General features: G+C 43.1%; 1 protein-coding gene across 1 annotated transcript; it reads right to left on the bottom strand.

Moving 5' to 3' along the window:
• Positions 1 to 28,811: 28,811 nt before the first annotated feature.
• paip1 (poly(A) binding protein interacting protein 1) lies at positions 28,812 to 45,801 on the bottom strand. The gene is made up of 11 exons (XM_061261331.1): positions 45,352 to 45,801; positions 44,825 to 44,952; positions 44,298 to 44,492; positions 40,937 to 41,049; positions 40,735 to 40,846; positions 39,903 to 40,025; positions 39,013 to 39,119; positions 38,817 to 38,934; positions 35,791 to 35,845; positions 34,063 to 34,141; positions 28,812 to 32,740 (listed from the first exon to the last, which is right to left on the bottom strand). Exons 1-11 carry the CDS (start codon positions 45,542 to 45,544, stop codon positions 32,650 to 32,652), a joined length of 1,314 nt encoding a protein of 437 aa, XP_061117315.1. The 5' UTR covers positions 45,545 to 45,801; the 3' UTR covers positions 28,812 to 32,649.
• Between the last annotated feature and the right edge of the window lie 26,288 nt (positions 45,802 to 72,089).

Genomic DNA, 72,089 nt, shown 5'->3' with positions numbered 1-72,089 from the left:
TTTTGAGTCTGCGTCGAAATAGGGGGAGGGATTCTGCTGTCCTGACAGTGGTAGGCAAGTCATTCCACCACTGAGGAACCAGAACGGAAAACAGGCGTGAACGTGCAGCTCGACCGCCAGGTGCCCGTAGAGAGGGAACCGTAAGGTGACCAGAGCTGGCAGACCGGAGTGGTCTAGCTGGGGAGTAGGGAGTGATCAGGGATTGTATGTAATGTGGGGCAGTCCCCTTAGCAGCCTGAAATGCCAACACTAGGGCCTTGAATCGGATGCATGCGGCAATAGGAAGCCAGTGGAGGCCAATGAGAAGCGGGGTGACATGAGCCGACCTGGGCTGACTGGTGATCAAGCGGGCTGCAGCATTCTGGACCAGCTGGAGGGGCTTGATGGCGCACGCTGGGAGACCGGCTAGGAGGGAGTTGCAGTAATCCAGGCGGGAAATGACGAGCGCCTGGACTAGGAGCTGGGTGGCTTTCTCCGTCAGGAGATGACGGATGCGGCGTATATTATACAGAAAGAACCTGCAGGTTCTGGCAGTGGAGGATACTTGTGGAGCCAGGGAGAGGCAGTTATCAAGAGTCACCCCAAGATTCTTTGCCGTACGGGAGGAGGAAACTACAAAGTCCTCCACAGTCAGTGAGAGGTCAATTGACGGAGAGGACTTGGCAGGGATGTAGAGAAGCTCAGTTTTGGCAAGGTTGAGCTTCAGGTGATGGGAAGTCATCCACGCAGAGATATCAGCCAAGCAGGCAGAGATCTGTGTGGTGATTTGGGTGTCGGGGGGGAAGGAAATGAAGAGTTGGGTGTCATCAGCGTAGGAGTGATAAGAGAAGCCGTGGGAAGAGATAACAGAACCAAGAGACATGGTGTATAGCGAGAAGAGGAGAGGCCCAAGAACCGAGCCCTGCGGGACTCCAGTTCGTAGGGGTTGAGGGTCGGAGACTGCGCCCCTCCAAGTCACCTGGTAGGAGCGACCAGAGAGGTAGGAGGAAAACCAAGCGAGTGCAGAACCTGTGACACCCATCCCAGACAGCGATGAGAGCAGAATCTCATGGTTGACTGTATCGATGGCGGCTGACAGGTCAAGGAAGATGAGGACAGAGGAGAGGGATTTTGCTTTAGCAGAGTGGAGTGCCTCAGTGACCGCGAGCAGGGCGGTTTCAGTGGAGTGGCCACTCTTGAAGCCAGACTGGTTGGGGTCATGGAGATTGTTGTGGAGAAGATAAGTGGACAGTTGGGAGCAGACCGCCCGTTCCAGGGTTTTAGCGAGAAAGGGAAGAAGAGAGACAGGCCGGTAGTTGTTCAGGGCAGAGGGATCAAGAGTAGGTTTTTTGAGGAGGGGAGTGACTCTGGCCCTCTTCAGGGAAGAGGGCATGGTGCCGGAAGAGAGGGAGGTGTTGATTAGAGAGGAGAGAAAAGGGAGAATGTCCTCAGATATAGACTGTAGGAGGGGAGAGGGGATGGGGTCAAGAGGACAGGTGGTTGGGCGGTGGGAAGTAAGGAGTTTCAGTGTGTCGGCGTCAGAGAGGGGAGAAAAGGAGGTTAGGGAGTTGGGGAGGGTAGGAGGGTCAGCAGGGGTGGAGGGTTGGGAGAAGGAATTGCGAATAGCATCGACCTTCTTTTCAAAGAAGGAGACAAAGTCATCAGGTGTGAGTGATGAGGGGGGTGGGGGGGGAGGGGGGGCCAGAAGAGAGGAGAAGGTTGAAAACAGTTTGCGGGGATTAGAGGCGGCCGCGTTAATTTTCGAGTGAAAGAAGGAAGATTTAGCTAGAGAGACAGAGGAATGGAAAGATGATAAGAGGGCATGGAAGGAAGCCATATCACTGGGGAGACAGTGAGTCAAAGGAAGATGAGAGGGAGGACATGAGAGTTGTAGCCGCATCATCGGGAGACAGTCGAGAGAAAGAAGAGGATTGTAGATGAGAGGGTGGAGGAAGACAGGTGGCGTAGGTTCTGTCGACAGGTGACAGTGGATGGTGGGAGAGATGGATGGGTGTTAGAGGGGAGTGGAAGAGAGAAAGAGATGAAGGAGTGGTCAGATATATGGAGTGGTGTTACAGAGAGGTTGGTTGTTGTGCAGGTCCTTGTGAAGATGAGGCAAGAAGGTTGCCTGCTTTGTGGGTGGGAGGGGAAAGAGTGAGGGTAAGGTCAAAAGAAGAGAGGAGGGAGAGAAAGGTAGACTGGGTGGACTCTGAGTTGAGGTTGAAGTCACCCAGGAGGATCAGGGGGGTGTCATTGACAGGTGAGGAGCTGAGGAGGATGTCCATCTCATCCAAAAAGTTTCCCAGAGGACCCGGGGGGCGATAAACAACAATAACAAACAGTTTGCACGGCAGAGTAACAGAAACCGCATGAAATTCAAAAGAGGAGAAGGAGAGGGATGAGGAGAAGACACTAGATCTCCATGATGATGAGATTAGGAGACCTGTGCCACCTCCTCTGCCAGAGGATCTGGGTGTGTGGGAAAAAGAGAAGGCAGAGGAAAGGGCAGCCGGGGTGGCCGTGTTCTCAGGTGAGAGCCACGTTTCAGTTAAAGCAAGAAAGTCAAGGTTGAGGTGGGAGGCATAGGCAGATATGAAGTCTGCTTTCTGGACGGCGGACTGGCAGTTCCAGAGGCCACCAGCCACACAGAGATCAATACCAGGGGATCTGGGAGGGAAGATGAGGTTAGAGATATTCTGCCCATGTTGGCGGGAGGCGAACCTCCTACCTGACTGGGACCTGGGGAGAGGAGAGAGGACAGGGATGGGAAGGAAACACATGGAGGGAACTAGGGAGGACAAGGGGAATACTACACAGTGGAATGAGGGCAGGCAGCAAAACAAAATCAAACATCAGGCTCTCGGACAGCCTGGATGGACACCCGTAGATAGACACCCTCAACTTTGTACACCTGTGACTTCGTACGCCGAGGCAAGTAGCCGAGGCTGCCGCACACAGCTGCCGCTGGTGCGCTACACAACTGCTTAAATAACACTGACGCTGAATACAGAAAATGCAACCAACCCACTGCAGAACACTAATGCACACTGAAGTGAGTTCAGGTGTGCCAGTACTAATAGCCTGAGCAGGGTGCAAAGTATTGGCTCCTCCTACAACAAAAGCTGTGGCCTGCCAGCCAGTAAAACAAAAGCCTAACTTAATAGCCTAGCTTACCTGAGAGAAACAAACACCTAACCCAGTTTCACTGAATCTAAATAAACACCACTTGTAATAGCTAACAAACAAACAAGTACACAACAGAACACTATAATGACAACTAAACTGAATTTAGAATCAGCAAGCAAACAAATAATACTTAACTAATCCAGGAGAAAATGCAACCAACCCACTGCAGAACACTAATGCACACTGTTCAATTTGTTTGATGAGACTCCTCCCGCACCACCATACTTTCCAATCCGCTGTGCTGCTTCGTGATTGGTTAAGTTCTAAAACCAGTCTACAACAAACAGTCAGCTTGAGAAGAGACTTGACTCATCAGGAGCATTTGGGAGTTAGGCGTCTTGCTCAGGGACACTTTCACACACCCAGGGTGGGATCGGACCGGCAACCCTCTGACCGCCAGACAACTGGTCTTACCTCCTGAGCCAATTTCGCATTGACATGGTCAGTTTGGGAAACGCTAGCCGACGAGAGCAGACTCACCAAAACTGGACAGAACACACGACTAAGACTTTATTTAAAAACATTCTGAAACCAACCTTTCTGGTTTAGTCCCGTCTCAAGTCTGCTGTTTGATATAGACTGGGCTAAACAGAAGAGCTGGCACAGCCACAGTCAGCACAGGGAGTGTAATGAGGGGTATTCTCACCTGGGGGTAGCACGGGAGGGCAGGAACTGGACGCTGGCGTACTGAACATTGTCCTCACACTCAGGGAGAGGCTTTTGAACAGTGGAGTAGAGGGGACCTTTCCCGTTGCCTCTGTCTGTACCCTGGGGTTCAGTGTGGCTCACTGGCATCCCTGCAGTGTTGTCATACATGGGGCTGTTATTCCCCTGCAGGGTGAAGAGCAGGCAGGGAAAGGATGGGAATGTTCAGCAGAAAGTTCCTCTTCATTATCACATTGTCGTTATTTAGTGGACACATTTTCCAAATCAAATTACAGTTGATTAGACTAAGGCAGAGTTCAAAAACCAGGAGAAAGTCCAAACAAGCAAAGGCACAAATACGAAAACCCAAAACAGAGTCCAAAAACCAGAAAATAAAAAACAGTACAACAAAGGTATACCGAAGAAGGTGGTCACTGATTGTTTACTGTATACACAAAAACATCTATGAAATATATTTCATTTTGATTGACTGACCTCCTCATTTGTTGATCGTTTCCTCCTGCTTATAGAGAGAAAAACCTCAAATGTAATTAGAAAATCAAAACCCATCAGTCATAAGTTTACATTGCAATAATCCAAAATACCTAATGATGCAGTGGTCTCAGCACAACTCAGACATAAGAGGGGGGTATGGCATCAACAGTTAGCATATGACAACCTCATTCCACAGAAATGTACGCTAGTCACTAATGAGTGACTGTGAACTGGCACAGATTTTCAGCCACGTACCTCACACAGACGACACCAAGAAACACAAGAGCCACAATGGCCGCCGCTGCCACAGCTCCCACTGCTGCAACCAGAGTCAAGGACCGACCCCCTACACAAAGTCAGAGAGATGCGCCTGTGTCAGTTTCGTAGATGGGAAAGGTTATCTTTGCTATGTTACAATTGTCCTCTAGATGGCAGTAGGAGTTCAACTATATACAATGAAGTGTGTAGCACAAGGCAGTAGTGTTATGAAGGTAACTGCCAAGCTCATGTAATGCTCCAACAAGTGTTCAGTAAAGTACAAGAAACGTTACCCTGCTGTCCGCCTTTCCTTTAAGAATACAAAGGATATCACAGTCAGTCATGATATATCCGTGGTAATTTCACAACACAGCACACCATGGTCTGTAAGGTGAAAGTTTATGAATGCGGGAACATACCCATCTATGCTTGCAGTATGTTTACTAGAATGTACTGCACGTTCACTAGAATTTGTGATTGGTCAATGTGATTGGTTGAGTTTGAGGACATGTTGTGATGTCTGTATGTGATTGGTTGAGTTGAGGACGTGCTTGCTGAGGCCGACCAATGGTTGGCTGTTGCAGCAAGAGTTTCCTGACTGAACTTGCTCTGCGCATTTAATGTTAGCCTACGTTTGTTGAATTTTTTTTTTGTATATTGATGTGAAGCAAATTGTTTTATTTAGAGCATCTTTGAGAGAGACCGGCAAAGCTGTGTGTGCAGACGGCAGCAACAAGGGAAGTGGAATAATCTGGAACATGACACCACTGTATTTGGAATAAAAATTAGTTGTTTGATTTTATATGAGTCAAAATAATTAATTCTACCAATCTTCCAACATCTTCGTCACTTGGCCAATTTCAGTGAATGCATTTTGAATGATTGATTTTCTGTGCAAAGAAACAATGGGCTAGGTATTGCAGCCTAAATAAATGTCATGCAGGTTGCAGCCTAACTTAGACTTGTTCTGGCCATACCTTTAAAGTCACAGCAGTAGAGTTCTGGGCTCCGTGAGTGTTCTTTGCCTCACAGTAGTACTGTCCACTGCTCCAGGAGCTAACATTAGAAAAGTTCAGAGTCTGTCCTGATCCTGCCGGCCAGTCTACAACTCCATTCTCCTTAAACCAGGTGTATCTCTGCACTGGTGGGTTGGCATTGCTGCTGCAGGTCAGAGTCACTGAACTGCCCTCCTCTATTTCACCAGAGGGGTTCACTGATACTGAGGTGCTCTTAGGAGGATTTGGAAGAGGGAAGAATAGTTTGTAGTCTCTTGTGAAATCTAAACTGGACTCAGGCACACGTATAGTGCTTTCAAATCATTAAATCATGCATTTATTCCCAATATTCATGTTTCAGCTAATAAATAAAGTCAGTAAACAGTACATGTACATTATTGGCATTTGGCAGACACTCTTATCCAGAGCGACGTACAGTTGATTAGACTAAGCAGGAGACAATCCTCCCCTGGAGCAATGCAGGGTTAAGGGCCTTGCTCAAGAGCCCAACAGCTGTGCGGGTCTTATTGTGGCTACACCAGGATTAGAACCACCGACCTTGTGTCTCCCAGTCATTTACCTTAACCACTATGCTACAGGCTGCCATGTACATCTGTACATGCAGCAAATGGTAATCTGTACAATTTTTTTTTTTTTTCAGTTTTATTGGACAGTATAGTATAGAGAGACATGAAGAATGGGAGCAAGAGAGAGGAAGACATGCGACAAATGTGAGACGGTCGGATTCGAACCGCCGACGTCGCGGCTCACAATGAGCATGCGGTCAGTGCTCTACAGGCTGCGCCACCGAGACACCCCCATCATCCGTACAATTTAACTGTACATTTCGGCTGAATACTTTAAAACCTGTGTGTTGTGTAAAACATTTCTACAGTGATGGTAACGTCACCAATAGTGTGAAACACGCGAGTCTGGCCTCTTGTACTCACAGTTCACAGTAAGAGCCACTGCAGGGGAGGGGAGAAGCTCAGATCCGTTTACAGCACAGGAGTATGTGCCTTCATCTTCACTGCTGGCTGTGAGCTGGTGTCTCTGGGTGGTGAAGGACAGAGGAGATCCGTTTCTGTACCAGGTGAAGACTGGGCTGCCAGTCAGAGTGCAGGTGGTGTTACAGGTCAGTGTTACATTCTGTCCCTCTGTCACTGAGCCAGGATTCACCCTCACCTGTAGAGCTGCAAACAAATGAAAACTGTAAAAACATCTCTCCCTTCCCCAGTCTTCCATTCATAGATATGGGAGAAGAATCCGATGAGCTCATGGCATAAAATGTTTACCTGTGACTGTCAATCTGACACCAGGTTGGCCACTATATTTTCCATCAGCACGGTCAGTTAGGAACCTGAAGTAATATGTTTTTGCATCTGTTTCTCTCAGTTGTTTTATTCTAAAAGTGCAGGTTCTGTTCAGATTCTCACGGTACTTCACACGACCAGAGTACTCTGGGTCCCGGGACAGGTCATCAGGCTCCTGTGGATGGTGCCAGAGAATATACCAGAATGCTTTCTGCACTTTGTGCCATGTTGGATATGAGTAAGTGCAGCGCATGTCTACTGAAGACCCCTTTAAGGCACAGATTCTCTCAGGGGTGTAAGTCACTCCCCATTCGTTCTGGCCAAGAACACCTGAAAAGCACACACACAGACAGACAGCTCAAAAATGCTCGTACAGACATGTGTGTTGCCGACATTACAGATCATGGATTCAATTCACAAAAATGAAGTGTCTGTAGAACAACTGCACAGAACATTTTCTCCAAAAATACAGAACATCAATAACTGCATACAGGTCTGATTATTCTGTAAAACCAGAGATATTCCCATCATGCCTCTGTCTCAGTCTCAAAGCTGGGTGTGAAAAAGAACTTCATCTAATTGAGTAAATTCTCTCTCTTTTAAATGGTAAATGTTTTGTATCCAAAGCACTGCACAATTGATGCTTCTCATTCATCCATTCACACACACAACACACTCACAGTGACTGGCTGCCATGCAAGGCACCAACCAGCTCATCAGGAGAATTTGGGGCTAAGGTATTTTGCTCAGGGACACTTCGACACACTTCGACACACCCAGGGTGGTATTGAACTGGCAACCCTCAACCAACCAGCTGAGCCAATGTCACCATTTCAGACAAAATATCCCTTTTTTCTCACATTTTACTCAAATGATTAAAATGTGTCCTACATTTGTGATTTTTGAAATGACAGGTGTAACTGTGCTATCCTGGAATGATCTGTGTTTTTCTGTCTCTGTATTTTTCTAAGTACCTGCCCATTAACAAACTCTTGCTTGTGACTCGTCTTGGATTATCTCTGCTATGTCTGATAGCCCCGGTTTCAAACCTTCACCTGTGTTAATCACCACAACACTTGGTTACCTGTGCTATTCCCGCCTGCTCGTATCTGACCATTGCCTGCCTGACCTGCTGTGAACTGAATAAAGACATTCTATCGGATACCTCTCTGATAATTCATAGTTTCATCGTTTAGCTTTTATTATTTAGTTAAATGTATAACTGTTTTGCTCAATATTTCATACACTGAGATAAATAATAAAGACTACTAAATAATTAAACTCACATTATATAATTTGTGGATAATAATGGGAGAAAATGCAAATTTTGCTTAAATGTGGTGGAAAAAAATTACGAGAGAAATTCTAGTGTTTTGTCACATTCGGCACCCAATAGAAGAAAAAAAACAAAAACATAACATTTTACCTGACACAGTCAAGAGGGTTACCAACAAGGTGCTGAAGGCCATGGGTGCATCAGACTGAAAATATTCATACAGATATTCTTATTTACAATGTAAAAATAAATGGCAGAGAAGAACACTGAATATTATCTATATTCTCATTGTAACAGATGCTACACAAGAGCACACAGTGAGTTAATGCTCTGACCTTAATGAAGACCTTACACAAATACACTGATATTTGTCTGGAATAAACAGCAATCATTTTTCACCAGAAAATGAAATATTAAATTTGATCCAAGTTTAAAATTCTCTCAATACATTGGAACATAATTTGTATTCAATTCAATGATGTGATAAAACACTTACCAGGAGAGGGGTTTGGGGCTTTGTGGATCAGGGCTCAGTGTTTTGCTAAATGTAAGTAAAACAGCCTGACTGACAGAGCAGCAGGACTAAATGTGAGAGGGTGCTAAACAATGAATATAAATGTACAATGAGCTCAACTAGCTGGCTGCCGCAGCCCTGCCTTCCTTCCTCTTTTTCATAAAGTGGATGCATATTTTTGAACATGGCTGAAGATAAGACGCGCAGTAATGTGCATAATACTCTGTGCATGTGTAACCCTAGGTTACACTGAAAATCAAAGCCAGAGATCAAAGCCAGCTGTGCAATGAATGAGCTTGCGCTCCCGGTAGCTACTGTGGCAAAATGTAAACAACTACTCGGGAAATAACCCGGAAGTACTATTCACAATGACCCACTGGTTACACGTGGGAGCAATGAGCAATGAGCAGAATTTTTCTGAATGTATACCAAAAAAAAAAAAAATGATACTGCTTGTTCACAGAAGACATTGTAAATTGGAATTAAATAAGAAACAATGCAAAACGTTTGCAGAAAAAGGAATTCTGCGATCGAAGACTGCATTTTCCCTGAGGACGTTCTGCTGCTTCATGACTGATGTCTGATGACTGATGACTGATGACTGATGTCTGGTGACAGATGTCTGATGTCTGATGTCTGATGACTGATGTCTGAAGACTGATGACTATGTCTGATGACTGATGGAGTCTACGTGCAGGCCCAGCTCGGATCTTCTCTGTTTTTCTTCCAGCGTTTTCCGAGTCGCTCCCTATGTGCATTTCACAAAGGCTGGGTAGTCCTCGGCACGCCCTTTCTGACTGAGATTCAGATCCAAACCAACGGCAATGAAAACAGCTGCTCAGATTCAGATGTAATTATGTTTATTTAATTGATCAAATAAGCAGAATCACAATTATGTTCACAAGTATAATTCCTGGGATTATCAATTCCAGCATAGATGTTATAATGAAGTCAAACTCAAACTCCACATTTGTAAACATTCCTGAATACACTTACTCTCACAGGCAGGCTGTTCTGGAAGTGGAGCTGGAAGTTCTCGGTGCAGAGCTGCTTTTCACAGCGTGTACACCAGGGGAGTATAACTCACAATTACTTCCATTGTAATTTTCTGACAGCTCTATAGCGTACACTGGTTCACTCCTGTTCTGGATTACAGTGAAATCTTTAGGATACACCTGCAGTCTGTGGCTGTAGCTGGTGCTTATACAAATGAGCAAGATGCTGTAGGATTGAGCTAGTTAAATAACTAAGAGCAGAAGTTGCCACAAAATCATGGGTCTGCCCTTGCTGTTCATCCCTGGTGCGGACAGTTCTGAGAGAGTGAGGACTGTCCTTCTGGGCCACCGTACTCTTGCTGGGCTCTGTGTCTGAGTGAGAGCAGGGTGCATGTTTTATATTAGGTGATAGTGCTCTTGTGCCCAGTGAGTGGGGTGCAGTGAGGGGCTCTGCTGGGCTCTGTGTCTGAGTGAGAGCAGGGTGCATGTTTTATATTAGGTGATAGTACTCTTGTTCCCAGTGAGTGGGGTGCAGTGAGGGGCTCTGCTGGGCTCTGTGTGGCTGTGGGTGGAGGCTTCATTTGGATTAAGTGGCACCTGACCGCAGACCCCAGAGGAAGTTAAAAGACCCACACTTCTCCACAGAGTAGTCAGTGTAATGTGTAGTTCTGCTCCGGTGATGCAGCACTGCTCCTGTGGCTGATGTTCATGTGAATGTTTCAAACTTGGGTTTAGTTTTGGCTGCTGCTTGGCTCTTTGTTCACATAAACAGTTTTCCCACATTTCCCAAATGATTCAAATGTGTCCTACATGTATGATTTTTGAAATGACAGGTGTAAATGTGCTATCCTGTAATGATCTGTGTTTTTCTGTCTCTGTATTTTTCTTAGTACTCCGCGGTTTTGCCTTTTCTATCGGTGCTAAACACTAAATATAAATGTAGAATGAGCTCCACTAGCTGGCTGCCCCAGCCCTGCCTTCCTTCCTCTTTTTCATAAAGTGACTGAAGATAAGACATGCAGTAATGTGCTTTGTGTCTGAGTGGCAGCAATGAACAGAATTTTTCAGGCATTGAAAATTGGCATTATATCTGGTGACTGATGTCTGATGACTAATGTCTGATGACTGATGATTGATGACTTATATCTGATATCTGATGTCTGATGACTGATGTCTGGTGACTGATGACTGATGTCTGATGTCTGATGACTGATGTCTGATGACTGATGACTGATGTCTGATGACTGATATCTGATGTCAGATGTCTGATGACTGATGGAGTCTACGTGCAGGCCCAGCTCGGACCTTCTCTGTTTTTCTTCCAGCATTTTCCGAGTCGCTCCCTATGTGCATTTCACAAAGGTTTTCATACTGAGATTCAGATCCAGACCAACGGCAATGAAAACAGCTGCTCAGATTCAGATGTAATTGTGTTTATTTAATTGATCAAATCAGCATAGTTACAATTATGTTCACAAGTATAATTCCTGGGATTATCAATTCCAGCATAGATGTTATAATGAAGCCAAACTCAAACTCCACATTTGTAAACATTCCTGAATACACTTACTCTCACAGGCAGGCTGTTCTGGAAGTGGAGCTGGAAGTTCTCGGTGCAGAGCTGCTTTTCACAGCGTGTAGACCAGGGGAGTATAACTCACAATTACTTCCATTGTAGTTTTCTGACAGCTCTATAGCGTACACTGGTTCACTCCTGTTCTGGATTACAGTGAAATCTTTAGGATACACCTGCAGTCTCTGGCTGTAGCTGGTGCTTATACAAATGAGTAAGATGCAGTATGATTGAGCTAGTTAAATAACTAAGAGCAGAAGTTGCCACAAAATCATGGTTCTGCCCTTGCTGTGCATCCCTGGTGCGGACAGTTCTGAGAGAGTGAGGACTGTCCTTCTGGGCCACCGTACTCTTGCTGGGCTCTGTGTCTGAGTGAGAGCAGGGTGCATGTTCTATATTAGGTGATAGTACTCTTGTGCCCAGTGAGGGGCTCTGCTGGGCTCTGTGTCTGAGTGAGAGCAGGGTGCATGTTTTATATTAGGTGATAGTACTCTTGTGCCCAGTGAGTGGGGTGCAGTGAGGGGCTCTGCTGGGCTCTGTGTCTGAGTGAGAGCAGGGTGCATGTTTTATATTAGGTGATAGTACTCTTGTGGCCAGTGAGTGGGGTGCAGTGAGGGGCTCTGCTGGGCTCTGTGTCTGAGTGAGAGCAGGGTGCATGTTTTATATTAGGTGATAGTGCTCTTGTTCCCAGTGAGTGGGGTGCAGTGTGGGGCTCTGCTGGGCTCTGTGTGGCTGTGGGTGGAGGCTTCATTTGGATTAAGAGGCACCTGACCGCAGACTACAGAGGAAGTTAAAAGACCCACACTTCTCCACAGAGTAGTCAGTGTAATGTGTAGTTCCGCTCCGGTGATGCAGCACTGCTCCTGTGGCTGATGTTCATGTGAATGTTTCAAACTTGGGTTTAGTTTTGGCTGCTGCTTGGCTCTTTGTTCACATAAACAGTTTTCCCACATTTCCCAAATGATTCAAATGTGTCCTACATGTATGATTTTTGAAATGACAGGTGTAAATGTGCTATCCTGTAATGATCTGTGTTTTTCTGTCTCTGTATTTTTCTTAGTACTCCGCGGTTTTGCCTTTTCTATCGGTGCTAAACACTAAATATAAATGTAGAATGAGCTCCACTAGCTGGCTGCCGCAGCCCTGCCTTCCTTCCTCTTTTTCATAAAGTGACTGAAGATAAGACATGCAGTAATGTGCTTTGTGTCTGAGTGGCAGCAATGAACAGAATTTTTCAGGCATTGTAAATTGGCATTATATCTGGTGACTGATGACTGATGATTGATGACTGATGACTAATGACTGATGACTTATATCTGATGACAGATGACTGATGATTGATGTCTGATGACTGATGTCTGATGACTGATGGAGTCTACGTGCAGGCCCAGCTCAGACCTTCTCTGTTTTTCTTCCAGCATTTTCCGAGTTGCTCCCTATGTGCATTTCACAAAGGCTGGGTAGTCCTCAGCGCCCCCTTTCTGACTGAGATTCAGATCCAGACCAACGGCAATGAAAACAGCTGCTCAGATTCAGATGTAATTGTGTTTATTTAATTGATCAAATCAGCATAGTTACAATTATGTTCACAAGTATAATTCCTGGGATTATCAATTCCAGCATAGATGTTATAATGAAGCCAAACCCAAACTCCACATTTGTAAACATTCCTGAATACACTTACTCTCACAGGCAGGCTGTTCTGGAAGTGGAGCTGGAAGTTCTCGGTGCAGAGCTGCTTTTCACAGCGTGTAGACCAGGGGAGCACAACTCACAATTACTTCCATTGTAGTTTTCTGACAGCTCTATAGATTACACTGGTTCACTCCTGTTCTGGATTACAGTGAAATCTTTAGGATACACCTGCAGTCTGTGGCTGTAGCTGGTGCTTATACAAATGAGCAAGATGCAGTATGATTGAGCTGGTTAAATAACTAAGAGCAGAAGTTGCCACAAAATCATGGTTCTGCCCTTGCTGTTCATCCCTGGTGCGGACAGTTCTGAGAGAGTGAGGACTGTCCATCTGGGCCACCGTACTCTTGCTGGGCTCTGAGCAGGGTGAGAGCAGGGTGCATGTTTTATATTAGGTGATCGTACTCTTGTGCCCAGTGAGGGGCTCTGCTGGGCTCTGTGTCTGAGTGAGAGCAGGGTGCATGTTTTATATTAGGTGATAGTATTCTTGTGCCCAGTGAGGGGCTCTGCTGGGCTCTGTGTCTGAGTGAGAGCAGGGTGCATGTTTTATATTAGGTGATAGTACTCTTGTGCCCAGTGAGTGGGGTGCAGTGAGGGGCTCTGCTGGGCTCTGTGTCTGAGTGAGAGCAGGGTGCATGTTTTATATTAGGTGATAGTATTCTTGTGCCCAGTGAGGGGCTCTGCTGGGCTCTGTGTCTGAGTGAGAGCAGGGTGCATGTTTTATATTAGGTGATAGTACTCTTGTGCCCAGTGAGTGGGGTGCAGTGAGGGGCTCTGCTGGGCTCTGTGTGGCTGTGGGTGGAGGCTTCATTTGACCACAGAGGAAGTTAAAAGACTTCTCTCTGCTCGTTCTTTTCTTTATTTCAGGTGCCTAAATGTGAAGGGATGACTCAGAGCAAATAAATTAATCACGTATGTTAAATGCTCTGCATTTATATAATGCCTTTATCCTTCAAAGTGCTGTACAATTGATGCTTCTCAGTCACCCATTCATTCACACACTCACACACCAATGGTGATTGGCTGCCATGCAAGGCACCAACCAGCTCACCAGGAGCATTTGGGGGTCAGGTGTCTTGATCAGGGACACTTTGGCGGGAATCAAACCGGCAAACCTCCAATTGCCAGATGATGTTTTGCCATGTTCTGTGCATAAAAATTGGCTACCCCTGGAGAGTCCTTCTTTCACTTCTTAAATTCTATTAGAATTTAAACAATTTGAATTAAAAATACTGTTCAAACCTGCAGTACCTCCCATGCCACTTTTCTTGCTTGGTCTCCTGGCAACAAGCTTGTTCAACTGTCAACATTCTCTGTAGATGCTGTTTCCAGTTACTTTCTACTGCTTCCCAAACTGACCCCTCCTACCCTCCACAGATCCTGTTGGTGTGTGCATGTGTGTGTGTGTGTGTGTGTGCATGGTAGGAGGGGCCAGGTTGGGGAGGGGCCATTATGTAAGTAAAATCCAAAGGCAACGCTGGAAAGTGTGGATTTGACACAACAATCTGGCGGGGAACTGAACAAACAAAGGGGTTTAAATAACACAGGTAACGAGAGGGAATGGGAGACAATCAGGAAGTGAAACACAGGTCAAACGAATGAATGGAGTGAACGAAATGACATGGTGGCTACGGTGTGTACAGAGGTAACAAAAACACGGAAACACAGAAGACATAGACAGAATACGAAAACTTAACAAAAATGTTCATGGGTTACACCAGCAGTGCAGTCTTGAATAACTGTAAATACACTGCTCAAAAAAATTAATGGAACACTTAATCATCACAATGTAACACCAAGTCAGTTAAACAATCTGTCCATTTAGGAAGCACAAGTGATTGTGAATCTCAGCGTTTGATGTCACTATAAAACTTGAGAGTCCATTTCAGAATCTCAGAACCACGTGGTATGCAGAAGTGCACCTCTGAATGCACACAATCGTCGAAACTTGGAAGAGAATGGGGCAGAAGATAAATAAGTAAAAATAAGTTTAATAAATACCTAATGAAGTGGTCACTGAGCGTATAAGTCAATGTCATTGATTTGTATTGGTCAAAACAAATTCTGAAGGCACATGGAAAAAAAATAGGTAGACTATAAATTCAACACAAATGCTACTGGTGATTGATGGTATGATAATTCATGCAAAATACCTGGAAAATTTATCCTAATGATGACAAAGTGCTTTGTGCAAAGACAAAGTGCAAATCCCTCCAAAATATCCAGAAGTGGGCCTATATTAACCAAAGGACAAAACTGTTCAGTTAGCCTGGCTAAAGCAACTTTGCGCTGTAGCCTCTGTGCTGTAATGCAGTCTTGTGTTCTCTTCACTATTGCAGGATTATAGAGCGTTGGATTCCCTCTTGGAATACATTGCAACATTTGTGCTTTGCTGGGGAAAGAAGATGTACAGACAGCAGGTGAGATATTTTAGACATCAGATTTCATTTAGCATTGCTGTGTTCACAACGGGTGATTGTGGTTTGCAGAAAGAGGTTGTGACTGATTTCATGAACCTACGGGAGAGTGGTCTGATCCCCTGCTATGTTACTATTGAAGACATGAAGGCGTGGAACATTTCCGAAGACCAAGATATCGTCAAGGAAAGGTTTGTACCACTAACATTTTTAGAATGCCTTTCGCTCAGTGGGGTTTGAAAATAATGTTGCCCATTGTGAAACAGTGATCCTGCCTTTAGCCCTGAGCTTAGTGTAGAAATCATGATGGAGCACCCCCCTCCCCTCAGGCAACTGACACCTGCATGTGGGAATGTGGGAATAGCATGTGGGAAATGTGGGAATAGCATGAGCTTTAGGCTGGTTTTCACCGTGGGTCTTCTGTTAAAATGTATGTTGTGTGTCACAAATGTGTTACTGTCACCACAAAATGCAGTTTTATTGTGGGATTAGGACTTGTTTATATCAGGAAACTTTGGGCTCAGTTCACTTCAGTCCGACAGTGTTTGTGCTGGGGCCGTGCAGGGATGAGAATTAACACAGAGGACTTTGTTTGTGTTCAGATTCCAGATGGAAGAGTCAGGCAGGGAGGATGGCCTGGTTTACCTGGAAAAGAACCTGGGCTGAGCGCATACCATGTTCAGATGTAAAAAGGCTGCACTTAGGGCTCCACACGGGGAATCTGGTTCACAAGACAGTCTCTTGTGACATCCCTGGCAACTCCTGCACGTGCTCATACTCTACAATATCGAAAACAGTTATGATGAGTGTTGCAGGGTGACCATGATTGGCTTTCCAAATTTGTGAGAAGAGGCTAATAAATGCTCTTTAAATAGCACCTTGCCAAGTAGGTCCTGTGGACACCTCACAGACCATGGTGGAATCGCCAGTAACCAGAGTATGGACAAAAAGAGGTTAATAACACTAACACACAGGGGCAGTAACGGTAAATTCATGTTTCTCTCACTGACTGATTTTGGGCTTATGAGATGGAGAGGGCCTGCAGACAGGTCTGTGGGAACCAGGGACTGGGGCCCCTCAGCCCACTTCTAGCCTGTGAGTCTGTGGGAACCAGGGACTGGGGCCCCTCAGCCCACGTCTAGCCTGTGAGTCTGTGGGAACCAGGGACTGGGGCCCCTCAGCCCACTTCTAGCCTGTGAGTCTGTGGGAACCAGGGACTGGGGCCCCTCAGCCCACATCTAGCCTGTGACCAGACACCTCACCAGGCCACTCTCACTGACCTGTAAGCCCTGCGCACACGCATGTCCATGCGCAAGTACAACTATTCTTCTCCTGTGCATTACAGAGGAACCTGGAAATTAAATGTTCTTGAAGGCCCACTCAGTAATTTTGGTTTGTCTTATATTTGTATCTTCAGTCTTGAAGCAATTAGTATTTTATGAGCAAGCAAAATTACTTACTTACTGGTCAGGTCTTTAATTTGCCTGTTCACAACTTGCCCTGTTCTTATTCTGTGACCGTGGTTCAGCATGCTTTCTCTCTCTCACCCTGCAGGCAGTCAGCGAACGCCGGTGTTTTACCGCCCAGCGCATTCTCCTCCCTTTATGAGTTTGTTTATTTCAAATTTCCTGGCATTTTTGATGCCCGCGCCGTTGTCCAGCGGGCCTTGAAGGACATCCTGCACGAGCTGGCATACCAGCCCGCCTCACATCCACAGCCGCTGCCAGACGTGGTGGTGGACGTGGTGTCCAGCCTGTTCCAGGTGATAATGGACGAGGGTGGTGCCCGAGACGGGGCCAGAGACGAGACGGACACGAGGCTGCTGAGCAGCATGGCTGTCGGCACCGTGGTGTCTGTGCTGCACGCGGTCCGTGCCGATTTCAGCCAGACGGTGGAGTTCTCACGGGCTACCAGGGACGGAATGGTGGCGTTCATTCACACCGAGCTGCAGAGCAACGTGGGCTCCCTTCAGGCCCTGAAGGGGGCGCTGTGCAGCAAGGAAGCCAAGACCACCGCTGCCATTGCAACAGCGGTCACTGCTGCTGTCAAACAGCTCCGCCAGGACACACAAGCCTTCTCCAGTCCACCGGCACCGATTAGAGATGAGGCCATCACCGGGAGGTCAGAAGAAGTGAAACCGGAAGATGAGGAGGATAAAGCAGCAGGACCCCTGCTGGGCGATTTGGGTACTGCAGATCCACAGGTGGCTGTGATGGAGACACTGTGCTTTCATCTTCATTTCATTCATTTCTTAATGATTCAGTGTGTTTCAGTATTCTCTATGGAAGTGTAGTGTAGTGTAGTGTGATCCAGATAAAGTACACAGCAACAACCAAGTGGAGACAAATGCAATGGCACCAACATTATGGCATCTAATTGCTTTTTAAGGGTGAACATTACAGTTGAATATTCCGGCGAGTGGTATATATAGTGTAATGGTTGAACCTGGGCTTGTAACAGTATGTTGAAGTCGCTCTGTAGAACCGGCTAAATGACTAAAGTGATCATGTGACCGGCCTACAGGAGACCCAGGGCACCTCCACCATCACCATGGCAGACACTGAAGCCTCCAGCCAGCTCTCCCCTGTGGAGCCTGTTGTCCCTGGCATAGCAGTGATGGGGCCAGGAGAAGAGGACCTCAGTGGGTCCACAGAGAGCCTGGAGGTAACACCAGAGGAACAGCAGGGTGACACTGAAGAGGCCCTCACTGGGTCCACAGAGAGCCTGGAGGTAACACCAGAGGAGCAGCAGGGTGACACCGAAGAGGACCTCAGTGGGTCTACAGAGAGCCTGGAGGCAACACCAGAGGAACAGCAGGGTGACACTGAAGAGGACCTCAGTGGGTCCACAGAGAGCCTGGAGGTAACACCAGAGGAACAGCAGGGTGACACTGAAGAGGCCCTCACTGGGTCCACAGAGAGCCTGGAGGTAACACCAGAGGAACAGCAGGGTGACACTGAAGAGGCCCTCACTGGGTCCACAGAGAGCCTGGAGGTAACACCAGAGGAACAGCAGGGTGACACTGAAGAGGACCTCAGTGGGTCCACAGAGAGCCTGGAGGTAACACCAGAGGAGCAGCAGGGTGACACTGAAGAGGACCTCAGTGGGTCCACAGAGAGCCTGGAGGTAACACCAAAGGAACAGCAGGGTGACACTGAAGAGGACCTCACTGGGTCCACAGAGACCCTGGAGGTAACACTAGAGGAACAGCAGGGTGACACTGAAGAGGAACTCAGTGGGTCCACAGAGAGCCTGGAGGTAACACCAGAGGAACAGCAGGGTGACACTGAAGAGGAGATGCAGGATGCAGTAAGTAACATACACAGCACTTTCACTCTGGGAAACTAAAACCTTAAATGTGCTTAAAAGTGCAAAAAACTGCAAAATAATCAATACTCAAATGTACTGTTTGTATTTAGTTGATCAATTTCGACTCAAAATGAGGCAGAGGTGGTAGTTTAATCGTGATCACGTGATCCAACATTTTTTTAGGAATGTGGATTTTATAAAATATTAGACGTGCTTGGGTACCTGCCTGAACATAGCACACTCGAGGGCGATGTCTAGTCAGGTACTCTGTGTATATGGTGGCAGATTTCCCGGTGCATTGCGCTGATTACGATGCAGTGTCACATCAGAAACAAACCAAGTGCAGCGCTTGCATTTATGAACATGGTTAGGTGGAACCCTGAATTTGGTGGTGTGTGAATGTCCTCTACCGTGCCGTATTGCTACAGTGTGCTGTGGATGAGCAGAAGGGGCCACTGGGAGATGTGGACCAGCCTGGGGTCCCCCCACAGAGTGAGTCTCACCGATAATGTGCTCTGGATGGGAAATGCTTTCCTTTTAAATTCACTGTGGACACATACATATTCAATTAGTACTCCCAGCTCAATTAAATCCAGAAATAATGTGATCAGTTGAATCCAGAAAACGCCGTCTAAGCCCTCAATGATTATTTTACTGAGCTGAGTATTCTCAAACTTAATTGCATAACACGTAAAGAACAGTGAATACTGGAACAGATAGTTGCCTGACTAAAATAGTTCAGATTGGTTTTCCCAAAGCATTTGATTACACTTTAATTGTTGGTGTTCATACGGGGGACACTCCTGTCTTTCTCAGAGCGGGGGAAGAAGAGGGCACTGCAGAGATTCTCTAGCAGGGTTTGGAAAGCCCTGCAGAGCTCCCTCTGCTGCTGCTGTCTCTCTGAGGGGGAAGAATAAGGGCTGTGGCCCACCACCCACCCACCCAGCCTCTCCCCACCTAGAGCCACTTCCCAGACTACCTCCATCCAACCACTGCCCAGCCTACAGCTCCATCCACCCACCTATGAGTGGCTGAGGGCGGCGACTTACTTATCGCGGAAGTTTGGCGAAGAACTGGCCGCAGCGTTATGTGGTTGCCCACTTCAATGCGTGTTGCCTCAAATTTGGGAATTCATCAATGTGTATGTTTTGATTGTCGAAATGTAGTAGATCCATGTTGCTGTGTCTGGCCTTTAGCTGACAGTTGTTCTGCGGTTCAGTTCTCTCGCTGCATGCACTCTGGCACATCAGCAGCACTGACATTGAATGGAGTGGCAAAGATAATGAGATCCAGTACTTTTGACTTCACATCTATGAAATGAAATCCTTCATTTGTCAGTTGTCACACCGTTGCCATTGATAATCCACAAGACCCCACTGAAGTTATCAGTTTATCAAAACTGTCCTCACCTGTGCTGCTGTCGTACATAGCCACAAATGAAGGCAAAATCCATTGGAATCCCACTCACAAATTGCTTGCTGGCTAGTGTTCGTTATAGCTGTTGTCTCATCCGTAATGAGGAAATAAAGCTCGCTATTGGCAGTAGAATCATGCAGAGACTTCTCAACATCTTGTGCCATGTCACCAACACGATCAGACACAATCCGGCAAGACAAGCTAAGGTTCTGAAATGATTTCAGTTTTTCTGGGGCCAGTATTTGCAGTAGCAGCCGTGCCCTCCTTCAGTAGTCATAGTTGGTAACTTGTTCCACATCCTTTTTAGGCCGCCGGAAAGAAGCTTGTTGTGCAGAGAGATTATTTCTCCATGGCTTGATTTTCTCTGCTTGCACCGTTCCTTGAAGAGTGGCATAACTTGCCTATCTGCTGATTTAATGTCTCCCAATAATTCTGAAGCCAACTGTACAGGTATATGTTAAACCCTGTTTTTGATGTCAGCATCATGGTAAATAAGCAGTCCAACAAGTCAGTCGCCAGCCGAGGAGAGTGTGTTACCAGCTCACAATATGGAGTCACCAGCCTAGGAGGGTAGGTTGCTAGTCTAGGCAGGAGGGTCGCTAGTCCAGCCAGTGTTGATAGTACAGGGCGGCCTGTAGTGTAGTGGCTAAGGTACATGACTGGGACACGCAATAAGATCCGCACTGCCATTGGGCCCATGAGCAAGGCCCTAAACCCTGCATTGCTCCAGGGCAGGATTGTCTCCTGCTTAGTCTGATCAACTGTATGTCGCTCTGGATAAGAGCGTCTGCCAAATGCCATTAATGTATTGTAATGTAGTCTAGGAGAGTGGTTTGCTAGTTTAGGCAGGTCGGCTGGTAATCTAAGCTAGAGTTGCTTGTCTATGAGATTGGGTTGCTTAGTCCAGGTGAGGGAGTTGCCAGTCTGTGAGAGTCAGTGGGCCAGGCATGTAAACTGTTTCTAATTCAACACTGCCGGGCTCATCGGTCACTATCATTGGCTTACGCGATGAGTTAGTAGCCGCCCTCGTCCTCTCGTATGTCTGATTTTAATGACGTGAATTTTAAGGTGTTTAATGCAATATGGGTTAAACAGTTGTATATCAATGTATAATAAAATAATACATTTTTAAAAGCTTTTCCATTTGTCATTTCTGTCAACAGATGTTTTATTTCACTGAGACAGTGTTACATGTACAAAATATATAAAATATATATGCAATTCATTTTGTATATTAGCTAGTCTATTGATCCCCAGATCCCAAGTGGAGGAGAAGAGTTAAACGATCACTGCAGAATACCTTCTTTGGTGGTGGCCAAATAGTTACATTTTGGTTTCATCAGTCCAAAGCGCATTGTTCCAAAAGGCTTCTCAGGGTTTTCTTTTTAAATACAGTGGGCAACATGAATGACCATTAAGGTGTAAGATCACAAGTGTGTGATTAGAATGCTCTTAACATCTATCATTACTGGCAATTGAATGAAAGCAATGGAGTATCTACAATGGACTAAGCAGAAGTAATCAGCCTTAGGGGAGGCTATAAGCACCAGGCTGCAGGCTGAGTGTGTGCAAGTCATGAATATGTTAGGATTCAAAGGACTCAACTTTAGCTCAACAAAGCTTCATTACAAAGACAGGAGATATCCAGTGTTGCCCAAGCATTATGTAAAAAAGACACGGGGCAAATATGTAGGCCTCTGCCACCCACTTCAAAACATGAGTTCTGTACCTCTAAATACAACACACTGCCACAAGAGGGCAGAGTAACCTTTTTTAAAGATGGAATGAGAGAGCAGTGGTGACGTCGCCCCTTGTTGCCTGTAGCACACAGCAGGTCGGAGCTAAAGCAAGGATCTGCATCCCTGGTCCTGGTTGTCTCTGCTGGGTTTCATTGTTTCTCTGCACTTATTACACTGGTGCATGTCTGCGTGGGTCAATCTACTTCAGTGAAAATGGGCTTGCCAAATAGTGGCTTTGGTATGCTGTAGCAAAGTTACTCCATTACTATATTGTGGAAACCCTTTTGTGTGTGCAAATTACTCAATTTACCTCCAAATGACTAAATTAACACAAAACCCCTTGTTCTGTCGGTCATTCTCAGACATACTGTACGTTTTGTTTTGTTTTTTAAAATAATTTCATGGCTATTTGAATTAGACCTTGAAATTTGCAATTCTGACAAAGAGTTGTCCATGACACAATGCTAACATATAAATTAGGCTAGCTTTGAATCAAGTTTGAATCATTCTTAACCTAACATGACAATTACAAGACCATTATGTCCAGCAAACGCATCACATCACAGGTTTGGGTACCGCCATTTCAAAGGCAAAATGCCACACACAAAAACGGCACTGACTACTTGATTCCTCTCATTCACCCATTCACACATACTCATACACCAGCAGTGACTGGCTGCCATGCAAGGTGTATTGGTAGCAATTGGGGGTATCTTGCATTCATTACCAGACTTGTGATGGTGAATTACCTTCTGTCTTTCTCTTCTGAATAGAACGTTCTTTGGCTTTTCCTGTGCTGATAGGTGACAAAGGGATTTTGTATGTTTGTTACCTAATTTTTATACTCTAGTGAAACGGGAAGTGATGGAATAACACACTATATCACACTTTAGTCTGAGATTAACAAAATTTAAGAAAAATTATTTGCAATAGGAAATTTCATTTTGATTTTATTTACAATAATTGTGGCACCTTTGGTTTTCAGATCGTGATGCGTGTTGTTCATTATATGCAGCCTTTTTCTCAATTTTTATTAAGGGTGCCAGTAATTCTGGAGCCCATTGCACGAAACTGAGATGTTTGGCACACAGGCTCATAGTATTTTGGGTGCAGCTTACTCATGTCATTAAATGTCGCATCACATAACAACATACAGTGGCTCTCTCAGAAATTACATTTTTCTATTTTTACTGACACTGTGACATTGACTGAGGATCACACTCAAAGTACCACCCTGTTGCCAAAATTAGAGCTTGAAAGAAATGTATTTAAAAATAATAATAATTAGGTAAATTATTTGAATCTCCTCGTTGCCCGCATGCCTTTAGCATGGATGCTAGTTACCCACATTTTGTATTGTAGGAGGGAGGCGAAGTGTGACTGCCATCTGTGAGGAGCCTGTGAGCTGGGGGTTGACTCTGCCATTTGTGAGCTGGGGGTTCTGGTGGGTGTCAAAAGGGACAAAGGACAATGCTGTTTGTAGTACCTTTTGACGAGTTCCAGACCAGTGACGCCAAGAAGATAAGGGATAGATATATGGTGGGTGGATGAGCGGTTCCCGGGCAATTAGGCCATGTGGGCCATTAAAACTCCTGGGAAAAGAATGTGCCTAATATCTTATGACCCCACACCTGGTCACTTCCAGGGGGAAAGACTCCGGGCAGTACCACAGTGCCCTCCTTTGGGCACTGCTGTCATTACCCCAGGGACTACTCTCGGAGGAAAACCAAAAAACTGTTGTTGAGATGGTCAATAGACCCGGTACAATATTGTAAACATTGCCCATGTGATCCTTGTTGTATTGCATTATGCCCATTGTTGTAATAACAGGATTACATGTAAAATGGATACACAGGAGGGAGGTTTCATGATAACTGCACCATAACAAAACATTAGGATAATCTGTTTGGTATGGATGTGATCCAGTAAAATCAAGGAATCAGATGAGATACATTTCATACCAAATGGATTTTAATAAACCATAGTTTCTATAACTCAAGGGAAAACCTACACGTCCTCTCTTGGTAATCATCTCATTTTCCCTACGCAACAACCCCCAACGGTGGGGGTCTAAATTCCAGATTCGACAACCCCACCAGGCTAATTTATGGCACTGCCGCCTGGATCAAACACATGATTTGGCATAAAAGCCAGGGAGACGAGCCTATCAGGGAAGATCGCACTCGACTTCCCACACAGCATATTGTACGTGTATGTAAGTATCAGGAAGATCGCACTCGACTTCCCGCACTGTGCATACTTTGTATATGTGTGTAGCGAAAGCAGGCTGGGTAAGACTATGTCACTCTATTCTTTTTATCTTCAATTTGTCTTTTCGTAATTGACTGTTTTATTCTACGCTAACTGCCTGCCCGTCTGGAAATAAATTATTTTGTTTGTAACTTGCGTGATCTCCATGACTCTAATTCATCTTGTACCTTTTCAGCCTAAATTACAACTGAATATTGAGGGGGACAATGGGGACCGACCGGCAGTCCCTTGGTACAGGTGATAGTTCTAAGCTGTGAGGCCAGCAAGTTTCTGCCAACGTAAAGGGTCGGCTATGCACGGCTCTTGTGATTTGACGCGAAGGGAACCCCAGGGGGTTACGGCGCTGGTTCCTGTCAAATTATCTCTAAGGAGCCCAGTTAATGCTACGCCGACCTGGGCTCGCAACTATCATGACCGTGTTGCATGTATTGTGTTGACTGGACCCTCAGCCTCTGAGTTCTACACAGAACTGAGATATTCAGCAATAATGTTAAATCGCGAGAACATATATTGAGTAATAGTGGCGCAGGTACGAGTCGGGTGTAATCACTCCCGAGGTTCGCGTAAATTCCAAAACCAAATTTCTAAATTATATATCTTAAATGGAGTCAGATAAACGAGTGGAACGAGAGTAACCACTAAGTTTTCAATACGGCCCCGCTTACGAACGGAGAATATTAGGAATTTTACTGATCTGTTTCAGGCCAGTTGTAAGCGGGATATGGGGCAGGTCAATCCATATCCGACCCGTGGCAACAGACCCAGTATATTCCTAAACATAATTGTGCTCTGTTCGTGTGCGGAGTTTGATAATTAAAATTTTTTCATTCACTTCTAAACAGCCAGGAAAGAACACGTCGTCCCTTCACCTCCAGCTATTCCCTCATTGGTCTAGGTTAGGGTTAGGGTTAGGGTTAGGGTTAGGGTTCTACAGTATATTTGCTAATACTTGATAGAAACTCAAACCTGTAACTTTCAACTGTGTTACCTTATCAAACATCCATTGTTTATTTAAAAAGAACATTTTATGGTTCATTTTATTGGGAAGAAATTATGTATTTAACACACTTAAAAAAAATATATTCAAACAACTGTAAGTTTTGGTAAAAGGGTTGAGAAAAATGCAGCCATTGTCAGCAAAGAAGCCTTGTAATAATTATGAAGAATTATTACCTGAAAGGGGCATTTTTTGAATGGTTAAATGTTTTCTTAGATTCAATGTTGTAAAATTATTTGAAAAAATATATTAAGAGTTACAATTGCATAAGTTTTGGTAACAGGGCTGAGCAAAATGCAGCCATCATAAGCAAAGAAACCATATAAAAATGGGATATACCTCAGATGGGTACCCATTTATTGACCAGGTAAAAACATGTTTTATTGGAAGTAATAAAAAAGAAGAAGATTAATTTACTCTCATTGTAATGTATGCATGTAATAGCATTCGCCTTTGAGCTGCCGTACTGCCTTGTGTGTCCCTCTGGGGAATCCGTACTTGCACGTACCCCGTATGTGTCTTGCAGAGTTCTAGTAAAGACAGTCATAAATGTACCACTCGCCTTGTCTGTGTTTCTACAATGTACTACATAAGTATATTACATTGTAGCAATGTTTTCTGAAGTAATCTTTTTTAAGTAATCTAATTTTTATTCCAATAACGACAGAGATGACAAAACGTGAGATTGTGAAACCAAAATGGATGAAAATTCCCTTTAATAATAGCTAAGAATCTGCGCTTTAACCACACAAAATCAAGGGGAAAATATGACTGTCCCAAACATTATGAAGCTCACTGTAGCTACGGCTGAAAAATGTACAGTACTGGCTGAAAAATGTACAGTACAGTAAACACTTTTCCACATTAAGCAAAAATGACAGAAATGGCCGAATGGTTTTCGAGCGGAGCCAATGTGTGTATGCGTGGTTGATTGGGGCTTTCAAGCATATCCAATCTGTGAAGCAAGCGTTCTACATTTGCGTAGCTGAAAACCCCTCTCGGAAGCAAAATGCTTGAGCCATTCCTGAAAGGCTTGATCAGGTTTCGATTCTCTTCCAGCAGCGAGGACCACCAAATCCCTTTCAGTCAAGAAATTCTGAAATTTCCTCACACAAATACAAAGTGTATAAAGATAAAATCTCAGATCCTATTCTCTGGCACAGCAATCCACACACGTCCTTTCAAGTCCTCCATTATGGTTTGTCAGTCCAGGGATACATCTACAGCATTACAATTATTTTAAAATAATGTGGCAAAAATGCAGGCATTTGAAATAAAATGTTTTTGAGTTCTAGGTCCAGCAGCCAATTGGCTGTTCAGAAGTATCTTCGGGGAGGCAGAAGAGATGTAGTGAATATGCACACATCATGATGCAGTTGTTCCTTAATTTAACCAATTAACTGGGTAATGATGTCCCGGGCCGCTCGTACTTGGCTTTCGTGCTGTCAAAGAGAACAGACGCCTTGATGTGTGTGCTTCTGGTCTTCCAGATCCCCTGCTCGAGTAAGTATTTCCAGATGAGCCAACTTATTTATATCAACTGGCTTTTATGGCAAACATTAAGTTAAAGGCACAATTATAACGACCTTATGAAGGCAAACTAGCTAGCTAACGTTATTGATAACGTCACCTTATGGAAGCAAACTAGCTAGTTAGTTAAATTAATATAACCAGAAATAGTCTAATATAATCAAATACCGTCAATCCTCAAATTGTGTCCGGGATTCTATTTGAAGCCGGGCCTCGGATAATAGCCGGGGGCGTGGTTGAGTCAGACAAATAAAGGCCGGCCCCCAAATACAAGCCGGGGTAATGTTGCCTACCAGTAGGGCTATCAGTCCATGAGCACTAGAAGACATTGTTTCGATTTAAGTCAATGAAATAAAAGAGCTCTTAATTTTTTATATTGTTGGTTGGTTTAATACTGTTGCCAATGAAAAGTTGTTGTCCTACACCATGGGTCTCCAACACCTTGCTCTCAAGCTACCAGTCGCTTGCCGCCCCCTTCTGAGTAGCTTGCCAAAGGCAGAAGCAGTATACATTAAACACAATTGTTGCCGCAAGGCATTCCAGCCTACGAATTTAATAAAAAGTAAATCAGGCAAAATTAAAAATTAACTCAATTTAGGCTACTTGGCTACACAATAAGGTTACCATGTATTTACAGCACAGCGCACGTTCAATGAATGGATGAAAGCGGCTGCCTTGGCTCGCAATAAACAGACGGGTGGAAATCCCGACACTCTTTCAACAACATAAAACTTAACAGTGAACCATCAAATACTCCCCAGAGTTCAGTGCCCATCAGTCCCAACATTTAGCAATAGAATCAAACAGTCCAAAAGTAAATTAAATTACAAACCAAAGCGAAAATCTTTTGATAGCCTACCGGTATGCTGCTCCAAACGAAACGCATGTCTCACAATAAAACGCACTTTAGGAAAAAAAGATCCTTAACTTGCTGTTATCTACGCTAATTTGTTATTGTTCATGAAGGCGTGTCTGGCAAGTTGTTATTTTATGGATTCTGGACTTGCATGTGATTTATTGTGTTTGAGAATATTTGCAATAAACTAGGTCTGTTAAGACTGACACTATGACTTACCAAACGGTGTTCCTGATTAGCCTACACTAATTGATTTCTGAACGGTTACAGGAAGTGTTGAACAGTGTTGGCCCACTTTAAGTGTAGCTTTTTACTTTATTTCTAAGAATAAAATTCTAACAGAAGTCTAATAAGAAATAAAGGCCTGCCTCGAATACAAGCCTGCCCAAAATAAAGGCCTGTGCTTTGTGCAGCCTAAGTAAATAAAAGACCCCGGCCACAATTTGAGGATTTACGGTATTTGCGTTGTCTTGCCTGGAGGCCAGTGGCGAAAACTATGGGTCACAGACGATAGGGGAGGGATAAGGGGAGTGGTTATCCGTGTGTGACGCGCTACGAGGAGAACATTCTTAACCAGTTAGAATAGGACGATAAATTTAAAACGCTTACTTCTCCAAAACTAAAGAACGGACATATTTAATACTTGAATTGTTTTTCTTCAATGCCCTCGTTACTCCTTTAAATCACTCCAAGACTGGCAAGTAACCAGCTACCCACAGCAACAAGATAATAAAAATGGCTTATTTTTAAAAAGAGGCAAACGTCAATTTTCTCAATTCAAGGAATACCGTTTATCGTTTAGCAATTTTGTAAGGATAAAAAAACTCATTCAAAAGCCCTATGCAACCAATAATGGCACAGTATATTACGTTTGGTCCATTCTGTGTAATATAAGAACTGAGAAGCATTTTTCTGTATAGGGTCTTGATAACTTTTGAGAAACTAGCGCATGCGTGACTACACAGATACTCATCTTCCAGAGGTCCCCCTGCAAATTGGAGAAATTAAATGTACAATAGGCTTAGATTTAAATCCCTTCCTATCATTGAAAAAGGCTCACTCACATGTTGACTCACCCTCTGCCTGTCTTTACAGTCCTTATATTCTGGTTTCAAAATATGCAGTTGACGGGCCGGCACTCTACCAAAATATTGTATAACTGTACAATAATTCAAGCTCATTAAAATTGGTTCTAACTGCCACAGCTAATGGCGTTTGAACATCAGCCTGTTCACATAGAAGGGGGAGGTATGAGCAATGTTGTGGTTTGAGGGTGTTTGTTGCTGCAGTTCCTCTCTTGACCATTAGAAGGCCAAAATTACCAATTGTACCTTTAAGCAATAACCCACGACAGGCAGTGGCATATACACATTTTATTACAGCTGAGGGGGGTTGTTTGGCCCGACTCGCAGCGTTCTCTAGAATGGGAAAATGCAAAAAACAAAAAACATACAGCGAGCAGCAGTTCTGTGGGCAAACATGCTTTGTTAATGAGAAAGATCAGTGGAGAATCGCCAGACTGGTCAAAGCTGATAGGAAGGTGTCAGGAATGCAATTAACACACATTACAACAGTGGTATGCAGAAGAGCATCTCTGAACACGCAAACGTTAAACCTCTTAAGTGGATAGACTGCCAGACACCATTACGCCTAAAAAAGAAGTCTAATAAATACCCAATAAAGTGCTCACTGAGTGTGTGTGTGTGTGTGTGTGTGTATATCAAATAAAATCTGTCATTCTTAACCAGCTCTATTAGCCTAACATTTGACTCCATTCAAACCAGTTTCCCCTGAATCATGTCCCCCTTACCATCAGGCCCAAAATGTATTTTGCTGTGTGCACCACCATCTTGATTCTCTCTGACTTGGTTTCATTCTCACAGTTTATTACCATAGTGTAAACAGACAGCCTGCTCGTTTGTTAGCTTGCACTCTTCTTCTGCACACCAGTCCTTCCCACACCTACACCTGTGCATCCCTCTCCTACAAACTGCTGCCACATGACCATAATCTTATCACCAGAAACACCTGTTAGCCCCAGTGGGTCCTCACCCTGTAGGTCACATAATCCAAAAACACCCCCTCCCGTAGCACCCAGCCAAATTCAAGTCACTACTCAAACCTTTGATGTCTTGGGATGTCCAACAAACTGTTCATCAATGAATTCGATGCTTCTGATGCCTGCATGTGCTACCGCTACAAAACAGGCCGTAGCAGCCACTGTCGCCAATATGTTACCCAGGGTTTCTTTGTGTAACCTGGCTTAACAAAACCGAACAACCACTATCGGCCCTAACCAGTGCTACGGAGGGGGTTATCAGCTTGATAAGCGAAGACAGGCATTGTTAACTGAGAGCTGTAGGGGAGATTGTCCGCTGTGACCATTTTTGTCTTTTACCCGATTGCCAAGAGACTGCTTGCATCACACTGACAATATTTTGCATGGAATATCTTCAGTCTGTCTCTTAACTATTTGTTTACTAAGCAGCATTAAGAATATCATTAAGAAATGTGAAAGGTACCATCTCAGTTCAAACAGAACTCATAAATTGCAACAATGAACCCCGCCAGTCAGGTCATTTGTTACCATGGGTGAGGTCAGTTGTTACAGTTGTTTAAAAATGAAAAAAGAAGTTTGGGAAATTAATCAAATTAATTGTATGTATTCAGGTACATCCTCATTCTATTGTGAAAGATTGGGTTAATACGAGATACAACCGGTTGTTTTTATTCAAATGACTTCACATTGTAGTGGAGCTCACAGGAGCAGCTCGGTTTGTCATCCAGTCATGCGGTTTTTCTGGTACGTACACTAACAATATAGTTTTAGTTTGTATGAGTGTTTTGGTTGAATACATCTGTATGTCAAGCATATGCAACCTGTAACAACGTATCCCCTTATGAGTAACAATCTACCCCATCTACTTGGCCATGATTTCCAGACTTTCCCCAGTCAATAAGAATATCTACGGATAGCCCACATATTGTGGTTTAAAATGCGAACTTGAGATGAAACTGGTCCGTTGAAATCCGAGGTGAAAGAGGGTATGCATGTGGGGTGTGCAATATGATTTACAGCAGGCTAGCTTGTTTCTGATCGGGCAAAAACATTGCCTAACAATGTACCCCATGTTAGAACAGACCCCGTTTTCCCCTGCGCCTTCCTGTAGTGTAAGGGAAACCGAGCCTATAGCAGTACACCTTGGGCCATAGGTTACTTCAGCGGCATTTTTCTCACCTGAGATAAAAATTGACATGAATGAATAATAAGACAGAAATGAAGACCATAAAATAGGCTACTCATTAGCAAATAGCAAAAATTAACACCAATTCTGCCAACAAAGACAGGGACATGGATTGGCTAAAAATGCACATTCTAGAGCTCCTAATACTCAATTTGATACAAGATTTTGAACTCAAGAATAACAGCAAATTAAGGGACGTAGATATTGATGGGAGAACAGGTCAGATCAGGTGGTTATTAATAACTAATGAGCATTGTATTTGTAAAAAGACAATCTCACAATAGTTTACTGTAAGTATTCTTTTTACAAAGGATTTATTGCAGCCAAACAATGCTGTTCATTTATTTACATCAACATATATATATAAATAAAACACTATTTTTCAGTGGGATCAATTAATTGGTGCCAGAAATGACTGTTGACATAGCAAAAGCTACAAAGCAGTGTATTGCACTGAAACTGGGCTTTAGAGTACGCCTGTCTTCATGGGCATCAGATCAATGGCCAAGCAGAGGAGATGACGTTCAGTGGATTTATGCAGAATCCACTCTGAGCAGACATGCAGTGCGTGCTTACAGAGCCTGGGTCCACACAAATGAGTCTCACAAACAGGATTTGGCTTTTGGTTTGTCCCTTAGCCCAGTGGTTCTCAAACTGTGTCCTGGGCTGCCACTGTGTATGCTGGTTTCCCTTCTACATTTGCAATCCCTGAATTTTAACAAACTTATTTTTTTCTTAATTAGGTGCACGATTAGAGAAGTCTTCAGCCACATTATGTCAACTTTATGCATGCCATGAAGAATTGTCACATTTTCTCATTGTGCTTCTTGCGCTATATTGCAAAAGATAAAATCAGGCAACAGCCTCAAAAGTTGCTGAACACATATTTAAGTTCTTTCACATTTTTCCCCCTTAAACTTATTAACACAATGTAGGTTTTACTTATTTGCTTCGTTTTTGAATTCTTTATTATCTACAAATGGTAAGTTTCCCACACTTTCACAAATTAAGAGCCCATCGATTCTCCTCAGTCTTTAATTTGATCAGTTAAAACATTTGGACCTCCCGCTATGTCATTGTTTGCAATACCAAATATGGGAAGCATAGCTATGTTTGACATAATGTGATCTAAGAGCGTAAATAATCCCTCGAAACAAGAAAAGCGTAATTAAGAAAACTGTTGGAACAAAAACCAGCATACGCAGCAGTACCACAGAACCATGTCTGCAAACCACAACCTTAGCCCTTAGCTCAAGACCAGTTCCAACCCTGAATAGGTTATGGGACACTGCACCTCATTTTGCAATAAAATGTTCTACATACATTCTAGTCTAAATACACGTTACGTAACATCAGACACCTGTGACAATGTTTGTTAGCACAAGAAGCTAACCATTGTGAATGCATAGTGTAATTCCAGTGACTCTGACCAAAAACCTAAGAAATTAACATAGCACAGAAGTAATGTACAATAGACATGAGTCAGTGGCTGTTTCCTGTTGTACTCTGGAGCCAAAACGGATGTATTGGGTTTAATAGATTTCCATCTAGCCAATCAAAACCATGACCAATTTATGAGTACTCTGCTGTCCAGGACCGTTAGAACACTTAAAAATCCACACGTCGAAACACGCACAGCAAAGAGAGAGAGGAAAATACAGAAAGAGGCAACAAAACAGTAACTTGAAATTCCAAATTTAAAACTCTGAACTGTAGGTTTATCTTAGAGGTGTGACAAAGGTTCATCACTGAGCTGCGTTCCTCCAAACAATATAACAACTCAAACAAAAGAGCCAAGAGGCGCTAACCCCTAAGCACATACTTAATAAAGCTTTGCTAAAACACATCTTTTCATGTACTGCTTTCTTACAGAACAGCCATAAATCCTTTGACTAGCTGAACGCACAAGCCGCTCACAGTAAGCTGGCTGGCAGTTTTGGGCTCTCTATCACGGTTTCCTTTTCTGCTCCGATTCCAAGCAGAATTTTTCATACGCTTCTTCAATCTCAGGGTCCATCTCGTCTCCGGAGTCATAATACCTGCAAAAACAAAATACAGATTTTCAAAAACGGAATAAAATATTGCGAGCTGAAGCAATGCCAGTGTATTTCAGGGGCCCACAATAAAGCATTTCTGTTACGGTTTCAATAAATATCTGCCTTTCTTTCAATAAATAATGGGGAGGATTTGACCCTACAACTTAAATAATGAGAAAAACAACCGAATGCAACAACTCGATATTACCAAACCAAGCCAGTCACGGATCACAAAACGCCCTCTGCTGGATAAAGATCACTCCGCACATGTTTAGTCTGAAACGGGCGGCCAGTTCCATTCCTGCATTACCAGTGTGTGTGAGCAGGCTTTTGCCGTCATTGTTCACACTGGTGGAATTAGCCAATTAGCTAATTAAAACCACTTATGCTGGTTTAAACATAGATTACACCACAGTTCAATGTTTCACGTTTCATGAACAAAAATGTGTTGTTAATGAGAGACGTCAGAGGAGAATGGCCAGACTGATCAAAGCTGACAGGAAGGTGACAGTAACACAAATAACCACACATTACAACAGTGGTATGCAGAACAGCATCTCTGAACACACAACTCATCAAACCTCTAAGTGGATAGGCTGCAGCAGCAGAAGACCAATAAGTCTATAAAAAATTTTTAATAAATCCAGAGTAAAGTCATTAAGTGTTCATCTTTTCACGATTACTTTGTTAACATCGGGCTATGGAAATACTTGATATACTGTACAGTGAAATACTGAGTCAGTGGTCTGAACGTTCTGGAAATTCTAGCAGGCAAGGGATGGGTGGGTGGAGTTAAGCCCATCTAAGCCTCTTTCCAGGCCATGTGCTGAGTAATCCCAACTGGGGCCCAGGCTCCGCCTAAAACCATTGTGTGCTGGAGAACTGCACTAACCCTGCCCAGTGGGTCCTAAAAGCTGACCTCAAGGCCTTACAGTGCCTTCACCATGCAACCTGCATGCTCTGCTCGGCTTCCAGAGGAATCATTTGGAAGGTCAATGCCAAGGGCACACTGGAAGGAGTGACCAACACATTTCCTGATAGCTTTTGAAGAAAATGTATCATAACACCAAATCTCTGATCAATTGTTCATCAATATTGTCATTGTCATTTAAATGGTAGACAAGATACAGCGGACTCCAGAATTATTGGCAACCATGATAAATCTTCATAAAAAGTGCTGTGAAATAAAAAATAATACAGTTATTGACATGAACTCTATTTTCCAACATGTGTAAAGTAGGACACTTAGTAGTCTTACATTTTTCAAATTTTCTCCATTTTTGGGGTGCCAATAATTCTGGAGCCCAATGTACATGAATACTTACGGATCGTTGCCATTTTCCTCGAATAAGTCTGGGAAATAGTCCTCCTGATCCAGTATCTCCTGGTACTTTTCAGCATACTCTGGAGAACACATTAGACAGTTAGAAATGGATGGAATAATATATTTCTATTTTTTTATTTGAAACTATCGTTTTATCTTTGAGGAGTGTTTTGGAAGCGAAACCAAAAATGCATATTTAAGCCAGCAATTATAGTCTTCATCATGCATGCACCCTTCAATACTAATAACCAAGCTAGTCTGTTTAGTAAAGGACACTTCCATACACCATATTTGTGTATCTGTTTCCTAATCTAATGTTACTTACAAATGTTTATTTACCTAGATAAGTTTGAAGTTGCACTACCACAACAATAAGATTCAATTAAAAGATTATTTTATTTAAGTTGATCAAGGATACAGTCATAGATTACACCCCATTTAAGTGGAATAGACCACAGGCTATAGGTGTATTATCTTCCATTTTAGATTATAATGGTGTTAAGATATATGAAGTTGGTTGATGGTTGGAAGTATTGTACAAAACCCAGTGAATCCCAAAGCTAATTCCTTCGATAAAAGTTGATAAAGGCGGTAACTTCAACATATCTGAAGTAGAGGTTTCGGTAAAATGTGTCAAAAATGGCCAAATTGAATTTTCCATGGGCCATATCTCAGCTAGTGTTATTAGTAACGTGTTTACACAGTGAGAAGGCACTCACTCAGAGGATTCGTTTACAAATAAAATGACACAAAAGATTTCTAAAGGAGTAAAATGGTGATTGAATATGACAATTGGCAGTTGTCTGTATGCAACAAAACAAATGTGCATAATGTTTTTATAATTCAATCATGAAATGTCCCACTATAAAAGTTCACCCAAAACTGTCTGGGCATGGTAATGAGAACTGTCAATTAGCTATGATTGACAGACCTTGAGCCCACTTTTCAAACATTGTTGTTTGTTACCATAGCCACCTCCATGATATGCGCTCATCTTGGGAGACTGTATTTTCACAAGCTAGCTACCCTAGTATATCAACTATAGATAGCTAAGGTAAGGACGCTGACTTATCCAATGATCATTTTTGGTAGCTAGCTAGCCAAGTTAAGATAAAAGCACTATAACTATAACGTCCTTATGAAAACAAACTAGCTAGCTAACGTTATCGATAACGTCACCTTACGAAAGCAAACTAGTTAGCTAGCTAACGCTAAATGAATAAAACCACAAAAAGTCAAATAGTATTTAAAAGGCACTCAAATTGAACATTAGTCAAAAAATGTCATTGTCTTCCCTGGAGGCCAGCGGTGCAAACTATGGGTCAGGAGTTATAGGGGAGGGATAACGGGAGTGGTTATCCTTGTGTGATGCACTACTAGGTGAATGTTCTCAACCGGTTGAAAATAGGACGATAAATTCAAAACGCGTACTTCTCCAAAGCTGAAGAACTGACATTACCAGGGTATTCTATTTTCCTTTTTCTGTTGAATGATACCATTAATTTACATGTATTGTAAATGCAAATTACACTGTATTGCAAACTAAGAAATGAGCCATGTATGTATGTACATAATATGTATGTATGATTAAGTTTCAAGTGCTTTTTAGGTTGTCTTATTGTCTGTAAATAATTAGCAAGGAGCAATACAAATTCCTTACAATTTCAGTTCATGGCCAGTTGACCGGAATTATGGATTCTTGATCATTTCAGGTCAGGAGAAAGCTCACCTGGATCAGCAGCTGTAAAAGGAGTGCCATCACGTGTGTAGAATGTGGGCTCATTCTGAGAGGAAAGGGGAAACGACGGGTGACATATTATATTAGATTACAAGGTAACGTGAGATAAAAAATCTGCAATGTGATATAACAGCAATGAGATATCCAAAAATAGAAAATGTTGGGATAGCAGTCATCCCGTTAAGGCGCTGTTTTAGTGCACGGGTGGGTCTGGAATCGAATCCGTCGCACTGTCCAACCCAACATAGCATCACACTGCCCAACCCAGCATAGCGTCACACTGCCCAACCCAGCAGTGTCACACTGCCCAGCCCAGCACAGTGTCACACTGCCCAACCCAGCAGTGTCACACTGCCCAACCCAGCATCACACTGCCCAACCCAGCAGTGTCACACTGCCCAACCCAGCACAGTGTCACACTGCCCAACCCAGCACAGTGTCACACTGCCCAACCCAGCACAGTGTCACACTGCCCAACCCAGCACACTGTCACACTGCCCAACCCAGCAGTGTCACACTGCCCAACCCAGCACAGTGTCACACTGCCCAACCCAGCACAGTGTCACACTGCCCAACCCAGCACAGTGTCACACTGCCCAACCCAGCACAGTGTCACACTGCCCAACCCAGCACAGTGTCACACTGCCCAACCCAGCAGTGTCACACTGCCCAACCCAGCACAGTGTCACACTGCCCAACCCAGCATCACACTGCCCAACCCAGCAGTGTCACACTGCCCAACCCAGCACAGTGTCACACTGCCCAACCCAGCAAAGTGTCACACTGCCCAACCCAGCACAGTGTCACACTGCCCAACCCAGCACAGTGTCACACTGCCCAACCCAGCACAGCGTCACACTGGCCAACCCAGCATCACACTGCCCAACCCAGCACATCACTGCCAAACCCAGCATCGCACTGCCCAACCCAGCAGTGTCACACTGCCCAACCCAGCACAGTGTCACACTGCCCAACCCAGCACAGTGTCACACTGCCCAACCCAGCACAGTGTCACACTGCCCAACCCAACCCAGCGTCACACTGCCCAACCCAGCACAGCGTCACACTGCCAAACCCAGCAGTGTCACACTGCCCAACCCAGCACAGCGTCACACTGCCCAACCCAGCATCACACTGCCCAACCCAGCAGTGTCACACTGCCCAACCCAACCCACCGTCACACTGCCCAACCCAGCACAGTGTCACACTGCCAAACCCAGCAGTGTCACACTGCCCAACCCAGCACAGTGTCACACTGCCCAACCCAGCACAGTGTCACACTGCCCAACCCAGCAGTGTCACACTGCCCAACCCAGCAGTGTCACACTGCCCAACCCAGCACAGTGTCACACTGCCCAACCCAGCATAGCGTCACACTGCCCAACCCAGGACAGTGTCACACTGCCCAACCCAGCAGTGTCACACTGCCCAACCCAGCATCATTTTGCCCAACCCAGCGTCACACTGCCCAACCCAGCACAGTGTCACACTGCCCAACCCAGCATCATACTGCCCAACCCAGCGTCACACTGCCAAACCCAGCAGTGTCACACTGCCCAACCCAGGACAGTGTCACACTGCCCAACCCAGCAGTGTCACACTGCCCAACCCAGCATCATACTGCAAAACCCAGCATCGCACTGCCCAACCCAGCAGTGTCACACTGCCCAACCCAGCACAGTGTCACACTGCCCAACCCAGCACAATGTCACACTGCCCAACTCGGAATGGACAGGTTTCCGTAAGGCTGGTCTGGCGACATGGTCTCTTCACTCTCCCGAATGGACAATGGCTGTGATAAACGTTGCAGCGCGACAATGAACGGCTGTTAGAGACAGATAGGGAAGAAGCACTGAGCAGCTTTGTAAAGTGTGCAGCTGTGTGTGTGTGTGCGTGTGCGGGCTCTCCTGGCAGCTGTGTGTGCGGGCTCTCCTGGCAGCTGTGTGTGCGTGTGCGGGCTCTCCTGGCAGCGGTGTGTGTGTGTGCGGGCTCTCCTGGCAGCTGTGTGTGCGGGCTCTCCTGGCAGCTGTGTGTGTGTGTGTGCGGGCTCTCCTGGCAGCTGTGTGTGTGTGTGTGCGGGCTCTCCTGGCAGCTGTGTGTGTGCGTGTGTGTGCGGGCTCTCCTGGCAGCTGTGTGTGCGGGCTCTCCTGGCAGCTGTGTGTGTGCGTGTGCGGGCTCTCCTGGCAGCGGTGTGTGTGTGTGCGGGCTCTCCTGGCAGCTGTGTGTGCGGGCTCTCCTGGCAGCTGTGTGTGTGTGTGTGCGGGCTCTCCTGGCAGCTGTGTGTGTGTGTGTGCGGGCTCTCCTGGCAGCTGTGTGTGTGCGTGTGTGTGCGGGCTCTTCTGGCAGCTGTGTGCGGGCTCTCCTGGCAGCTGTGTGTGTGTGTGTGCGGGCTCTCCTGGCAGCTGTGTGTGCGGGCTCTCCTGGCAGCTGTGTGTGCGGGCTCTCCTGGCAGCTGTGTGTGTGTGTGCGGGCTCTCCTGGCAGCTGTGTGTGTGTGTGTGCGGGCTCTCCTGGCAGCTGTGTGTGCGGGCTGTTCTGGCAGCTGTGTGTGCGGGCTCTCCTGGCAGCTGTGTGTGTGTGTGCGGGCTCTCCTGGCAGCTGTGTGTGCGTGTGCGGGCTCTCCTGGCAGCTGTGTGTGCGTGTGCGGGCTCTCCTGGCAGCTGTGTGTGCGGGCTGTTCTGGCAGCTGTGTGTGCGTGTGCGGGCTCTTCTGGCAGCTGTGTGTGCGGGCTGTTCTGGCAGCTGTGTGTGCGTGTGCGGGCTCTTCTGGCAGCTGTGTGTGCGGGCTGTTCTGGCAGCTGTGTGTGCGTGTGCGGGCTCTTCTGGCAGCTGTGTGTGCGGGCTGTTCTGGCAGCTGTGTGTGCGTGTGCGGGCTCTTCTGGCAGCTGTGTGTGTGTGTGTGTGTGCGGGCTGTTCTGGCAGCTGTGTGTGCGTGTGCGGGCTCTTCTGGCAGCTGTGTGTGTGTGTGTGTGTGCAGGCTGTTCTGGCAGCTGTGTGTGCGTGTGCGGGCTCTTCTCACCATGAAGTAGTTGGGGTCGTTGTCGGGCGTGGCGTCGCAGGCAGCCGTGGCGCCCTGCACCCTGCCCCAGTCGCTGGACCTCAGCTCCACCAGCTTCAGCAGCATCTGCTTCACGTCCCTGCGCACAGAGAGCGTCTCAGCGTGCGGGCGGGGCGGGGCGGGGCGGGGGGCGTGACCTCACAGACCGCACACTTACCGGCCGCAGGTTGCATCCAGCAGGACGCTCTGGATCTTCTGCACCAGCTCGTCCATGTCCGTCATGCCCTTCTCCTTCCAGGCCCCCTCCAGGACTGAGCCCGTCAGCTGCAGAGACCACACACGGTCAGGTGCAGAGACCACACACGGTCAGGTGCAGAGACCACACGGTCACGGTCACACGACCCAGCTGCCCAGTCTTATCAGATCAAACCCAACACCTCATCAATGACATCACAATACAGTTATTTCTCTGACTCTTTTATCCAAAGCGACTTCCATTTGATTAGACTAAGCTGGGGATGTGGGGTTCAGGGCTTTCATCACCAACCTTCCGGGTACCAGTCTTGCACCTTAGACACTAGGCTACGGTGCTGCCCAATGAATGAAGACTTTGTAATGGGCAAAGGAACACAATTTCTCAAGTCACTATTAATAGATTATTCCCTTTTCCTTTAGAGGTGTAGGTTTAATCCACAAGAGAAACCAATGTGTAAAGGCCATGAGGTATCTTCCCTCCCAAATAACAACTTGCACAAGTTACAGGCAGGGGTACGGGTCTACATGTCTCAGTTAGATACATGTTCTTGCTCCAGCAAACTTCTTATTTTTCTATGGTCTGGTGAAGGTTCATTCTCTTCAGGCACTAAGTGGTTGGTGCTGGTTGGTGCTTTGCATGGCAGCCAATCGCCGTTGGTGTGCGAGTGTGTGTATGAATGGGTGAATGAGAAGCATCAATTGTACAGCGCTTTGGATAAAGGCGCTATATAAATTCCAACCATTTACCATTTTACCATTACTAAGCGCAAGCCCATTTCGGGCTCTGTTCCCGGGCCATTCATGCAGGTCCACATATTTTGCGGATAAAAAAGTGGTCTCCCTGGGCCTCACCTTCAGCAGTTTCACAGCACAGATGAGGTTCTTGTCTTGAGGGTTGGAGAACAGGCTGTCCAGTAACTTCCTCAAGGCATCGAGCAAGATATCCGCCCTCGCCGGGATCCCCCTCGTGTTCACCTGAATAAGACAGGTAAGAGGTCTCTCAGGTACATTCTAACAGAAAAAGAAACACTGAAAGTACAGCACCTTCTGTGTAAAGAAGACACAAAATATCAAGTTATGGGTTGTGATGCATGACTGTTTGAAGTTAACAGAAGTTAATAATACACAGCCATTGTGTGGAAAAACCCGGAAAAGTATTAAACTCTGAAGGCTGCAATGAGTTGTCCGATATGCCTCATCAACCCTTAACTTGCTACAAACGCACACTTCCAGAATGACTTCCATGGCTTACAGTAAAAAAAAATTATATTTTATTTTTTGGACAGGAACCTGTAACCTCTCAATTACAAGAGCAGTTCCTTATTGGGCACACTGTACTGGTGCCCTAGTAGCTCCACAACCGCAAGACAGTAAATGGTAAATGTTTGGCATTTATATAGCGCCTTTATCCAAAGCGCTGTACAATTGATGCTTCTCATTCACCCATTCATACACACTCACGGCGATTGGCTGCCATGCAAGGCATGCACCAGCATGCACCAGCTCGTCAGGAGCATTTGGGGGTTAGGTGTCTTGCTCAGGGACACTTCGACACAGCCCGGGCGGGGGATTGAACTGGCAACCCTCCGACTGCCAGACGACTGCTCTTACTGCCTGAGCCATGTCGTGAAACATTAAGGTCATCCTTGTGTTTTTACAGTGTGCTGGAATGGAGACTCCTCACCTCGAGGTTGAGGTACAGTTCTCCCAGGAAGAGCACGTAGGAGTGGAAACTCTTCTGCGTGGCCTCGTCGCCCCTCACAGCTTGGTCCCGCTGCTCAAACTCCATATGGCACCTGCCAAAGAGACGGCGCCTATTACTAGTGTCTGTGGAGGACTCATTGGAAATGGCGGCCGGTGTCAAGGCTGGTGTTTCGGGAGCAGACCTCTGGAGAAGCAGCTGACGGAAGTTTCTCCCGGCGGGACTGAAGGACAGGTGATGAGCCAGGTGGTTACAGAGCCGCGCTCCCGTGTAGGAGAAGTATGGGATGGTGGTGGACTGCAATGGAAAGAATCACGTATCACAGGGAGCATATTGCTAGCATCTTAAAAATCCAAATCCTTTGTGGGCGCTGAAAGATCCTGTGTCTAAAATCACTGGCATAAGGACTCCACAAGAACAACAGTCAGTCTTTTTGCTTGTTTTTTTATTTGCTGCTTTTATATACATGATACATCTGCAGAGATGGTCACAAAGGAAAATATCCACTCACTGTTGAATATTTTAAGAAAATGCTTTTACAATAATTAAATTAAAGCTACCACTTTAAGATTCAGACTTCAGAATAAATGGCGTACATATTCCATTAAATATTTTAGGTAGCCCGTACTTAAAATGTGCTGAATTTGTTCTGTGAATTAGCCTACTTAAAAAAGTGTAAATGTATAGTACTACTTTAAAAATACACTTGATGTAGGCAGGTCATAAATAGCATACACTTTTTAAATATGTATGTAGCCCACTAGCCCAGTTTTTGTAAGGGGACACTGGAGGTGAGGTAAGGCCACGCTCCTGACAGTGACTGAGCTAGGATAACATAATTTGTCATGCTGTGGAAATCTATATTGTTTAATTATCTTTGTAATTATTTGAAAGGTGGGTATGATCACAGAATATTCTTTTTGGAACCTGCCTCTGTTTCAGCACTATCAGAAGAAATGGCATAATTGCAAGGAAGAAATGGGTTGTGCAAGAAGTCTGTAGTTGTCACAGCAACGTATTTCGCAAGCAACGCATTTTTATGAAAATCTTCAAAAATCGCTTTCCTGAAATGAGCCCCAGGTTGATAAGATAGGCCTACTTGTAACACAGTACATTAGTTGTACCAGGCTGTCATAAGCGGCGATACTAAAACAAGGATATAATGTATCAACCAATAAGAAACAAGATTGTTTGATCATAATAAATAGAACATTGCTGACAGTGATTGGTAGACACCTTTTGGTTATACTTCACAGATTCCCTGACAGTATCAAGGCGGTATAGTCAGAAAGTATTCACCAATTACCAATGTGGATGTTCTATTAATTGTAAGACAGCTTTACTGATAGGTCAAAAACAACAAAATGTCATCACTATCCATTTTATTATGCATCGTTTCAGGACTACAGTGAGAGAAATTGAATCAAAAATATAATGGAGAGAATTTTAATTTAGCAAATGCAGAGCTTGAGAATGTCATTCCATTAATTTCCTTCAGTCTGCTCCGTGCCCATCCTCCATTAAATCCCATTCTCTCTCTGGTGTGACCCAACCTCTATCCCACTCGGATGGGTCATTCTCTATGGCATGACCCAACCTCTATCCCTCAGATGGGTCATTCTCTCTCTGGCGTGACCCAACCTCTCAAAGACTTCCAACGACAAGTGTTACTGAGCTTTCCTCTCTATTTCTGCTCTTGGCTTTTAGCCTGTCTCTAAAGCTACAATAAATGTAACACTATACATCATTAAGATATTTTACCTCTTAGAGACCCAGGGTTATTTTGATGGTTAGCTAGCTTCAGTTTTTTTTACAGATTAAACTGGTTAATTTAATCGATAGCCACTCATTTTTAATACATTCAAAATAAAGATTTTACTGTAAATGTCAACCTTAGCCCTGGATATGAAATGGTTTAGTTGGTGGACACCATATGAGGGGAAAAAAATATTTCAGCTTACAAAAAATATGTTCACTTCAGTATTTCTCCAAAATCACAAATGTCAGTTCACATATATCATCTCACATTACAAGAATAGGTTGTATAGAATAGCCACATCATACAGCCATGTCAATAGGACATGCCATTGCTTTATAATATGTAGAACTTTGAGTAGAGTTCCTGGTGTAAATATGCATAGACAACTGAAATGGTCAAATAAAAGTTTCCTTTATTTTTTGGATGACACTGCAACAAAAATAAATAAAAATGATCCATTTCTAACTTGAGCCTCATATTCCAATTCATTTTCCCGTTAGAGCCAATTAAAGTTTGCCGGGTGTTGCAATAAAAACGCATCGTGTTCCAAGGTCCAAAACCTCTTTGTAAATATGTAGGGATAGTTTTGTATGTATAATTCATATCTCATCTACAAAAAAAAGAATCTACTTCTGTTTCGGCCCTAAAAATCCACCAGGGACCAATCACATCTCCAAAAGTAAGTATATTTTGGTACTAATAATTGAATAAAACCCACTGAGTACCAACTCTCTAGAAAAGATGATTCAGGATGTGACTGCAAAATACCGAAAGTAGAGGGTCGGGTGATAGTCCTGACATTGATTGAAGATGTGCCAAAGAAGGCCAAATGAGATGTTCCCTGAGTGATATCCCAGCTAGCGTTATTAGTATCTTCACACAGTGACTCATTTGCAAATAGAATGACTCAAAAAGAGTGTTCACTTTTGGAAATATGACCGCTCAGTCAATTGGTCCCCGGTGAAAAATAGTGCATGTTTAGGGCCAAAAAAGTAGATGCATGTTTTCTGGCATAAGATATTAATTTTACATACAAAATCACCTCTAGATACCAATTTACATGGATATAATGGTCCTGGGCCATTCCGTTGTATCACAGTGAACTGCCTCTAAAAGTCACCAAATCTAGAAAATTCAGAAAATGTATAGAATTCCTCACATCTCAACAAAACTATCCGGATGGACAGTAAGTGGAAATGTACTTTAATTTCATTTTTGGGTGAACTGCCCCTTTAACTGTAAATCAATCAATTAATCAAATCAAATGCAAATCAATTAACCCTTGAAGGCATAAGATCAGAAAGGTGTGATTAACTGAACTCTCATTCGGACGTACATGCTCATTGAGACGACGCAGTTCTAGAACACTGACAAAAAAATATTATCATTTTTTTATTTTTTATTATTATTATTATTTTCTAAGGATTAAAGGAACCCTGGTTTGGGGTACGAGGAACAGAGTACCTTCAGTTTCAGCCCCACACACTTCTACAATAACCCACACCACCTCTACAATAACCCACACCACCTCTACAATAACCCACACAACATCTAAAATAACCCACACCACATCTAAAATAACCCACACCACCTCTACAACCCACACCACATCTAAAATAACCCACACCACCTCTACAACCCACACCACATCTAAAATAACCCACACCACCTCTAGAATAACCCACACCACATCTAAAATAATCCACACCACCTCTAAAATATGTACTGCAGAAATAATCATTGAGGAGCACTCTGACATGCTGGGTATGAGCGCCCAATAGCATACCTGTGTGTAGATCAGCTCCACAAGTTCCTGCAGTGTCTCTTCTCTGGTGACAAACTCATTCAGAGTGGACGTTATCTGGACAATATCGGACTCAAAGGCACCTGGAGAGGAGTTGAGGTGACTGAGGAACTCGTGCACCAGCTCTGCCAAGGTCTCTGGGTAATACTGATCCTGGGTATCCTCATAGACAGGCTCCTTTAGAGAGTCAGAGAGAAAGGGGGATTGTGACACGCTTGCCCTGCACACTGACAAGACTGAGGTAGATATGATAGACCTAGCAAATGTGTTCTGGATTAAAGGTGTCCACATCACATATGATCATATAGGATCTGATGGGATTTTGTTAAAAAAAAATATGAAAAGAAATTGCTTAGAAAATTCATTTTAAAAAACACACAAACGTAATAAACGTCAGCAACTAGGGTGCTAATCCCGGCATTTTTCTTTAAAATAAGAGACTGAGAAAGGAAACTAATAAAACAACTAATTATGCAATATAACCCAACCTCTCCGATCACATCACGTACTTGCTGGCTGTAACCTGCTGGGTAGAATTCAACAGCATCTACTGATAGGTTGGATTGGAGAACACCTTCAGCAGCCAGCCCTGTTGCGATTCTGCTGTTGTGTGCATCGTGTGACACACTTCTTCCCTCTGGACAAAAATATGCAATTGAATGAGACACACATGGATTTTGCTTCAATCTCAAAACAGTGTCTAACTTCATATTTAAGTTGAGCAAATTGTTTGGTTATCTTCCTTATATACCCTTTATCCTATCCGTACAGTGATGGTGTATCCGATTATATTCCATACAATGCGTTTAGTTAGAAAGTAGGAATGTTTATATGAGAAACTTCAGGTTTTGTTTATTTTATTAAAAGCTGACCACACAGAAATTGAAGCTATCAGATAAGTAGAGGAGAAACCAGAGCACCCGGGACCCAATACAAAATCGCCCGCAAGATCATAGATGCAGTATTAGCTTTCCAGGGAGTCAGTCCTGTTACGTTCAAAAGGCGTTTCTCGCAAGATTAAAGACAAGAATCTCACCTCCGGCTGCCTTCCATCTGTCCTCCGATACAGGGGGTGAAGTGCGAGGCTGCCTAAGCGGCTCGCGTTGACCGAAGAGAGACGGTACAGGATCTGCTTCCGACAGCGGGCCGCCAACCTGTTCTCTGCGGTCTGAGTTACCGGAGTTTACTCGGTTCCTATCCACGGAAACTCGTTCAAAGTTGTCTGCCATAACCACGCGTGAAAAGGCCTTATACGTCTCAGTCACAGCAACATGCGGATTGGCAGCAAAAAACCCCAGCTAATATCAATTTGTATTTTGAACGACGCTCGCGACTTATAAACCACAAACTCTCAAACTATTTATGTAATTCCGCTACATTTTAAATTCTAACTAAAAACTTTGCTGATAGCTGTAAAACGTTACTTTCAATATCCGATTACTAAAACTCCTACACTTGCAACTTCCTGCAATAATAATAACAAGTATCCGGAAGCTCCTGAACCGAAATGAAACGAGTACAGGTTAATAGTGACCTCTACAGGACTGGAGTGGGGGCGCTTCACAAAATAACCAGAAATCAATGTCGGTCTGCGTCCCCTGCCCATATCGCCCAGTAGACCGAGGATTGCATGAACCCACCTTTTACATTACATTACATTATTGGCATTTGGCAGACGCTCTTATCCAGAGCGACGTACAACAAAGTACATACCCATAACCAGGGATAAGTTCGCTGAAAGACCCTAGAGGGAAGTACAATTTCAACTGCTACCTGTACAACAAAGATAAGGACAAGGGCCAAATTTTTTTATTTTATTTTTTTGAACAAAGAAACAAAGAAACAACAGAGCAAAAGTGACCAAAGTTAACTATCCAAACACTGCTTACCTAGCCAACTAAAAATACCGATACACAAAACAAGTCACAGAGACAACAATTAAGGTTCACAGGGAGGTAGGGAGGGATGGGGAGAGGTGCTGCTTGAAGAGGTGTGTCTTCAGCTTGCGCTTGAAGGTGGGGAGAGATTCTACAGTTCTGACCTCAACGGGGAGTTCGTTCCACCACCGTGGAGCCAGAACAGACAGTAGTCGTGAGCGTGAGGTGGAGGTTCGGAGAGGGGGAGGTGCCAAGCGGCCTGTGGAGGCTGAACGAAGAGGTCTGGCAGGGGTGTAGGGTCTGATGATTTTTTGTAGTAAAGCTGGGGAAGACCCCTTAACTGCTTGGAAGGCTAGCACCAATGTTTTGAATTTGATGCGAGCCATGACAGGCAGCCATGGAGGGAAGTAAGCAGGGGGGTGACGTGTGAGTATTTGGGAAGGTTGAAGACCAGACGAGCTGCTGCATTCTGGATATGTTGGAGGGGTCTGATGGCGGACGCTGGGAGGCCAGCCAAGAGGGAATTGCAGTAGTCCAGGTGGGACAGAACCATCGCTTGGACCAGGAGCTGGGTCGAGTAGGGGGTGAGAAAGGGGCGGATTCTCCGTATGTTGTATAGGAAGAACCTGCAAAACCGGGTCACCGCCGCAATGTTCTCGGAAAGGGACAGTCTGCTGTCCATCACCACGCCGAGGTTCCTTGCACTGGGTGACGCCGTGAGTGTGGTATCCCCGAGGGAACCTTCAGTGTCATAACCTACTGTTTCGATTAAACTCTTATTTTGATATTATTGCTGTCAATATTACTAATAATAAGGTTACCTGCAAAAACGTTCTTCTGTCCATTGTTCATGGTTATGAATTGTGAAGAATAAATTAAAAATAAAGAAACCCGGCATATGCTACTCTAATTAAGTTGCTATTATGCTGATATGATTCCACCATATTATTTTGACTACATTGCTATTTTAATGTGCTCTTGATGACGAAGACTAATCACATATGAAAAATAAATAGGCCAACATAAATAAATAATGAGATTAATTTGCTCTTTATTTATGAGACAATGGTACTGATTAAGGTGGTGGTGATGATGAAGATGTCAATTAAAAAGATGAAACGTTATTAATATTAAATAATAGCTTACATAAGACTAACTTAACAGCAGATTAGAATTCTTTGCATTTTGTCCATTTATTATTTATTGACTACCCTCATAGCCCAGTGCAAAAATTTGGCTATGTGCTATGATAGGCCAAACATCACCGGGTAAAGAGTTTAATACTATTGGCATTTCAGTTATTTTCATGCTTGTTTGTTCAGTGCCTGTTAATTTGGCAATGATGTCCTGTTCAGCTTCTGTAGGCCTGTGTTTTTCAAGCAGTAGGAATGTAAATTATTTCGGGGAGTTTGCAGTCTCATTGCACGTATTTCATGAGAATAAAAGAGTAATTAGCTGTGACAGGTTGCACTTGCTAATTGTAGCTAGTTGTCTCCAAAATAGAGTAGCTCACATTTTTCTGTCCACAGGTATTACTGAAGTATTATTGTATATTGCACTGCTAATATAATTAAGCTGAGATGAATTGAAAAAATTGTTACTGCATTTCTATGCCACTAGGTGGCATTACAACTTTACATATGTATTACATGTTCTTTCCTTTTTATTGCACCTCTTTATTTAAAAAGGTATTTCATATTCTTGACAAATGTATAAAAATTACTATAATGCAGGCATTAATTCCGCTCCATACCCTGCAAGAAGCCACAGAAATGGTCCTGCCTCCCTGAGACATTGAGGGTGGGTAGAGCTCAGAAAGTTTGGTGGCTTGACAGTCTGGAGCACACTGACCAGCTAAAGCAGGGGTCGGCAACCCTGGTCCTGGAGAGCCGCAAGGTGTGCTGGCTTTTGTCGTTACTCAGCACTTAATTGATCTATTAAAGCAGTGGATTACACAGTTAACTCGCCTCATCTGGTTTCTTGGGTATGAATCAGTTGCTGGTATTAAGGCGAAAACAAAAACCAGCACACCCTGCGGCTCTCCAGGACCAGGGTTGCCGACCCCTGAGCTAAAGTATTATATTTTCCACCTCACCTGAATTTGACTGAACTGTCTTTTTGCCTTTGGAATTCAGGATACACGATTTATTCCTTCATTCATTATGTTTTAAACCAAATAAAATGTAACAAATAATAATAATAATAATAATAATAATAATAATAGTAATAATAATATATTACATACACTTGGGACTCTATCTGAAGGTAGTTGAGAAGTCTTGGCGAGCAGCCCATTGAATTGTAGATGTGTTTGTTGTCGGCCTGATGCAAGGGCAGCAACTATTTCTTTTGTTGTTTTACTGTCACTACACAATGTGGCCAGATTAAAGGAAGGACATAAGGAGCTTGATAGAACAGAATACCGCCACATACGCTCAGTAAGCTTTACTTTATTAGGGATTTTATATTTGAAAAATGTAAGACTTTTGTTGATTCCATTGAATCATTAATAAAGCACACTACTTTACACATGATGGAAAATCAAGTTTATGTCAATAACTATCATTCTTTAGTTGAGATCAGCACTACTCCACTCCGCGTCCTGCTGGCCACAACCATGCACTACTCCACCTGATTTCACTAATTAGCTTATTACCCAAACCAATAATTAGTGAAATCCGGTGTTGTAGCGCACAGTGGGAGCAAATATTTGCAAACACTGTGGCCCGCAGGACGCGGAGTGGAGATAGACAATTGCATTTATGCTTTTTTTGTGATTTCTTTTGTGCACATTTATCAAGGGTGCCAATAATTCTGGATCTGACTGTTGTCATGTCATACTTTTTTTGTTTGTTTACGGAGCACCTTATTGGTGTATTTCACTTTCCCTAGTTCATCCACATTCTGTGCTGATTTTCACACCATTGATCATGATTACTTGACCCTTTGACCCATCCCTTAATAACACATCGCAATAACACAATAAGAGGATATTCAGTATTGTCCATTATAGCAACATCCACAGACACAGAGAAGACCCACTATCACTTTGCTAGATCAAAGGACACAGTAGGCTGCCTTCTGGCTAGACCTCTGGCAGATGGTTGAGTATAAGCCCCCCCACTAACTGGCAGGCAACAGGTAGCGGAGGTTATTTAATTCATTTAGTCAGACTTCTTTTTAACAAAAAGCCATAAATATCCAATTTAGAATTCACGTTTCTGTTTCCTGTCTTTGAAAACAATGACTCAGAAGGGGTATTTATAGCCATCTCCTGCTCCAATTGTGGTTCAGTTACACCACAAACCCAAAGAGATTTTGGTGTGACGCTTTGTTACCAAACGCTGACTGCCTTGTTGGAACCGTTTGGATACCAAATAAAACTTCTTGACTTTCCCACAACATCAGAACTGTACCTCATCATTTCTCAGAACTTGTATTTAGGAATAGTAATAAATGCTTTGTGAGTTCACAGATTTATTTTTACAGTAATTGTATTTATCTATAATAATGGCCCAGCTCAAGATGACAGGAGACCACACAAAGGTACTAACCAATCACGTTAATAATGATAAGATATTGAACATTTTTCAAATTGTTAATATTAGTTAATATACACTCAGTGAGCACTTTATTAGGTATTTTTTAGACTTGTTTTTTAAACTCATTGGTCTTCTGCTGCTGTAGCCTATCCACTGGTGGTGGTTTGACACGTTGTGTGTTCAGAGATGCTCTTCAGCATACCACTGCTGTAATGTATGGTTATTTGTGTTACTGTCATCTTCCTGTCAGCTTTGACTAGTCTGGCCCTTCTCCACTGACCTATCTCATTAAAGGTGTTTTTTCCTGCCGAACTGCTGCTCATGTTTTTGTTTTTTTTCTACCATTCTCTGCAAACTCTAGAGACTGTTTTGTGTGAAAATCCCAGGAGATCAGCAGTTTCTGAGATACTCAAACAACCCTGTCTGGCACCAACAATCATTCAACAGTCAAAGTCAATTAGATCACATTCCCCATTCTGACATTTGGTCTGAAAAACAGCTGAACCTCTTGACCATGTCTGCATGCTTTTATGCATTGAGTTGCTGCCGCATGATTGGCTGATTAAATATTAGCATTAACAAACTGGTGTAGAGGTCGATCTAATAAAGTGCCAGTGAGTGTATAACTAATATAATTTTCCCTTCTCACTGGCTCATTGAGTTTTCAGAACAACATTTCACATGTCCTAGGTCCCAAAGGTGTGTTCTTTTTTGCATTGGGTAATATCGGTTTGTGCCCTGTTTGGTATGAGAGAACCAATAAACCAGAACTTAAACTGACCAGAACTTAAACTGATTAAAACCAGGGGAATGCTCAGGAAACTGACAAAGACCAGACAAACAGATACAAACAAATCTTGTCACTTCACAATCTGCCCAGAAGCACAAAGACATTAGCAAGATGTTTGCAGCCTCCCAAGAATGACTTTTGGGTAGTCATTGTCTGTTTTGGCCCTGGCTGGAGATCAAAGCCCACGCCTCCTGATTTGAATGCAGTAAATAGACGAGCACAGTTTTGGACAGCCCTTTCTTCTCCTGTCATCGTTTGGGCATTTCCTCTTTTCTGAATGGTGCAGAAACTCTCGCAAATCACCTCCGCTGGCCACCACAACATAAGATCCCCAAATTGGTCAACCTAGAAATGCAGTCACATAATTGGTCTGCTATTGGCCCTCCTCTGAATTCCGGGAAACCAGGAATCGTAAAAGATGAGACAAACACCCTCCATTTTTTCTCACAGTGTAGACTTCCGGGCATCACCCCTCGACACCGATGAATCACTTAGACGCTTGCACTGAGTGCGCTGTACTTAATGACTCACAAACATGTCAGGCAGTGGTAGGGCATCAGTTCCTTAAATGCAGGGAGGGGGGTATTCACCTCCTAAAAGGCAGCATTATACAGCTCCACACCCCCCACCGTGTTTAAGACTTTTAGAGGCTCCCTGTTTACTTAAAGGGCCATCAGGCTCAGTGCTGTTGCTCATATGTGACCTTTCTGCCAACCCGTTATCTAAGGCAGCTCTGGTCTGACGAGCATCAGGCTGGGAAAAAAAAAAAGAAACGGTCTTGCTTTGATTTTCAGAAAACAGCTGGTCCTTTTCAGTTTTCACTAAGAAAGTCACCTTGTACAGTGCAAAGATTCTGCGGTGATTCTGGAGTGATTCAATTTAAATGAAAGATAAATTAATTGAGTTAAATATTGAGTAAATGGGGCTAAATGAGTGAGTTGAGACACTTGGGCTATGGGCACCAGTGTACTTTATGGATCAAATTATGCCATCACTAGCTGTGGTTGGTAGTCCTTGCAAACGTAGGTGCAAACTTTATCATATGAAGCAGCATTATATGACCAGCTTCTCTGGTCAATAGCAACGTATGTAATGTAATGTAATGTAATGTACCACTTGTCAGTCAGGCACCTGTGTTCTGCCGACAGCAGTCCCCCAGTGGAGTGAGCACAAGCCTGATGCCAACAATAGCAGGTGTCTGCAAATGCCTCGAGAGATGCATATGGTATTGTACATCCTTCTGAAACTTGGGAATGAAATTCAAATGTTTCTAAACTTGATTAGGTGTTTCAAAACCAAAAATGTGATATACTGCATTTGGTTTGACGGGCGCTTTGTTGTCTGCGTTTGTTGTGTGCCTGTGACATAGGAAGGGCGAGGAAAAGCCTTTGGAATCTTGTATTGATGTCAGGAATCAACAACGGTAATATGAAAAATTATAGCTATGTGTCAATTGGCTAGCCATCACTTGATATTCTCATAGTAGGCCCACATGTTGTTGTAGTAGCGGCCTCATTATAACTTGGAGACTTTCATACTAGATTAGCTGTAGCCTAATAAATATCACAGCTTATGAAAATATTGGCAAGTTAATGAGGTTAAAAACCATTCATTCAGAAAATATTAGTATCACCCAAGCAGCAAAGGATAAAAAACGCAATTTCAATCCGGAGTGGTTCCAGAGATCCCCGTCAGGAATGTGGTAGGCTAGACTAACTGAAGAATATTTGCAGAAAATAAATAAATAAGATTGCCTGCACTGCCCCTTCTGCTGGATATCATATATCATTACCTTGCTGTATTAATGCTAAGTAGGCTAGTTTTCTGTGTTATTGTAAAATGAAATAAAGTAACATGGTGGTTTGTCACACTTCTTAGTTTTGTATATGCAATTTGATAACCCTCCCGTTATCCCTCCCCTATTACCTGTGACCCACAGTTTGGCCACTGGTCTCCAGGCAATGTTAGGTTCACTTAAATTAGAATGCCTTTTAATCTGTGTGGTACCCTAATATTTGACTGTAATAAAGCACCGGTTTTACCTTCCCCTCACTGCATAGGGCAGTTGCAGACCAGTTTCTCCACAATATAAACCGGTAATTACACTAACTTGAACTGATAATTATGCCAGCTCAGCTGATTACCTTCATGTGCGATCAAATACTAAACCGCCGACCACTTTTTTATTTCACGTTCCTTGTGAATTTACGTTGAAACATAGTCTGTTTAAAATTAATCTGCACTCCCTGGGTTGGCTACTCTCTTGTAGCCCTATTCTGTAGGTGAGCAGGGAGTGATAGTGTGCTATGAGGGCTTCATCACTGCGTCCTCTCTGTGTTGGGGGGTGCAGCTCTTCCACACTATTGGTTTCACAGGGATTTTTAAATCTAGATTTTAAATAAATCACAAAAATAACATCAAAGGGCATAGGTAAGGGATAACAGAAAATATCTAACATTAAGTCGATTAGCAGTAGTTAGCAAGCAATTTTATTTGTATTGCACAATTCATACAGATCTGCAACACAATAACACATTTTTAAAATGAATAAAAAGTTAAATAAAACAAAATGATTAAGCAACATAACATTTTATTCGGGGCCCGACCCTCACTGTCGACAATAATGACGTCCCCAGAGACAGGCCATGGGGCTGGACCACAGGCTAGAAATTCAACAAGACTGTCAGGGTGAGCTAAAAGCTGCACTTTTTAAACAATGCAGGGGGACAAAAAAAAGAAAGATACTACCCAAAGTGGTGTCCAAATAGTGTAAGCCACCCAATACTGCAGAAGCAAAACATCACAATCATGGCAAGTAATCTTTAGTCGGGAGTTGTGTTGTGCAATTTTCAAATCACTGCCGGGAAGGTAATTATTTTAGCCTGTAATGTTTAACAGACAGTCATACTGTACATGACAGACCTTTTAGAAATCAATCATTTTAATAGGGACCAGTGCACAGCTTTCCCAGTTGTTTAAAATATCCTTTACCTATGGCTTGGACATTGCATCTGAATATGTCCATGTCTTCTTCCTGCTTCATTGACCATCTGCTGCTTCTACTTCGGCTGTTGTGCCACTGTTGGCGGGCTGTCTCACAAGAGCCGGGAGGTAGGAGGTAGAAACTTCCTGCCTCCCTCAACACTGCCCTGACCCTGGCTTTGCTCATCGCCGTCAGTAATGCAGGACTGTCCTCGGTGGACAAACCCAGGCCTTTCGAGAGGTTTGGAACATGTCCGTGTTTACAGCCATTAATGGGTGAAAAGTGACAGGTTAGGGCTTGAACCTTAGCTGCTCTGTGTAGTCTCTGCTCTAGGGAGCATGGGAGCTGATTGCCAGGCACACCAGGTGGAATAGTTTAATGGTTAAAAAAAAAAACCTTCACAAGCCTCGTCCAAGTGTTCTTCAAAGAATCCTGGCTCTGTAGTAAATCAAAGTGAAGCAAAAACAGCAGAAAGCAAACGAAGCAGTCATTAAAGACAGAGATATTGCAAGTGCACGCCTCTGATGGGCCGTTAATCCAGATGAGGTCACTACATGGGCAGCACAGGTCTCACCGGTTTAGGAGAACCCACAAGGCCAACTCTTGTCAGTGATTTAAAGCTAATTTGCTGGCTGTTTATAGCGATAGATTTGTCTCCATTCATCCATTTATCACCTTTTTTTAAAATATCTTCCTGTGAATGCTTTCCCCTTCACATTAAAAAAAAATTATTTTTTCAATGCCAGGTGTTTGTTCTCTACTACTCTCTTCCACATGCAATGTTTTAAGGTCGTCTCAGTAACAGAAATACAAATATTACACTTTATGTTTTCCTGGCTCACCTTTTGGACACCTTTGTCACAAATGCCGAGAAACAGCCTTTCCATTTTAGTTTCAGTAAAAGTCAAGGTTATTTATAGATTTCCCACTTCGTTACTAACAGAAAATGAAAAATGTGTTTTTTATTTCCACTGTTTGGGTCAAATGACTCCAGGCCAGATATGTGAAGCATATGTGCCCTACTGCAATAATTTATAGAAAGTACAAGATACACATTCTGATATCAGTGGCAAAACACTTACTAGTTAAATTTGTTTACACAAGGAAACCCAGTCAGTGTAACCAACATCACTGTTTGCTATGATCTGAAATTGCAGTTAGGCCATCATGTCAACAGTTACTCTGGCTAATAGTCCATATTGCTTTTCCCTTTTGGTAATGTATTTATGCATCAAACACATCTTCACTGTATATGTGTGAGACTGTGGAAGACAAACGGGTTCAGGATCGAATATGAGGTGTTCTTCAGGCAAGGGCTGCTCTGCTTACATAGACAAAGGCTCCCCTCCCCTGTCTAGGGGCCATTCAGTAATGTTCCCCGGATATTTCAGACTTTACCCAAAATCCCATTCATCAAAATGCATTTAGCGTTATCGAGAAATTCAAGAGATTGTGATAACATACAATAATATCGTTGGAACTCACAGCATTCAATAGAATTAATAGAAGGAGTAAAAGGAGAATTGGGCAGAAACCGGGCTTGCATCCCCAAAATGCAAGCCGGATATACGCACATGAAAAATACTCGGTGGTGAGAAATCATTTATCATTTACAATTACAATGTATTAATTATAATATACAATTTACAAATTGTGATTTATAAAGCTGATGCTTTTATCAAAAGCAACTCACAGTTGATTAGACTAAGCAGAGGACTATCCCCCTGGAGCAATGCAGGGTTAAGAGCCTGTATTTACTGTATTTTACTGTATTTTTAAATTCATATTCTGAGTGGTATTCAGTAAATTTGAAAGCCTAATTGGCCATCTGCCCATTTGTAAAATGGTGCACTTGTATTGAGCTTACATGCAATCTAATTTAAAGGGACTGTAAAGGTAAATCTGTGAATGTCTGCAAACTACAATGAATTGAATTATTATACAAGGTATGTACTAAGCATTGCAATATCAACTTATGTCAGTCTAAATATTTCCATCTAGTCCTATGTGGGGGTTCAATGGTTGGAGTTCAATTTATTATCAGCTATTGGGTCAGGTACCTCGATGACATCAAGAATGAATGGCCAATACATGTTTTAGTCTCCCAAAAGTTTCATGAGATATGGAGAGCCTTACGACAGCTGTGTCAAGGGTTCAAATACCCTCTGCGGGTCTTTCTGTGTTGCATTTGCATCTTGCTATGTTTCAGCTCTTTATCCCTTTACCGACCTTCTCCATACAGTGTACATTTAGGGAGGTGTAGTGGTGAGGCAGTTCAGACCACACCCATACAATCCTGACATACAGAATTTATGTGTGACTTGAAATGTATGTTATTATAGTTATTTACATTATTCAAATAGATAGTTGGTGGATGTGTAGTGGATACATCCCTCTGTGATAATTTTTATGGTTATTTAAAACATTTCCAACCACTTTACAGTTACAAAGAACCAGCTGTTGAATTTTATGAGCTGGCCTCAATAAATATATGTTTTTGGTTCCAATTGGGATGAAAGCAAATGAACTGGAATGATTTGTCGGGGCTGGCTGCAGTTATGGAGAAGATAAGGAAGCTGGGAGTGGTGATGGACAGCAGACTGTCCCTTTCCGAGAACATTGCGGTAGTGACCCGGTCATGCAGATTCCTCCAATACAACTTTAGGAGAATCCATCCCTTTCTCACCCCCTACTCGACCTGGCTTCTGGTCCAAGCGATCGTACTGTCCCGCCTGGACTACTGCAACTCTCTCTTGGCTGGCCTTCCGGCATCTGCCATCAGACCCCTCCAGCTCATCCAGAATGCACCATCAGACCCCTCCAGCTCATCCAGAATGCACCATCGGACCCTCCAGCTCATCCAGAATGCACCATCAGACCCCTCCAGCTCATCCAGAATGCAGTGGCTCGTCTTCAACCTTCCCAGACGCCCCCACGTCACCCCCCTGCTCACTTCCCTCAACTGGCTGCCTGTTATGGTTCGCATCAAATTCAAAACATTGGTGCTAGCTTTCCAGGGGTCAGTCCCAGTTTACCTCCAAAAGATCATCAGAACCTAGACGCCTGCCAGACCTCTCCGTTCAGCCACCACAGGACACCTGGCGCCTCCCCTTCTCCGCAATTCAAAATTGCTGTCTGTTCTGGCCACATGGTGGTGGAACGACCTCCCTAGCTTCCTCTTACCTGTGCCTTTGCCCCTGTTATTTTCTGTCTGGTTTTGCTCTGTTTTTGGATTTTGTTATTGAACTTCCACTGGTTTGGTCTGTCTTCTGGGTTTTTGTACTCTGCGCTGCCTGCCCCGCATGTACTTATCTGCCTGGATAACAACCATTTCCAGTTTTTGGATTAGGTTTTGGATCTTGGTTTTGGATTAGGTTTTGGATCTTGGTTTTGGATTAGGTTTTGGATCTTGGTTTTGGATTAGGTTTTGGATCTTGGTTTTGGATTAGGTTTTGGATCTTCCCGGTGTTAATAAATCTGGCTTTTTTCACATTATCCCTAAGTCTGCTATTGGTTCCCACTGCTTGATTCCTGACACCTAGGCTATCCAATGACTTGTGTGAACCCATTAAGGAAAGTATAGATCAACAGGTCATCGTCAAAAACCATAGGGACCCAGAACAACCCAGAGGTCTGCACGAGCAGATTTAAGCACAGTGCAATTTAGCCCCTGGGTTGGACCTCTCTGTATTGTTGCTCTCTGGTATTACAGCATCAAACTGTCAAACTGTCCAAAACTAATTCTGTTTTGTGGAGGTCTCCACATTTTTTACCATTGTGTTTGACTGTGTAATGGACCATATAACCAAAGTTTAGCTAATTGTCATTAGCTTTCACGTTCTGTAGCTGTGCTACTGTTTTTGCCGTTGCATCTGTAATTCATTTTGTGGTGTATTTTCCAGGGAGATTTGTCTCCTTGGATAAGACAGTAAATTGATGAATACATAAATAATAAATACTCCCAGTGACTTTTGGGAATTCTAGATAAACAAATGTCTTTAAATTAATATCAATAGAGACCTACAAAATATAATATTTTGGTAAGATTCACCTTCTATGACCTCCTTCTTTTAGGTAAGTCACTTTTGGAGGCAGGGGTTTTGGAAAAACTGGTTAAATTCATATTTAACGGCATGAGAGTCCAGTAGCATTCCTGCACAAAGCTCTTTAAATTGCACTGCATTTCAGAGAAATTTTCATTCCTGGCTACAGGCAGGTATTTATATTGAATATGGCTTTCATCAGCCTGGTCAATAATATGGCAATAAAAGTGAATGAATTACCCATAAATACTCAAAACCTGCTTCCTGAAGAAATTCTTTCTGAAGTCTAACTGAACTGAATGTCCGGGCTATTATTGCTCGACCATTTCCTGTTCAGTCATGACAAAACATGCATCTGTGTGGATTTTCCAATGGTGATATTTTTCTTTATTGTGTATTACCTGTTTTCTATGGGTACTAAACATTAACCTGTGGCTTTCAAAATAATTTAATTGAATCATTTTTATGTGAATTGAAAGTAGAAGCATTTTTGTATCCCACTATTACCGTGTCAGTATGGATAATGTTATACTGTGTCTGTCTGAACTGACACATAAGAATGGCCTTGACCACAATCACAGGTCAACTCTTGGATAAAAACTTTAGTAGATGTGTCTAGCACTTTGTTATGTAATAGATTTGATTGAAATGCAATATAAAATAATACATTGTGCCAGATTAACTTACACGAAGCTCGCAGCACAAAATGTGGCCTGCGGGGGGTGTGTTGGTATGGTGCAGTCTGCCTGAAATGAATGTCTTATGAATGTCTATGTTAGGGAGGAGTTTGAAGGTGATGTGGTTTGGGATAGGCGTATAACCACTCCTGGGCATCTGACGAGAATGCAGAAAACAGGGGAACAAGTATCACTCTTTATTTGGCCCTCATGCACATGTGCCTGGTTCCAGAGTTTAACACAACCTCTCACAAACTCTGTATAATTATTATATGCAGTTACTGTACATCAGCCGAATGTGGAAGATACAAGAAAATAACCAGCATGGCTGCACTTTAATAACTATGCAGCCAACTTATTTACAAAGTAAAAATTGTGCACTTTGGTTTGGATACGGAGGAATTCAATTATATTGTTCACTAACAGATAGCACTAACAGAATTACACTAATAGATACTAGTACTTAAAGGAATACACCAACATTTTGGGAAATATACCTTTACCCAGACTTACCCAGACGAGACGTTCGATTTCATTTCGATTTTTGCGCATTCCCTGGCTGGGTGTCCATGGTCCCAGGTGAAGGGGATCTTGGTGGAGGTGAGTGCGGAGAGGGGCGTGGCCACAGAGCTGTAGTTCTGGTGAAGCGTCTGTAAAAGTTTGCATGTAAAAGTATGTCATCCAGGTAGATGAAGCTGTATTGTCCAATAAGGTCACAAAGCGCATCACTTGTCACAGTCTGGCGCCTTGGTAAGCCCTAAAAGCATCACTTGGGACTCCTAGTGTCTGGTGTGCATGTTAACCGCTGTTTTCCACTCATCACCCTCACGGATATGGACCAGGTGGTAGGCATTTTGCAGATCCAGCTTGGTGAGAATTTAACTCTTTTGAAGGATGGAGAAAGCAGAGGAGATGAGGGGTCGTGGGTATCTGTTCTTGCCTGTTATTCCGTTTCACCTGGAAATAAGAGACTCTGATGATTTTAATAGGCCACAGACACCAGGAAGTCACAGCATGCGAAGGCAATGCAACAAAATATTAAACATGATGCTGCTTTCATTTACATACCATTGCTGTGTCCCAAACATTATATAAAAATGCCCTTGATTATAATCTGACAATGTGCACTTTGTCATTTTTTTATAACAAATCTGAAATTGTGGAGCACAGAGGCAAATAAATAAATGATGGTTCTTTGTCCCAAACCTTATGGAGGGCACTGTACATAGTACATGCAGCTAGCAAACCAAAAGAGTGGCCACAAGCCCTCTGTATGCTGTGGTATGGACTCTAGCTGGTCTGAAATGATGTGGGACCAACATCTCTCTTCTGTAAGCATGTTAATTGATGCACACTTAGCTAATGGAAGTGGAAAACGCCATCTGAGGAGTTGTTTTCCAGTATCACATAAATGCTTGATTGGGACCAGATCTGGTGACGAAGAAGACTGTGGCATATAGATAGCGGCTGTATCGTACTCCTCAAACTACTGAGTGGCTAGATTCTTTAATATGGGGAGAAGATGGACTCCCACCAAACTATGACATCAACTATGCTTCCTAAGGACAAAGCAACTCATCTGATGAGAAGCACATTTCTCAGGTGATAACAACACCTCTATTCAATTTCAACGAGAGCCAATTCTTTGCATCTTGTAGTGTACCCTCTGTAGTCCTCCTGGTGAAGTGTTTTACATATGGTAGACTTTGGCACATCTACACCTGCATCCAGGAGAGTGTTCTTGACCTGTAGCTGCTGTCAGGGGGTGTTTCTTCACCATAGAGTATTCTCCAGTCATCCACTAGAGTGTTCCTCTGTCTACCACGTCTTCTGACAAAATAGACCTCGCCAGTTGTTTTTTTTCTTGTTAATAATTAACCGAACCGTTGACTTGGGCATACCCAGGGTTTTTGCAATGTTCCTGATTGATTGATTTTCATTTTTGGGCCTTATGACGGGCTGTTTAATTTGGATCGACAATGCCATCTTAATCATGTTGACACGCCCCACCAACAATATCCAAAGGCAATTGCAAAGTCTAGAATTAAGACTAGACATCAACAGCTCTCTTCTGCATTCTGTAATGACACAAATGAATACACCTGCCTATCGAAACACATCTGTGTAGCCAATTGAACAAATACCTGTTGTTCCTTAAAATGGGGGGACCATGTACAAAATGTGCTGTCATTTCTAAATGGTTCATCTGATGTGGATAAAAAATACCCTCAAATTATTATATGAACACTACACTCTGCATCTCACCCTCATTGTCATTGTATCCTTTCAAACTCAAAGTGCTAGCGTACAGAAGTAAAATAACACTGTCCAATGAATTATAGGGCTCACTATCCACATATTTTCCATGTACAACATGGCTATATATTTTCTGAAGTAATTTATGTTGAGCTACTTGCTCAGCAGAATCCCACCTGGGAATCTCTGCTCCTGAACCACTATGCCCTGGAACCGATCATACTGTAACTGAGTACAGACTGAAATCATTTCAGAAGTAGTTTTTCCACCATTGAACTGAATTGATTTTATTATATTTGTTTTTTGTTTTTAGAAAGTTAAATGGTTAATCATTTCCTGACTGCCAGGTAAACAGCCATACATATTTGTAAAAGAACATACACATTTTTAGGATTATTAAAAGCACGTTTTCTAGAACAGACCATGATGCACAAATACATTAAACATTGCTTCTTAGTAGAAAAACTGCATTTAATTAGCAGTATCTAACCTTTGCTTCTTCGATATTAGTTATTATGTTCTATCTAAAAACTGTCTGCCTCCACTCCCTTCCTTTCATGCTGTTCTGTCTTCCAATGCACATTCAACGACTGTGACTCCAATCAAGGTCAGCTGAGCTCAACCGCAATTCCGAATTTGCCATATTTTTACAATGTACTTTCATATTTGTTCACAATATTATGGATTTCCCCAAGGTCTAAAACCTGGAGATTTCTCAAGTAATGTCTTTTATGGATGGAAACTTTTTTTTTTTTACTTAGATCTGAATGCCAAGGTAAACAAAGTGTAGCATTCACCCACTTCAACAGCAGCACTACAAAGTGCAGGAAGACTGGTTTAATTTGGGGGTTTATTGGTATGTTTTCTAACTGGGTTGCCTGTTTACATGTGTGTGGATGGTGATGAGAAGAAAAGGTCAGATGGAACACTGTATTAAACTCTGTGCTGTCTCCAAGCATTTCATGCCTTTCTTGGTGTCAGATGGAACGGCGGCCTGTAGCGTAGTGGTTAAGGTGCTGGACTGGGGCATGCAAGGTCGGTGGTTCTAATCCCGGTGTAGCCACAATAAGATCTGTTGGGCTCTTGAGCAAGGCCCTTAACCCTGATTGTCTCCTGCTTAGTCTAATCAACTGTACATCGCTCTGGATAAGAGCGTCTGCCAAATGCCAATAATGTAATGTAATGGTATGTTCTTATGAACCAAAGAAATCCTGAGGAAGAAGCTGTGATTTTTTGGACACACGTTCTTTGTTTCTTATCACAGGTGCTGACATTCACAGGTTTGTTGTCTAGAAATATGTTCCTCCTACATCGATTTCCAAAATGACCAGGCCTCAAGTATCTCTCCTATTCACCCTTCATTTTATCATACTTTTATACCATGTCCCCTCAGTTCTGAAAAAAAAGAACAGATCATTATTTTCATGAATTGAACAAAATGTATATTGCAACTATAAAAACAGCAATTTGGTTTCTTCTCTGGCCCAACTTACTTTTTCTGTTGTCTTTCCTCCATTGTCTAAGTTACTCTGTTGTGGACAGATGACAAGAGAGATGAATATACCAGGGGCTTGTGTTGGTAGCTTTCTGTTGATCTTTTGATCCACCATCCATGCAGCTGTTGAGGAGTAGTCAATGTGCTGATGATTAAAGAGGGAAAAGGGTGGCCAAAGAACATGCATATGTTTCCCTCGATCTCCAGTAGCAGCTGTATAGGGAATAACTATCACAAAAGTTGTAATGTTCCTGAGTTCCATCCATCCATCCATTATCTGAACCCACTTATCCTGAACAGGGTCGCAGGGGGGCTGGAGCCTATCCCAGCATACATTGGGTGAAAGGCAGGAATACACCCTGGACAGGTCGCCAGTCCATCACAGGGCACACACACCATTCACTCACACCTACGGGCAATTTAGACTCTCCAATCAGCCTAACATGCATGTCTTTGGACTGTGGGAGGAAACAGGCGTACCCGGAGGAAACCCACACAGACACGGGGAGAACATGCAAACTCCGCACAGAGAGGCCCCGGCCGACGGGGATTTGAACCCAGGACCTCCTTGCTGTGAGGCAGCAGTGCTACCCACTGCACCATCAGTGCCACCTGTTCCTGAGTTCTGTCTATTAATTTAATATTATTATTCTTGTATATTAATTATTTTTTAATTATCATGTCTGGTTTTCTGTTTTTATTCACATTTCATTGCATTCGTCTTCCCCAGTGATCTGTCGCTATGTATTCTGAGCTCAAGTCACTTCCCCGTCTGCGTGATTCACTATTCGGGGGGTTCTGGAATTTTCCGGTTTCCCACAATTCCTTCTCAGTCTCGTTTCGCTTACTTCTTGCTTTTTGTCCATTCATGTTTATTGATAGCACAAATCTACTATTACTATAATTTACAGTACTAAATTATATTAACACACTAATTGTCTGTCTAACTAACTAACTAACAGTCACTAGTTTTGGGTATTGGTAACTTAATCACGTGACTAACAGACTAACTGTACCTCTACTTCAATACTGCTCTATAACTCCGCCTCCCTGTTCTATCCCTAAATTGCTTGCCCTTGATTCCGCGAAGTGTTCGCGTCTGCTCTCCACTATCTCTATGTCCCTAAACTCTGTGCAATTGAGTCCCTAGTCCAGAGCCGTTTGTATTAGGGGCAACATGGCTCAGGCAGTAAGAGCAGTCGTCTGGCAGTCGGAGGGTTGCCAGTTCGCTCCCCCGCCTGGGCTGTGTCGAAGTGTCTCTGAGCAAGACACCTAACCCCTAAATGCTCCTGACGAGCTGGTCAGCGCCTTGCATGGCAGCCAATCGCCGTTGGTGTGTGAGTGTGTGTATGAATGGGTGAATGAGAAGCATCAATTGTACAGCGCTTTGGATAAAGGTGCTCTATAAATGCCAAACATTTACCATTTATTGCATGTGTGTCTTTGTGAATCCAGTCCGTGTTTTCGTTCCTCCCTCATCATTGTATTATTAACCATTCATGTTTCTCACCTGATGTTTATTTGTTAGATCATCCTCACTCCCTTCTCATCCCTCTGTGTATTTATACCCTGGTCTCCGTTGTATTCTTTGTCAGAACATTGATCAGTATTCAGAGCCGATTTCTTGTAAGCCTGTTTATTTGAGATTCCCGAGACACCCTTTGCCTGATTACAAGTTTGCCTTATCCCTTCTTTACATTACATTATTGGCATATCCAGAGCGACGTACAGTTGATTAGACTAAGCAGGAGACAAGCCTCCCCTGGAGCAATGCAGGGTTAAGGGCCTTGCTGATTACCTGGCTTTTGATACTGGACTGAATAAAAAACAATTTCTCCTGGTCTGCATTTGGGTTTCCTGAACAGTACATTACAAAAGGTAGATGATCCAATGTCTGTGATACAACACAAGATAACTTTATTGTGATAATGCCCATTTACACATGATTTGAGATCATTTAATGGGCAACATGAATGCAATTATTTAAAACAGGAGATTAAAGAACACTATCTTTTCTCACTGTAAAACTTCAGGTATGAACAAAATGTCTTGGTGCAGGCAGCATTATATTTTCGTGTGAGCACACACACACGGGGAAACACGAGGAAGAGGGGATGGAGTCGCGGTTATGTGTGTTATATGCATCAGGGTAATGGGAAACAGGTTCATAACCACCGGAGATCTCAAGAGGGTTCGGTTAGACATGTCTAGCCTGTCACGTGGTAAGAGCCCTCTGGCTATCCGAGAATGCAGCCATTTTTCAGTAGGAGGTGATGGGAAAGGAAATGATCTCAGCACTTTCACCTTCCCCCAGGCAGGTTGAAGGATTCCCTCGCTCAAGTTTACTTATATTGTATCTTTGGCTGGTTGAGCTTTCTCAAGATTTCCAATAGATTTCCAATCATTTTCCATTGGTTCTTATAAGGATTACATCACATGGCATAGATGTTATTATTATCAGTAGCTGTCAATAGCTAATAGATTTATATAATTGTATTTCCTATTTGTAATTTGACTACATTATGCATTCACTTAGTATAAGATGATATATCATGTAAGAAAATCAATAAAGATTTTCAATAAAGATGTTCTGGGCCTTTTTTACTGCTTGCTCCCCAGACTCCAGGGTGGTTAAAAATCACCCAGTAATTTCCAATGGCATCAGTACCCCTATTGCCATTTGGGTTGGGCTTGTTGATGGAAGCACAAGATTTGGACAGTTGGTGAAAATTCACCTCTAGTTCATCTCTCCAAGAAAGCTGGAGTGATTTGTTCTGGCAGACGCTGGCTGGCTTACTGTGTGTTCTCTGGGATTGTGCTTAACGTTTTATCATAAAATCCAAGGTTTTCATTTTCGGTCATGGAACTACCCTCATCTGCAGTGAGGGTTTATGGGCAAGATTTCAAGAGAGGATTCTTTATCTCTGTTGATCGCACATGGATTGAAAGGCCCTTTCTCAAATTAGGTCTACTTTATCTTTAAATTAATATATAAAGCCTAGATTTTCTTATGATTTATGTGTCTTTGTTGGAAATGGCATATCTTATATCAAACATTTTTGGGTCAGAACAAGTAAACACATCTGTATCCTAAAATATTACAGTTCTTTGCGGAGGAACACTGGATATTGTAAAATCTATTTATATAAGATCTTGACCAATTTATTGCATGAGCCTGAGGATATGTGATATTTGAATGAATACCGGCTTACTAATAGAAATTGAGACTTATTGCACAACGAAAGTCGGAGAGACACACTCATTTTATTCTGGGCAGAATAAGGCACATTTCAGAGTGACAGCGTACCGTTGGGCAGGTGATCCTGAGGTCCTTACTGCACCCACTGCTGCTGATTGTAACCAGACCACATACATTTGTATGAACATCTCATCCAAATGAAACCATCTGCTCTGGCCATTATTCATCTGAAAAAGATTACTCTCACTTTCCCTGGGATCTGATATGAGCCTCAAGAAATGCAATAAAGTGTAACTGAGGAACTTGTATATTCTACACTCCATTATGTGGATCACTGATCACATATTTTCAGGGCGTTTCTTCGACAGATAAGATTCAAAATGCCTGCATTCGATTTCACATTTCAGGAAGCCCTTTCCTTGCTGATATACCTCCTTCTGCTTTGCTTCCTCCTGTGATAGAACATGCTGACATCAGCAGTTGATGAAAATATAAGGCCTGCGCAGTTTTGACCACCGCCTTGCCAAGCGCATTTCATGATGGTTAGAATGTTGTCCGACTTGCCCTGGAAAACACAGTTGCTCTCCACTGGCTGCACAACTTGCAGGAAACAACTTGCTCTGGTTTCAATGAAACCCCTTCAATTCAATCTTGCAGGAAAAAGAGCAGTAATTGTGCTATGAGAAATTTTATTATTTTTATCATAGTACTGACATTCACAAGTGAATGCTTTACACATTCCTCGTAAATTATGTGTTAATAAACATCTCTGTTTTGCCTCCTCATGAAAAAAAAAAAAAATTATATATATATATATATATATATATATATATATACACACTCACCAAGTGTATATATATGGAGCATTTAGTGTATATAATAGGAACATTTTTACTTTATTACACCTACTTATTCATGCAATTATCTAATCAGCCAATTGTGTGGCAGCAGTGCAATGCACACATGCATGTAGTTACGGGTCAGGAGATTCAGTTAATGTTCACATCAACCATCAGAATGGGGGAAAAATGTGACCTGTGGAATGATTTTTGGTGGTTTGAGTATCTCAGAAACTGCTGGTCTCATGGGATTTTCCTGTACACTAGTACACTAGTACTAGTACTATACAGGGGCGGCACAGATGGTGCAGTGGGTAGCACTGCCGCCTCACAGCACGGAGGTCCTGGGTTCGAATCCCTGTCGGCCGGGACCTCTCTGTGCAGAGTTTGCATGTTCTCCCCATGTCTGCGTGGGTTTCCTCCGGGTACTCCAGTTTCCTCCCACAGTCCAAAGACATGCAGGTTAGGCTGATTGGAGAGTCTAAATTGCCCATAGGTATGAGTGTATGAGTGTGTGAGTGTATGAGTGTGTGAGTGTATGAGTGTGTGAGTGAATGGTGTGTGTACCCTGCGATGGACTGGCGCCCTGTCCAGGGTGTATTCCTGCCATTTGCCCAATGTATGCTGGGATAGGCTCCGGCCCCCTGCGACCCTGTTCAGGATAAGCGGGTTAAGATAATGGATGGATGGATGGATAGTCTATACAGTTTGCAAAGAATGGTGGAAAAAAAAAAACTGTTCTGCAGACAGAAACGTCTTGTTAATGAAAGACGTCAGAGGAGAATGGCCAGACTGGTCAAAGCTGACTGGAAGGTGACAGTAATGCAAATAACCACACATTACAACAGTGGTATGCAGAAGAGCATCTCTGAACATACAATGAATCATAAGTCTTTGAATGTCATTTCATGTATTTTAATGCAATGTAGTTTTAATGTAACATTTTTGTTCTTGCTTATACAATTAATGTTTGATAGGGTATTGATAAGTTGTCAATTCAGTGTGCACTTCTTGCACTTGCTGTCTGTCTTGGGCCTACACGCTCCCCCTGTAGGCCATTACTGCACTTATTTGCACTTGTCTTTGCATGGTAATTCACTCTGGAACAGAATGTCTGTTGAATGCCAGTGAAGTGTTCTGATGTCACGGTAATGACACAATTACTGGATAACTTGAGTTTCAAAGCTATGGTGGGCAGAGAGGAACATGAGGTAGTCTTAAATTTTATTTTTTTACATTTTAATTTTTAATTTAGGCCAGAGAGCAGATCAAAGTTCAACAACAGTGGTGCCACAAAGACCATGGGTTACGGCAGTAGAAGTAGTGGTGGATCAAAGAGACAGCAAGGGAAGCACTGTAATTTTAACTAAAAATATATATGCAAAGAAGGACATCTGCATGTCTGTTTACAAGAATGCCTACCTCAAAGACCAGATTGCCTGTTTGAGGTTTCTTTTCAAAACCAGCCTCTCAGAGTGTTTTCATAATGGGGAATTATCTTGCCAAGATTGTTGTGCCATTAATCCAGGTCAGAATGGCATGACAGTCATTTTTCACATTTTATTCTTATCACGTTGTTTGGAAATGAATTGAATACCTGCATTAAAATCTTTCAGATTTTTATGTTTATCTGTTGAAATTATTTTTATGTTTTAACAGATGCCTTCATTTGACATGATATGTATGCAGCAAATGGGAATGTATACTGTTAACCATTTATTACAGTCATATTATTTCATTGGTGAAAATAAATAATTTATTCAGATTAATTTTATATTTTGGTAAAGTATATGAATAATATATGTATAATACCAACATACTGTGTCAGCTCTATATCTTTATGTATGCTCCCCTTATTGATAGGATTTGTAATGTGCTTGCAAGGGTAGCTCTGGTTCCACTATGTGGGTACCTTACCATGCCACTACCAAATTGTTTGGCTTGAAGGGTACGACATTTATTTAAGCTCTTGCAAAGTTGCAGTCATCACTGCTACCACATGCTTCCATACAAAAAAACATTGACTCAAAGAAGCAGTATAGGGCAGCAAGTAGGTGGTAAAATTACCCTCCATTTTCAGTTTGAAGCACTTTAAGTCGGTAGTGTTTATTCGCTTGGGCAATCATAGTGGGAAGACAAATGTAGTAAATGTGTACAATATTGCATATGCTATAATTATAATTATCAGGCAAAAACAAGCTTAGTAAAGCATGCATACAACCGACAGCCTGACCTCAAATGTACACAATATTAGCTTTCTATGACATTGCCACATTCAGACGTGTGTCACAATAGCAAATCAAGAAACACAACAACAAGTTAAAAAGCACAACGACAAGTTAAAAAACTAAATAACAAATCAGAAACCACACTTACAAATCAGAAAACACAACACAAAATTCCAAAACACAACCAGAAGTTAGGAAGCAAAATACCAAATCAACAAAAATCAGAAAACACAACAGAAATTTGCCTGGAAAGGGAATTCATTATTGAATCAGAGCATCTGCTGTTGATTGAGCAGATATTGTGCCAACACACCAGATCGGAAACACATCACCGCCTTGCCACGCCCCTTCTTGAGGGCAGGCATAACACTGTGGGAATTTGACCTAAAATTAGCTATATCTTTTGACAACAATATCCAATATTTTAAAATTGTATTTCCAACAAGCGAAAAGCCTTTTTAACATTTCCATACTAAGTTTTTTACGATGAGTAGTTTTTGAGAACGAGAGCTTTGTTTGACACCAGCACCAGTCAGCACCTGCTCTATTGCCCTGAGGCCAAGTTCGGCAGTAAACTGATGTTACGTTAAACCTCTTCAACACATTCTCACTGGATCGATTAGACAGACCGACAGCAGTGGATTGATAGACAGATAGATACACAGACAGATAGCCTCAGCACCAGTGTCAAGTAATGTTAGCTAGCTCAGAGTCTTGTATATAATTTGTATAGATAGATATATAGATAGATTGGCTCAGCACCAGTGTGAAGTAACGTTAGCTAGCTCAGAGTCTTGTATATAATTTGTATAGATAGATATATAGATAGATTGGCTCAGCACCAGTGTGAAGTAACGTTAGCTAGCTCAGTGTCAGTGTACCGCCGGACTTGGCGACAGGGCGAGCAGGTACAGGTGCAGATGCAGACTGGTGCTCGTTACTGTTCTCGAAAACTACTCATTGTGAAAATGTAGTTGGAAATGCTCAAAAGACTTTCTGCTTGTCAGCGAATCAGAGAAGGGGTGTGGCTATCGCGGTGAAACGTTGCCAGTCTGGTGTGTTGACACTATATTTGCCCAGTCAACAGCAGATTCAATGAGTAATTCCTTTTTTTGGTCTACAAATTTTTGTTGTTTTCTGGTTTTTGCTTCGTAACTCATCATTGTGTTTTCTGATTTGTTGTTTTGTTTGTTTTGTTTGTTTCCTGATTCGCTATTGTGATTTGCACATGTAGAAATATATGCATGCATTAGTTTCTGAATTTCTTGTGAAAGGAGCGAAAATGAAAAAAATAAGAAAAATATTTTTTATATTCAAAACCTTTCTGACATTCTTTTTGGATGGAGAGAGTTGGGTGAGATCAGGTGAATTTTTGGAACTCTCAGATGTATGGTTTCGTTTTTCTTTGAGGATTTACATCAACACGTTTGGTAAGAGAAGTGTGCTCATGCAGGGGGAGTGTCAGGATCTCTGCCTCCTCTGAGTTGAAAGTATGTTCTTGTGGGATTAGCCGCAGATAAATATTTATTCTTGGGTTGTGGATGTGGAGCCACAATTTGATGTGTGTACAGAGGGTCTCCCTGTTTGACCTCCCCCACACTACACATTCAGCTGTGGGCTTCGGAGGGTTTAACGTTGTCAACATTGTCCTTTTCATCAAATAAATAGAACAGAATCTCTAAAGGAGAGACATCTGGAGGATGGTCTAATCATAGAGTAACCATCACCAGAAAGGAATATGTGGGCTACTGGTCTCTCCTCTGAGTTATTCTATGCAGTTTCTATCGCTTGCCCTTGTGTCCATCCTGCTGGGCATTCTACATATCACAGAGTAATGTAATGAGTAAGGGTGATAAAAAAATGATATTATTATCCCAGGTAATAATGTTAGAGGCTTTAGATTCTGTCATGTCCTGTCCATGTTTATCTTATGACTACGGCCCTGCTTGCAGTCTAATCTGGTTACCTGTATTTAATTTGAAATGTGCTTCTGTAGTCACTCTTACTTTAATACAAGGTTATAGATTATGATACAATTGGGATTCATTCAGTTTTGAGAGACCAATCATAGTGATGATTGTCTGGACAAAGCGACATTTCATGGATATGCAGTTTGACAGTAACTCAAGGGGGTAGTAACGCACATGACCAGGGTTATTAACAGTGATATGCTGAAGAGCGTCTCTGAGCACACAACACCAATTTTTTTCATATCTACTGCATATCTGACAGCAGCACAGTGGTTTGAGACTCATTTGATAACTTGGACCCTTGATGACTAAAAGCCATTTAGCCAACACATGTGTTCTTTCTGTATCAGCATAATTTACAGCTGTATATAGTCCCAACCCACAATTCCCATAGAGATCCATACAAATGCAACAAGTTTTAGTATCACTTTTAGGACAACCTGAAAATAAGATATCCCAGATAATAAGACTCTGACAATGCTAAAAGGCAACAAAATACTAAACATGACTACTTTCATTTACATAGCATTGCTGTGTCCCAAACACTGCTATAATTTCTAAATGGTGATACCAAAATGTATAAAAATGATTCAAATAATTTTTTATATTTAATTACAAATCTGAAATTGTGGAGGACAGAGTCAAATAAATAAACGATGGGTCTTTGTCCAAAACATTATGGAGGACACTGTATATACCAATGGCAAAGGTAAATGTTAAAAAAACGGGATTTAAAGACATACTTGATATAGCTGGGTTCCAAAAGACCAAAAAACATCCATGGTTCTGCCTACAGCTGTGCCCTTCACCTGGAGGGAAAAATCATCTTGGAGATTCACCTTTGAGTTATCTAAGACTAAGAAATCATCTAAAAAGAACTAAAATACTTATTCTGTGATTCACTGGAGGACATGGTGTAGCTGGTATATCTGGGTGTAGGAATGTAATAAAATAGGCGATGTATGTACACTCACTTCTCTTTTTGGGAGAAGCTGTTGAATACTAAAAAAAAAGTCTTAAAATGGTTAAGGCTACTTTTTCACCAGACCAAATGCATATTCATTATGAATACCTCATTTAGCAATAAATGCACATTTATTAGCCGCATTAGACTGAATAAAAAAGTAACTTTATGGAGGAGAATTTGTAAATGTGAACACATTTGCTGTGGTGTAATTAATTGTACTTAAAGTACCAACAGAATTTTATACTCCTGTATGTTCACACAAAGGATGATACTGAACATCGGATACTTTTCTATAAACAGCAGTCTCCTTAGTAATATCTCACCTTTCTAGACAGCAAGCTTAGTGCAAGTAATACATTTAAATCTACTGTAAACAGAGATCTGTTACTGTTTTTACTGCCACTGAGTGCTCATTTCAAGTTGTTCCCATTAAATAAACATGCACCACTATTGAAACTGTGATATATTTTAATAGTTGTCCTAATTAAGAACATTTGAACGTCATACGATTGACACTGTGTCTTTTCTGCCACCATTCTGAACATCCCTCAGCCTCCATGGGTTCTGAAGGTTGCACGCTGGCCTGGAGTGCCTCTGGAATGGGCACTGCCTGTGCTGGCCTCTGCCTCTGCACTCAGTGCTGGCAGTGCCCATTGGCACTGTGTGTCTCCACACTGTGTGTCCACGCTGTGTCTCCACTCTGTGTGTCTCCACTCTGTGTGTCCACACTGTCTCCACTCTGTGTGTCTCCACACTGTGTGTCTCCACTCTGTGTGTCTCCACTCTGTGTGTCCACACTGTGTCTCCACTCTGTGTGTCTCCACACTGTGTGTCTCCACTCTGTGTGTCCACACTGTGTCTCCACTCTGTGTCTCCACTCTGTGTGTCTCCACACTGTGTGTCTCCAC

Source organism: Conger conger, chromosome 11 (genome assembly GCF_963514075.1).
Source record: "Conger conger chromosome 11, fConCon1.1, whole genome shotgun sequence".
In the NCBI taxonomy this organism is placed as follows: domain Eukaryota; kingdom Metazoa; phylum Chordata; class Actinopteri; order Anguilliformes; family Congridae; genus Conger; species Conger conger.
Note: the sequence above shows the minus strand (reverse complement) of the source record. Positions and strands in the feature narration are given on the sequence as shown.

Coding starts and splice junctions, on each gene's coding strand:
- paip1 (XM_061261331.1), bottom strand. CDS start 45,544: ATGGCAGACAACTTTGAACGAGTTTCCGTGGATAGGAACCGAGTAAAC. Junction 44,953..45,351: donor CAGATGGAAGGCAGCCGGAG/GTGAGATTCTTG, acceptor ATTTTTGTCCAG/AGGGAAGAAGTGTGTCACAC. Junction 41,050..44,297: donor TGGAGCTGATCTACACACAG/GTATGCTATTGG, acceptor TTTCCATTGCAG/TCCACCACCATCCCATACTT.